The 70,892-nt window shown below is 52.4% G+C and overlaps 1 protein-coding gene across 2 annotated transcripts; it reads right to left on the minus strand.

Moving 5' to 3' along the window:
• Positions 1–20,306: 20,306 nt before the first annotated feature.
• Positions 20,307–60,529, minus strand: ST8SIA2 (ST8 alpha-N-acetyl-neuraminide alpha-2,8-sialyltransferase 2; the record flags this gene model as incomplete). Of its 2 annotated transcripts, XM_079764198.1 has the most annotated exons (6): positions 20,307–20,592; positions 28,902–29,195; positions 32,480–32,737; positions 35,241–35,369; positions 39,449–39,511; positions 60,432–60,529. In XM_079764198.1, the coding sequence occupies 6 exons, from the start codon at positions 60,527–60,529 to the stop codon at positions 20,307–20,309; spliced, it is 1,128 nt and encodes a 375-aa protein (XP_079620324.1). The 2 variants fall into 2 exon arrangements, with proteins under 2 accessions (XP_079620324.1, XP_079620325.1); XM_079764199.1 differs by lacking the exon at positions 39,449–39,511.
• Positions 60,530–70,892: the final 10,363 nt, after the last annotated feature.

Genomic DNA, 70,892 nt, shown 5'->3' on the forward strand with positions numbered 1-70,892 from the left:
TCTCGGCTGGGGTGACCTTTAACTCGGCGTTGCCTTCGCTACCTGACTTGGATAACCTCCAAAGGAAGGTTGCCATGGCGATCCTGCCTCCAGCTCAACCAAATCTGGCTTCTGTATCTTATTAAATGTTTCCCAAAAAGGAAATCACACAGAGACACAGAAGATGAGGGTCATTCACATGTCGCTCTCATGTTCTCTTGCCCTCCCCCCTTCCTGATGAGCAGTCTCTCTTCCTCTGCCATGAGTTCAGTCACTACCCCCTTCTCCTTTCCTAATCCCAGCAGTGGTGGCAAAGGCTTGAATTTTAGGGGGCAAAGGGATGGGGGATGGTCACGGCAAATGTCATTTTGCCTTTCAAAAGACATTTTTGCAACTCAGATCTAGCACCACTGGCAAATGTCAGAAGTAGATGCATAATGAGACCCTGTTAGAGGCACTACTAGGATAGACATTTTCTTTTCTTTTTTTTGTGTGGCGTGTCCCCCCTCATCCTGGGGAGTCTGTTTTCACAGTGACTCATTAAACCTGAGGAGATAATCTTTAAACTACCAGCTCGCTGCTCCTTGTCTGGGAGGGGAGCTGGAATGCACAGTTGTCGTTGGGCAGTTGCAAGAGGTCGTCTTGTGTTCACCCCATGGTTAGAAGAAGAGGAGAGAAGGCGGAAAATCGGTGGCACCCGGAGTCTGCAGGAGGGGAGATCAGGCGCTCAATCCTCTGCTAACAGTCCGTCCGGCAACAGGGATGATCGGGCTGCAGCGAGGATCAAGGCTGCTCTTGCGAAGGCCAGGTGGCCCTCAGTCCCCGAGTCCCTCCGCCTTTAGAAGCAGATGCCCCATGTCCGCTCTGAAAGGAGGGGTGGAGGTGCCGGCCAGGCAGAAGGAGGGCTCGGCTGGGCGGAATCGAGGTCCTTGCCTCTGCCCTGCTGTGTTAGTGGGATAGGGCTCCCACAGCATTGGTAGTTGGATTGCCCATTGGGTTTAGCACCTTCTGGTTCAGGACACTTGCGTGGGGACTTGAGTCTGCACCCTGTGAAAGAGCCACCAGCGTGGCCTGGCCCAGCACAGGGAGAGCCTGCCGCCAAGAGAGGCTGTGGCTTCTGGCCCAAAGCCATTAGGAATGAACGCTCCAGGCTTTGGCGTCTAGCCACCCGAGCCCCAGAAACACTGGGGTTCAGTGTCCGCGATCCTTGTCTTATAGATCTCTTTACACATCAACTAGGGCCCAGGTGACCCTCTAGGCCAGTGGTCGGCAAACTCATTAGTCCACAGAGCCAAATATCAGCAGGACAACAATTGAAATTTCTTTTGAGAGCCAACTTCTTTTAAACTTAAACTTCTTCTAACGCCACTTCTTCAAAATAGACTCGCCCAGGCCGTGGTATTTTGTGGAAGAGCCACACTCAAGGGGCCAAAGAGCCGCATGTGGCTCGCGAGCCGCAGTTTGCCGACCACGGCTATAGGCCATTGAGGGGTAGTGGTTTGGCCCAGAAGGCTCAGTTTGTACCAAGGGGCAGTAAGATTGTCCAGCGAGGATTGGCTGGCACAGAAACAGCATGGTCTTGGGCCCCTGATGCTTGCTTGCGCAGACCAGAACCTGTCCCCTCACAGGTACACTGGAGTGGGGGTCCCAGAATCTGCCCCAGGTAGTCGCTCCTCTTCCTCCCCCCTCCCTCCCCTCTAACCCAGGACAGAATCAGGGCCACCGGGTCTGGTCATAAAGACAGGAACTCCCTTGGGACCGCCATCCGAGGCCCATGTCCCTCTCAGAGGAGGAGGGAGGGCGTCTTGGAGAACCCTGCCCAGGAAGTGGGCTGTGGTGAGGCTAGTAGTTGTGAAGATGGAATGAGCTGAAATCGCTGCATCATCAGCTCTCCCCACGCACCAGACACGATGGTGAGAATCTCACAAATTGTTCTCGTCCAAGTCTTATAGGCCCTGGAGAGTGTCCACATCGATCAATGGGAGCTGCCCAGAGACCTAGGTCACGCTACTAGGTGGAGTCGTAACAAGAATTTGAACCTCAATGGCCGGACTCCAAAACTCGCCCTCTCAGTGACTCTGGCCCTCAGGTTCCGCTCTGTCCCGCAGTGGGCAGGACCAGAATGCATAAAAACTCACCTGTTCACTGTTTAGTTTTACTCCTGCCTGTGTACCAGGCCATGTGCAAGGTGGCCAGACTACAGGGTGAAGAAAACAGTTGGCACTCCCTGTCCTGTGTGGGTTTGGAAAGCTCACACCAGAAAGGTGAAGACTGAAAAATTAAAAAAAAAAAAAAGGCTTTATTGCGTAACAGCCATGACCTCAACTCCCCAAGTCACTGGAAGGACCCCAGGGGTCTCGGGGCGTCCATTCTGAGCACATGGTGTGTGTGGTGTCAGATGAAGGAAGGCGCCAGCGGCAAGGGTTACAGCTTCCTTAGGAGCTTGACATGCACGTGGCCAGGGGCTCTGGGGAAGACCAGCTCCCTCTGCATGGGCCACATTCCTTCCAGAAATACCCGGCTGCCTTCCAGCTCACACCCTGCCCCCCAGGGAGAGGGTCTTGGGTTGCCCTCACCATGACCACAGATAGATTGCCTTGTCTCCAACCCTCTTAAGCTTGGATCACCTTCTAAACAAAGTGGAAAACAAATCACACCTCGGGCTGCCGCTGTGTAGTCACCGGAAGGGTGGGGCCATTTTTGAAGAGATGTTTCCTGTTTTGGTCCCTTGACAATTCCAGTCCTTGCCTCCCCTCCTCCACCTTGATTATTGTGCATCCCCTGGAAGCGAGTAATGTCAAAGGGAACAAAACGTATGGAGTCTAACAGGCAAGAACCCTAGGCGAGTGGTGGTGGTAATGGAGACATCAAGGGTAGAAGCTGGACTCTGCGTGGCCATCCTCAGCCCCGCCTTGAGGGCCAGAAGGGCAGAATCATTCCTGGACCTTCTAATAGGCCTGGATGGAGGGGAGAGCGAGGCCAAAGGGCACCAAGGCGCGGAATGAGGGTGCTGTGGGCAGATGCCTGAGTTGACAGCTGACATCAAGGCGCAGATGGCACCTCTTCCCTCATGCCGTGGCACCACATGAGCCCCCAGCATCTGGGCACAGTCTCCAGTCTCGGGGAGGTGAGGAAATTCTGAGTTGACCAAGTTAGAGTTCCCCCCAGCCCTGTGGCAGAGTAATGGCTCAAAATAGAAATAGGCTTGAGTTATGGAAAGATGAAGCAAGTTTTAATACCTGCACACCAAACGGGGGACTACGATCTGTGTTTACAGCACATGTTACCAGATCTCAAGGCCCTTTCTTCAGGTGGCAGAACTGCAGGCTTGTTGGCAGATTGGATGCTGAAGAAGGCAGGAGGGGCCGTCCTGAATGAGGAAATAAGGAGGCACAAGCTTATATGAATAGGGCAGAGTAGGGATGGGGAGGGGGTACCCGGCAGGGGGGATGCTGTTTGATTTCTTTGTCCCAGGGGCGGGAGTGAGGAGGCAGGGACCAATCTCTCAGCATAACAGAAGTTATCCAGGATATGGGCTCCAGAGAGAATTTTCTTTTAGAAGCAACAGATGGCTTCCAGCCTGAGGAGCCAGCCCATCTTCCCGGGCGCGAGGTTCTGCTTGGCGCATCCGCTACTTCTCACCATCTCTTTACCTGCACAGACAAAGCCCGTGAAACTCACCTCCCCTGGCAGCCGCTGACAATTAGCTTCTCGGGAGAGAACTCTGCTGGGTGTGCTCGAGATAGGGGGACCTGAACTAAATTGTGCAAAGCCTCCTAGTGGGTGTCGAAATGAAGACAGTGCGGGAACAAAAAACAAGAAAGGAGCCCTAACCGGTTTTTCTCAGTGGATAGAGCGTCGGCCTGCAGACTGCAGGGTCCCACATTCGATTCTGGTCAAGGGCATGTACCTTGGTTGCAGACACATTCCCAGTAGGGGGTGTGCAGGAAGCAGCTGATCGATGTTTCTCTCTCATCGATGTTTCTAACTCTCTATCCCTCTCTCTTCCTCTCTGTAAAAAAATCAATGAAATATATTAAACAAACAAACAAAACAAGAAAGGAAAAGGACCTTGATGATTTTCTGGCAAAGAAAGTCCCTGACCCACCTGTTCCCGAAGTCCACATTTTATTCCTTTAGAGTAAATTCTTTCAGGATGGAGACTGAAGAACTAAAACCAGCTCCTTTTAATTTCTTTATACCTTTTACTCCCATCTGAAAAGCACTAGAATGCACCCAACAGATGCAACAGCTTCCACGACCTTCTTTAAATTAAGCCACAAACAAGGCACACTCGCCTTCCACGCACCTCATGGCCTGCTGCAAAAGAAAGGCTGCTCCGGGCCAAAGGGTTCCAGTCGCACTTTCCCTTGGGAATGACTTAGCTGGGGTTCCCTGGAACCCCACCTTCTGTCATGGGATACATCACATAATGCATGCAGTTATGCAAATGGCTCTTGTTAGCAACAGGCCTGGCTGCTTCCCACCACAATTCTGCATCCTCATAGGCAGCTGAAGGACACCGGGTCAACCAGGACCCTTACAGGTAGAAGATAAAAAATGAGTCTAGCCCTGGCCGGTTTGGCTCAGTGGATAGAGTGTTGGCCTGCAAACTGAAAGGTCCCAGGTTCGATTCCGGTCAAGGGCACATGCCCAGGTTGTGGGCTCGATCCCCATTTGGGGACTTGCAGGAGGCAGCTGATCAATGATTCTCTCATCATGGATGTTTCTATCTCTCTCTCCCTCTTCCTTCCTCTCTGAAATCAATTAAAATATATTTTTAAAAAATGAGTCTAAACTGCAGCTTTCCAATGGTGCTGCGTGGACCCTTTAAATTCCTTTGAGTCTTCGTGGCTTGTCCTTTGGAAGGACACGAGCCTTGAGAAAAGCAAGCCACGACTTTCCCGGTTTCCCTCCAGACGGAGGGGTTCTGTTTGCCACTCTCACTTGGGGGAGAAAAGGTCCAGATTGCTGAAATTGGTTTGAAAACCAGGTGACGAGAGACAGCTCCCAAGTGGGGAGGACAGAACCTACCTCACAAAGTTACTGTCACAACGGAATGAGATAACTCACACGTCATGCGCAGCAGGATGCCTGGCACGGAGCAGGCTCTCATCATCGTTAACCCGGAAGCGGATGGACTGCAGGTCAGGGACAGAGCAGTGCGGGAGCCGCACGTGAGCTCTTTGAGACATTCCAGTGGAGCAGGTGGCACAGGAACACAGTACAATCATCCAGGTCTGAGCTCCAGGCTCTCTCCCGCTGGGTCTGCTGATGACAAGTGGTCCTTGGAGATTTTACTGGCGGGGCATGAACAAGATGAACTCCATTAGACAGCTTTTAAAAGAGCATCTTCTTAAATTCTCCCTCGCAACCTGATCTTGGGGAGTTGGAAGTAGGATTGGCTGTGCCTAGTGTGGTGAACTTTGTGAAATCTGGCCCATTCTAGAAGCCAAAATGCTTAAGAGAGATTTCCTTGGGGCGGAAATGGCACAAAATAAGTTAACAGAGAGTGGCTTGAGAGAAGGAAAAAAGGCATTTTGTTCTCTCCAGAAGAAAGTTGAACACTTAGTCCAAACACCCCCGTAACTAATTCATTACTTTACACTAAGCAGGCATCTTTTAAATTAGGCGGAATACAAATGAGTCTTGTTCTGTGCCATTAATTTCAACAACATTTGAGTCACTGGCTTTCCTTGTCCTTTGGAGGCAGACCAAATCAGGCTAAGTCTACTTGCATTAAAAGCCATTCATGGGACCCAGCCAACCCCATCTTGCAGATGGCACGCCATATGTTTTGCCTCACCCCTCCCATATGGAACAGTAATATGCAGTCCAAGAATAGAACACACCATTTCTCTACATCTGCATTTCCGGTCACCTCTAACCCACAAGCACTTTTCCTTCTGGACAGAGGTAGGCAAGTTCATCTGGCAAGGACTCAGAAAGATGCCGAGGTTCCGAAGGAATGGTGTTTGCTTTCTCTCGCCCCTTTCCAGACTTCAGACCTCAAAGGCAACCAGTTCCAAGAGTTTAGTGCATCCATAACGTGGCACTTGGATATATTCCATTTTCACGTTTCCAGGAATATATTAGGCCCTTGAATTGAAAACATAGCATTTGATTTTTTTTTGTTAAGGTCAGAAGGCTCTATAAATAATGACTTAAGTGGCTCTGCTCCATTAAAAACCATTTAAATTGAATTTGATGCTTCTTGGGGGGACCCCAAAATGGAAAAGCAGGAGTACTGTGGCTCAGAAGAGATGGATAAGTATGGCATGTGGATCCCATTTAAAACTAGAATAAGCCGAAACCGGTTTGGCTCAGTGGATAGAGCGTCGGCCTGCGGACTCAAGGGTCCCGGGTTCGATTCCGGTCAAGGGCATGTACCTTGGTTGCGGGCACATCCCCAGTAGGGGGTGTGCAGGAGGCGGCTGATTGATGTTTCTCTCATCGATGTTTCTGGCTCTCTATCCCTCTCTCTTCCTCTCTGTAAAAAAATCAATAAAATATATTAAAAAAAATAAAAAAAAATAAAACTAGAATAAGCTTTGAGTATTTGGAGAGACTTGATGGGAGGGATTAACAAAAGATAAGTAAGAGGGAACGGTTCATTTTCCCATCTATTGAGATTGGGGTGGTTGAAAGAACGTTGAGCAGGGAGTTGACTCTCTTCTCTGCTATTGACTAGCCCTCGGACCTTGAGCAGATGCTAAATAAGGAGATTAAGTAGAACTTGGACTGGCAAATGGAGTTCATCTCTCATGCCACCTTGCACTGATAAGTATTTTGCAAGGCTGGGCTGAGTGGGCAGGGCGGTGAAATACATTACACGTGAGCCCAGGATCCAAGCGAAAGGGTGCTCACGACTTATTTGATTCAGACTTGAACGTCTCCACCGCTCCCTCCAGCAATAACGTTGTGTAACTGTGGTTCAGTCTGTTCAACCTTTGACCTTCAGAAGCCCGAGCACCATTTGGAAACCTGTTGGAGACGGAAGGAGGGCACTTCAGCTTCGAAACCATTCTCGGACACCAGGGGAGCCTCTGTCCAGACGCCCGTGTCCATCTGCCATCGCCGGGAAGTTTTACATCCTGGCTAGGGAACAGTTCTAGCAACACACCATTTGATGCCATGGAAACACAGATCCAGCTGATCAGGAATTCTGATTTTAATGAGATTGTAAACCAGAAGCAAGGGGCAGATAATGGAATTTCATCTTGTTTTAGATGGCAGTTCTGTACGTCCCAGTTAGCCACAATCACGGCCCTTCAGTTACCAGATGTCTATTTTCTAGGTCCTCAGAGATGGAGCTCTAAGAAGCTAGGGCTCTGAAATTGCCTGCCCCTGTAGGATGGCCTGTCAAGCCGCCTGGACCATTACCTGTCACAGCGTATTAAGACAGGACTTTCTGCTGCTTTCTTTTAGCGGAAATATTGAAGGTCAAAAACAAAACACAAGCAGACAAGCACCTTCACATTCCAAAGCCAGGAGATGGACATCCACGCAGGACCTGCCAAGGGGGTCGACCTACAACCAGTGTCCTGACCTTTAGCCCATCACCTGTCTCAGGTATAAAATCATTGAGACTGGCAACTGGACAGACTAGATATTTTGGTGGAGAGTTGTTGGTATGTGATGTGACATTTCTTCATACCCAGTGCACATGCTGTAGGGGAGGTGAGGCGGAAGAAGTGAGAGAAGTCATCCTGAGGAACATGCAAAGCTGTTCTTCCCTGGAATTGGGGGACCCAGTGGCCTGAGGCCTGAAATACATCTGAGTTAGAAATTAAGGCACCAGCACTGACCGGTGTGGCTCAGTGGATAGAGCGATGGGCTGTGGACTGAAAGGTCCCGGGTTCGATTCCGGTCGAGGGCATATACCTTAGTTGCAGGCTCAATTCCCAGTAGGGGGCGTGCAGGAGGCAGCTGATCGATGTTTCTCTCTCATCGATGTTTCTAACTCTCTATCCCTCTCCTTTCCTCTCTGTAAAAAAAAAAGAAAAGAAGAAAAAAGAAATTAAGGCACCAGAGCTGGGAATACCAGGGCTGCTGGGAGGCAATGTTTGAATTTCCCATGAGCCAAATGGACATAAGGAGGAGATTTGACCTGGGGATTCCTTAAAAGGGACTTTACCTGAGATCTACAATTGGAAGGGTGATGAACCAGTTGTCTGGTGACTCTCAAGTGCTCACATTTTAGCACTGTACCCCAAAATGGTGTGTGAAAACTGTGTGTATGTCTTTGTGTTAGAAGAGACTAGAATTAATGTGTTTTTAAAAATTATATATATATTTGCCCTGACTGGTTTGGCTCAGTGGATAGTCGGCCTGTGGACTGAAGGGTCCCGGGTTCGATTCTGGTCAAGGGCATGTACCTTGGTTGCAGGCACATCCCCAGTTGGGGGTGTACAGGAGGCAGCTGATCGATGTTTCTCTCTCATCGATGTTTCTCTCTCATCGATGTTTCTCTCTCATCAATGTTTCTAACTCTCTATTCTTCTCCCTTCCTCTCTTTAAAAAAAACAAATCAATAAAATATATTTAAGAAATATCTATTTTATTGATTTCAGAGAGGAAGGGAGAAGGAGAGATAGATAGAAACATCAATGATAAGAGAGAATCATTGATTAGCTGCCTCCTGAACACCCCCTATTGGGAATCAAGCCTGCAACATGGGTATGTGCCCTGTCCGGGAATCAAATCATGACCTCCTGGTTCATAGGTTGATGCTCAACCACTGAGCCACACTGGCCAGGCTGGACTTAATGTTTTGAAACAATCTCCAACGCTCAGTGGCTTCACACAACAAAGGTTGATTTTGCACACGGCATATGTCATGAAGGTTGCTATAGAACTCTGCTCCATCCTCAGGGACCCAGGTGGATGGCAGTTCCATCATCACTCTGTAGTTGTTTCATCTGGATCATGCTATCTCTTTGGGTACCTTAGTAGGGGACTAGACAGCCAGATGATTGTGTGCTGGTTCTTACATGTTTAATTCCGGAAGTATCGTGATACTTCTGCCTACAGTCCATTGCCCAGATCTAGGACCTGGAAGGGGTTGGGAAGTGTCAGATGGCATGCTTGTTGACCATGGCTGCCTTTGACACAGCGTTTTGACTGTGGGCTTTGGTGGACAGTGATCTGGCTGGCCCTTGGTGTCAGTATCTTTACGATTTTTTCTCTTGAGCTGGTCAGATTCCAAAATAAGTCTCTTCTAATCCCTTACCTAGAGAGTGAGTCCTAGTAGCCAACGCTCTGGGAGAGGGAAGAAGGCTGCAGAGGGCTAGGTGTAGAAGCATAGAGTCTCTGTCCGTCTGTCTTATCCTTGCGCCTGGTGCCCACAGTTCCTTGGTTTTATCCTCTCCAGGATGAGGTGGGTGAGGAGCCATCATCTTGTTTCCCAGAAGGGAGAGGGAATCGGAGGATCTTACCACTTCTTTCAAGTCCTTTCATCAGTTTTCCTGTGTTTAGTCTCATCTTTATTCCCTCATTCATGGGCATCTGGTGCCACCTCTCCTGCAGCTGCTTACAATGTAGCCAAGTCACTCCCATGCATCCATGTGCCTTTACCTTCCAAATTTCTCTTGTTTTCCCCTTTCCCTCCTATCTTTATGTGCCAGTGGATTTGTATCCCTTTTTATCACTTTAACTAGAGGCCCATTGCACGAAGATTCGTGCAATAGGCCTTCCTTCCCCTGGCTGCTGGCACCGGTTTTCCTCCGGCACCCGGGACCCAGGCCTTCGCTCTGGCCGCCGCCTTCAGTGTTCACTCCGGCCGGAGTCTTCAGTCTTCTCCCCTCTGACTGGAACACCACTCCTGTAACTCCCTCTGCCCCCCGCCCTCCCCCTCATAGCAGGTGTCCCGCCCTGCCTGGCTGCTCCGTGCCTGCGTATGCAAATTAACCCACCATATTTGTTGGGTTAATTTGCATACTCCTGATTGGCTGGTGGGCGTCACAGAGGTATGGTCAATTTGCATATTTCTCTTTTATTAGTGTAGATAGGGTTTCTGAAGGAAGTAGAGGTAAATGGACTCTTGTAACTCCTGTCTTTATGCAGGAGACCCGTTCTCACAATTTTTAGAAACGCTCTTGCTTGTTGGCTGACTGTGTGGGTATCTTACACACATCTTTTCATTTCAAATTGTTTTCCTTAGAACTCGGGGCAGCTCTGTCCCACTGCCGTTCACAAAGCACGAAAGGGCATTTCACACACCGTGCCTTCCTCCTCCTCTGCAGCAAGGGAGAGAAGTGGGTTTCTTAGCCTGTAGATGACAGACCATGGTTAGTTCCAGGTGGTTGAGTAGAGGAGGACCATTGACTGCAGAAGGAGCCTTTCTTTCTCATCATACGGGACACAGTTCGTCTACTGAGCGTCTTCAAGACCTAGCTGTTGTGCTGTGACTCTGTTTCCATGAACCTTCCGAGGGGAAGACTAGATGCTATGGCTTTCCTGCGGGCTTTTCCAACCCGGAGGAGGAATAGTGTCTTTTAATGTTTTGAGAGTTGAATGGTTTATTTAAAGCTTGATGAGAGGGTACTTTGTTTTCTTTATAGAGAGTCATAAAAGACCTGAAATCCAGAAACACAGTGTAATTTAGCTGTGTTTATTTATTTATTTATTTTATTCTTGGTGAACAAGGCAGAATAAAGGAGACTTGGCGGGGAGCGCACGAGGGACATGGGGACAGTATGTCAAAGTTGCGGCCCGGAATAGGCTTGTACGGGCTTTATTTTGTTTCCAGCAGAAATGGGCCGTTGTCAGCGCCTCCAAAGGGAGGACAAACAAATGCTTTGTGCTTGGGATTTGGCTTCTGATCCCTGGGACCAGGGTGCCTTTCATCTGGGATAGTGTTTGTAAGATTATCGGGGCTCAGTTCATCAACACTGCTTTCCAGTTTACTCTGGGCACATCCGAGTCCCCACGCACAGATTTACGTGGGACACTGTTCAGTCCTCTGGAGCAGAGCTGAGGCCCTTCTGAGTTCAGCTCTGGTGGCAGCTGCCTAGGGTCATGCCTCGGAGCCACGGGCTAGAGTTTCAGAGCCAGACAGCCTCCTCCCTGCCATCTAGGCCCGCCGCCTGCCGCTGGCACACCAAGGAGGAAGCTCAGGGTTTGCATCCAGCCTCTGCTTTCGTGTTTCCCTGGAAAGCCTCATTTCAATTCTGTCATGGAAGTCGCATTGTTCTTCACATTCTCCCTCAGGCTTGGCAGCGACAACGCCTGAATCCAAAGCAGGCAGGGCTCCTCTTTGCGCTCCAGCCTGGACTCCACATTGTGCGTGCTGCTTTGAAATATACCGAGTTCAAAGCCACCATCTGGTGTCGAGAAGGGAAGCTTGTGTCTCCATTCGGGCGTGACTCGGGCAGACACTCTGTTGGCACACACGTGTTTGGGGTGAGGTTAGAGCCCCCGTAAAGCCCTGCCGCTTAACTCTATCATGATTACACCTTGCTTCCTCTAACATCTTTTCATCAGTTTTAATGATTGTCATGTCAACTTATTACCTTAAGTATTTTTTAAAAATATTTTTTTATTGACTTTACAGAGAGGAAGGGAGAAGGATAGAGAGAAACATTGAAGAGAGAGAAACATCGATCACCTGCCTCCTGCACACCCCCCGCTGGGGATCGAGCCCGCAACCAAGGAACATGTCCTTGGCCGGAATCGAACCCAGGACCCTTCAGTCTGCAGGCTGGTGCTCTATCCACTGAGCCAAACCCGTTAGGACTAAATATTTTTGAAAAGTTACCACTTTGTAGAACGGACTTCTCCTCTGTCTTCTAGCCCCACATCTAGAAATGGTTCAGGGTAGATCCTCTTGTTATTTTTCCCCCTTTCTCTTTAATTGAGGAAGGTCATTGTGAGGCACCCCACTATTTACCATGTGGCATTTACTCCTGCCGTCTTCCTCTTGTAAGTGGGGATGGGATGAGCGCTCTGATTTAGTACCTCCTCACGCATTCTTTCTGCCCTTGGACAGGGTAAGGATAATGCCTTGTTCAGGATGGGAAGCAGATTCTCCGGAAGACGATGGCAACCTTAGTGGGATCCTGACTGATGCTCCTCATATATAGGGAAGGTCCTTTTCCTTCCAGGGCAGAAGAAAAGTACAGGGTCCTGCTAACCCATCCCAGCGATGCGTGGCGCTGTCACTTCTTTCCTTCTCAACTCCCCGTCTCTGTCCAGTTTGGGTCGCACTGGAAGGTGCAAGAAATGTCCATTGTCCCCGGGAAAGACCAGGAGAAAGTGGCGCTGCCCTGAATGGCCTGTGCAGTTGACAGTACTCCTGGGCAACTCCAGTATTTCCCGACAGACTGGGCTGCAGAGCAGAGACCGTCAGAGACCATCCAGAGCAGAACTCACCACAAACTCGCCTTTGTCCCTTGGCCTGGCAGAGTGGCCCAGAGACGAGGGCAGTGAGTTGCCATGTGTCGAATGCCATCTGTGGGTGCAGGACTCAAGGTGGGTGCCTTATCAGGTGGGTGCCTTCATGACATGTGTCCCAGCCAGGCAGGTGTTCTTTCCTCAGTCAGCTGATGGGAAACAGAGATGGGAGGCGACGTGGCTGGGCCTGTGCTGCTCAGGCAGGATGCTGTGGGGAAAAGGTTAGGGTCTGGGCCATCTGGGGTCCCTGGGGTTCCCAACGCTGCAAAGGTGGGCTGGAGGCCACTTCTCTGCTGTAGCCCAGCCTGGTGTGAGTGCCAAATTTCCAGGCAGGCTGCTGGAGTCAGGCTTCTGACCGGGACAGCTGGTGACATCTTGAAGAGTTCCCGGGAAAGCACGCTGACCCCGGGAACTTTCCCTCCCGTATCTCTCACACGCTTGCTCTTCTTTCATTCTGTGCTTCGTTGGTTTCAATTCTCATTTCCAGGGTGGCCTCTGCCAGAAGGTGACTCCACGTTTCTCTAGCAGCCTGTGGTTTGGCTGTCCCCATGTCATCCCCAGACACTGGGCCAAGTGGCCCGGCGTGTGCAGAGGGAGACGTCTCGTCCCCATTTCCCACCGAGTTCCAAAGGCAGCAGCTGCATCCACAGGGCCCGAGGCTGCGGAGCCAGCGCCTGTCACTACCCTAATGAGTATTTCCACTCCGTGGGCCTGCGGGTGTGGGGAGGGGCTGTCGGCTGAGGCTGGTGCGGGAACAGCACCCACGGGACCCAGCTGGGTCACTCGCCCGCAAGGCTAATACAGTCCCCAGGGCCTTGGGGCTGCTGAGCAAGGGGAAGCTTGGGGCTTCCTGTGCCGCGTTGAGACCCGAGGATCAGGGTTCAAATCTTAGCTCAACCACTTCCTAGTTCTTAACCATTTGGCAAGTTCATCAGCCTCTTTGCCTCGGTTTCCTCATCTGTGAAGTGGGAATAATGATAGCATCAAAGCGGGGGCTGTGAGGATTAAATGAATTAACCCAGGTGAAGCAGTTAGCTCTTTTATGGGCCTCTGCCAAGCCCCCCATTCCCCATCTCCCTCCCACTCGTCACCTGTGCCTCAAAGGTGCCATTCGAGGCCATCACTCCCCTTTGCCGGCTCTGCTGACTTCCCTAAGACACTGTGTGTGGTGCTAGGTGAGTACTTGAATTATCGGGAGGGAACACGTTGCAAAGTATATGATTGTCTAACCCAGTGGTCGGCAAACTCATTAGTCAACAGAGCCAAATATCAACAGTACAACGATTGAAATTTCTTTGGAGAGCCACGTTTTTTAAACTTAAACTTCTTCTAACGCCACTTCTTCAAAATAGACTCGCCCAGGCCGTGGTATTTTGTGGAAGAGCCACACTCAAGGGGGCCAAAGAGCCGCATGTGACTGGCGAGCCGCAGTTTGCTGACCACGGGTCTAACCACTATGCTGTACACCTGAAACTCAAACCAAATAATATCGAATGTCAACTGTGATTGAAAAGAAAAAAAAAAAAGTTCTCCCAGTGGCTCTGTGAGGTCAGCAGTCTTTGGGGTGGGGCTGAGGTGCTAATGCCTGCTCAGGCCGGGGGTGAGCCTCCCGTCCAGGGCAGAGGTCATGAGGCTCTCTGAGTAGGTGAAAGGGCAACTGGAAAATCTGCTTCCACCAGCTCAGCCAAAGGGGTAACACACTGGCCATCCACCTGGGCTGCAAGGGCAAAGTATGTATGCCCCGTGACAGTTCAGAGCTGGTCTGTGCCTCCTGAGAGTGCCGGGGAAGTGGTCCCATTGCCAGCCTGTGGCCAGCACCCCAAGCAAAGACATTAGCCACCATCCAGGAGGCTGGTCACTCCTGCCACCCAGGGCCCAGGGTACTGTTGTGGAAAATAAGTCTCCACTGAACAGTCCAGAAGAGCAGACAGACAGTAAACCAGGGAGCATCCATGTCAGTGTTTTCCATGAGATCCTGGCTGTGCTTAAAAAAAAAAAAAGAAATACTGATGTCCTTGATCAGTTCCCAGAGATATTGCTTCAACGTGTCGCCATTTCGGCCTGGGCTCTGGGATCTTTTATGAAGTTTCTCAGGGTTGAGAACTACAAAATATAAACGAGGCAATTCAGGTAGTTTATGAAGGACACCGAGGACCTTTGGTGTCCTTGTTGGGTGGATATATCATTTTGGTTAAACACCTAGCAGGATAATGTGATGTGTAACAGAGTGTGATTAGCTGGGGGTGACCTGGGACTGACTTCCAGGGGTGACATTCAGTCTGAGACTTGAAAGATGAGGAGGCAGCGTGCAAGGAGAGCTGGGCAAGGAGCTTTCCATACAGAGGGAACAGCCAGTGCAAAGGCCCTGGGACTGGACTGAGTCTGGAAAGTTCTAGGAGAAGCAAAAAGGTCTGTGTGGCTAGAATGTAATGAGCTAGAGGGTTCAAGACCTTGTAAAATCAAGTAAGATGCTTGGAATCTTCTCCTAAGGGCGCAGGGAAGTCAAGCCGGGCAATTGCATGAGCAGAATCTGGAAAACTCATAGCGCATGCATTTCATTTGCTCTTTAGAACTGAACTCTCCACCTACCCCTACCTAACTTCTACCCTGTCCTTTATTTGCCTTTTCACCATAACTCTGTTAAGGAGGCAAAGAGGTATTTTCTCCATTTTGCAATTGAGAAGTGGCTTATCCATGTCCCCCAAGCTCTTGAGTGGCAGGCTCTGTATCCTCTGGTACCCATCCCAGCCCTCTTGCCCAGAGATGCTCACAAGGACGAGAAGCGGTCACAGTTGTTATTACAGCGAGTTAACATTCTCGCCGGCCCTGGACGTTGAAATGGAAAAGCACAATCTTGGCTTCCCTTGAGCACAGCGGCTTAGCCCAGTCGTCTTCTTTGCCACAGCCCACTTCCATTAAGCGCTAATTATTCTGATGAGCCGGCCATCCCTTCAGACACTCCGGCAGCGTCATTGTGACAAACTCGTTTTAGAAATGAAGGCTCTGTGAACTCGATTGAAGGGGTGTTTTGCAGAGTCAACGCCTTGCGTTGGCTCCCCTTGGTGTTGGGCACCGGAGTCTGGGCCTGCCCTGCTGGCGTCTGAGTGGGGCCCGGGGCAGATTCCCCGCCGCTTGGCTGTCGCCCCTCATGTTCTGCGTTGTTGCCAAGGATTGGCTGCTCACAGCTGCTGCTGGGTCAGTTTTGGAGAAACCTCTTCAATATCTGGGCATGTGGTCACGGCTGGAGCACTTGGGTCTTTCTTGACAGTTCTCAGAACCTCTCGGGAGCTCCATTTCCCCACCCTGTTTCTAGGGGGAGGTGGGAGCACAGAGGAAGTGCTGAGGAAGACGGCAAAACGCCACAAGGGACCTTCGGTGTCCTTGGTGGTTGGAGCTGTTCATTTTGGTTAAACACAACCGGAGCAGTGCTAGACAAGCTGGCTGATCGGGGGCTGGCCGGCTCCACTCACTGCAGGTGGAAACTGCCCCCCCCCCCACCTGGGCTATAGGAAAGGAAACTCCCTGACCCTCCCCAGGAAGCCCAAAGGCAAGAAGCGTCGCTTCTGCGCAGTAGCCATGGAAACCGCCCATTGTCGGGATGGCCTGCCATTAGAACAAAGCCCCTAATTTTTTAGCTTCCTGGAGCCAGGATGGCAGAGAGCGCTCCCCACCCTCCACCTTCCTTACCATCTCCCCGCATGCCCCCCAGGTCAGAGCTGGGGTACCCAAGGGGAGCTGCAAATCTCTGGGATTACCCTGCTCTTGTGGATGCCAAGGGGAAGAGCCTGGAGAGGGAGAGAAATACAGGATGGAGGTGGGGAAGATGATGACATCCGGCTGCGTTGGTGAGAGAGAGGAGGGCGGGGCAGGCTGCGGTGGCATTCGGAAGCTATAGAGGGCATTCAGGAGGCAGCACACACGTCTGAGTCCCATCTGAGCGGCATCGTTCATTCCTTTTCCTGCTCCATCCATTCTGCAAGCGGAGCCTTCATGAGGCACGAAGGGATTTCTCGAACAGCAACCCGAGGAGGAGCGGTTGGCCTCACCACCACCTGCACAGACAGTCCCCTACCCTGTGACACAGCAGCGGGAACGATTTATGAGGTCCCCCAGCGCCACCCCTGAGCCTGCTGAAACCTGAATGGCTTTAGTCCTCCCCCAGGAGGAGTGAGACTGTGTCTGTGTTGATGGGCACAAGAACTGGGGTTCACGCTCAGGTTCGCCTGACTGTGAAGGGGATGCCCAGGACTGCGCCCAGGGTTAGTTTTCTGCACACAGTGACCCAACCACAAGGACTAACAGCGAAGCCCTGGAGTGGGGGTTAGGATGACCTGGATGCAAATTCTGCCGGTGAGCTGTGTGGCTTCAGTGTCGTTTTTTTTGCCTCAGTTTTAGGACCTATACAATGGGGGTAATGACTTCTGCATCTCCCCAAACTCACGATTATTTTGAAGGTTCTTGTGACACAACAGATGCAGAATGACTTCACTGGTTATACAGCCCTCACCAGGCCTTAAGGATTTAATCCAACCAACATTTATTGAGCAACTGCTGTGTGCTATGCACCGCTCTTGGTGCCGTGATGGACACATGAATAAAACACAGGCCCTGCCCTTGGCGAGCTTACAATCTAAGGACGGTCAAAGGACGAGTGCACAGGAACTATAATACAAGGCAGACTATGGTAAGCGCCATGAGAAAGGTACAAATAAAGTGCTACGGTGGTTCAGCGGAGGGAGCGAGCCCAGCGGTTGGCAGATCAGGGAGGGCTTCATGGAAGAGGCGGTTTCTGCACGGGCCTTGAAGGAAACAGAAGAGAGCGTTCCAGGAGGCGAGAACATTCCGGGAGATGAGAACTGCAAGTCCGAAGGCACAGAGACAGGAAAAGCGGGCACCCCTCCCGGGAATGACCACGGGGGCCGGGCGCAAAGGAAGAACAGGCCTCGGTGGGCCATCCGGAACGTCAGAATGAAGACTTGGACGTTACTCTGTGGGCCAGGGGAGCTTTTAAAGGCGTGCGCGTGACCGGAGAGAAAGATCGCTGTGCGTGTTCAGGACGCACGGGAGAAGGTGCAGGCGTGCCCAGGAGCCCCCCGAGGGGTGACTGCGGCTGACGCTGCCCACAGACAGGGAGGCCAGGGCAGTGCTGGTGGGAAGGAGCAGCAAGGAAGGGGAGGAGTCGAAGATGCCTGGAGGGTCTCCGAACTGGGTGGTTGAGAGGATCGAGGGTCTCCTAACAGAAAAAGGAGGGGTCGTGGAGGACGGGGAGGCAGAGATAACCACCCTGGCTTCCTGTGTTGAGTTCCTGGCGCTGCCAGAGCAGAGGGGGGTGAATGCCCAGCCGGGAATGTGTGGTCCAGGCCTGGGACCCAGGAGGGGCTGGGCTGCAGGGAAGTGCGGAGGGCGGACCCACAGGAGGGCGCAGGTTGCTGATGGAGGGCGCAGGGAGGTAAGGAGAGGGGAATGTCTATGTTGCGGGCAAGGAGGAGAGAGGGAAATCATGGTCAGGTTCACCTCGGCTCATTTTTAGGCGAAGGGTGTCAATAAATAAACCATAAATACATAAACAAATAAATAAATGCATAAATAAGGGCCACAGCGGCATTGGGAAGGGAGGAGAAAAACCACAAGGACGTGTGGTCCCAGAAACCAAGCGGAAAGGGAGGGCCCAGGAGGGGTCCCCGGAGAGCTTGGTGGCGAGAAAGGGCCTTTCAATGGGCATCGTGGGCAGCGCCAGGGGCATGGAGGCCGCGAGGGGGTCGGGAGGAAAGGCAGTGTGGGCCTGGAGGCCCCTTCCCAGGTCGGGGGGTGAAGGGAAGGTGAGGGAAGAGGCCGGGGGAGCCAGGATGGGGAGAAGGAGCCTGTGTTGGTGGGCATCGAGGATGGAGGCCACAGAGGAGCGGCTAGGGTGTCGGGGAAAACATCCCGGGCCTGAGGGCAGACGGGGCTTCCTCAGAAACGGGAGGAAGGCGGGGAGAGGGGAGAGCTAGAGATTCTAGGAGAGACCTCACTCCAGCGGCCCCATTTCTTCCGTGAAGGAGGAGGCAGACGGGGGTGGGGGTGGGTGGGTGTGGTGGTCATTCAAGGGCCTTGAGGGAAATGGAGGTCTGAGGGGCTTCAGGGTGGGTTGCCTGAGGGTCCAGAGGAGGTGACCGAGAGGGCCCGGGTGGCTGTGGCCACTGCCATTACAAGACAGGAGATCAGGGGCCAGGCCAGGCTTCGCGCGCCCACAGGCACAGCAGGGAAAGGAACGCAGAGATGTGGGATCGCCGTCACGGGCTGGAGCTGGAGCGTCCGCGTGGGTTCACGGTTCTCACTGTCCTCCCCTGGCTTCCTGTCAGCCATTCATTAGGAGCAAGTGTCCCGTCCCGAATTGCCATTGGTGAATCCTGTCCGCTCTCCGTACTGGGGAGCAGATCTTGATTACTTTCCTTAACTCCCTTCACCTTCAAGATAATGGGTTTTTTTTTACTCATCTCTCAAATATGTTGTCAAACACGCATTTGTCAGGCAAGAAAACACACCGAACAAAGCAAGCCGGCTAACGCTGGTCTCTACCTTATGGGCACCGAGCCCAGGTCTCCCCGGGGAGTTTAGGTCCAGGATTTGGATACTGCCTTTGGCTTTGGGTTTTTGTTGTTGTTTTCGTTTTAAAGTCTTAACTCTTTAGGTTAACAAAGGGAAAATGGATTTGGCAAAATTCGAAAATCATTGCCTCTGGGGCGAAAGGGAGGGGAGGTGGCCCCTCGCCCTGCAGAGTAGAAAACCTCAATGTTGGCGCTCAGTGCCGGCCGGTGTGACGTCAGGACCGGAGAGGGACCAGAGTGACGCTGAGAGGCCTGCAGCGTGCACAACGCAGGAGGCAGACAGAGAGAGTGTTTGCGGGGAAACGGAGCTGAACACCTCACATTCTCCCAGGTCTCCCACTCGGGGGGCTCTGGAGGCACCCAGAAAGGCAACCACGTATTTTTTAAAAAAGGCTGACATTTATCTTTGCGGTGCCTTTTCGAGCTTCTGCGGGGGTTCCCTGCAGGCGGAAGGGGACAGTCCAGTCCCTCATGTGACCTTCTGACAGGGCGGGAAGGAGGCTAACTCTGCAGCAGTGTTTGGGACCCTCTCCTGTCTGTTCCGGGGCGGGAGTGCCGACCCTTAGCGGTAGGTTGCAATTTTCCAAAAGCACAATTTGTAACACCCCAAGCTCTTCCCTGTCCTCTGCCTGCTCTGTCCCGGCACGTGGTGGTTCTCGCGAAGCCAGAGCATAAACTGTCCATCGTGTCTTCTCTGGCCTTCTCTCCGTAGCTGCGGAGGCCTGTGCCTCTCTCCATAGCTGCGGAGGCCTGTCTGGGGCAGGCGGGTCGCCTGCGGTTCATCCCTCGAGCATTGAAACTCTGCCTTCAGCTCGGACGTGGCCCCTGCCTCTTGGCGTCCGTGTGCTCCTTTGCCCAGCTGATCGCTCCGACCTCCCTCTCCTCCGTGAACAGCACCGTTTAGACTTGGGTCACATTGTCCCCTCTGGGTCTTGGCTCACCCAGAACCCACGTGTCTCAGAGGCTCAAGGCAGCTCCACGCATCCATGAGCCCGAAGATCCCTCCAACCCAGGAGGCAGTCTGTCATCCAAAGTCATGGCACTGGCTTCTTCTCACGTCGAGTCCTTCCGCCCCCCAACGGTGGACCGGGCCTCCATTCTGGTGGGTTCTCCATACCTTCTTCCTGTGGCTTATCTGCCTAATGCTAGATGAACACCACACAGTTATAAATACTCAGGTCAATATATATATGCAGGTAGAGATATATATATTCTGGTCACTGTTTTACACTTGAACAAAGAAAACCACTAGCCTGCTTGTTCTAGAGTTTGTGCCACCCCGACTCCCATCTGCCCGTGGCGTAGCTGGCAGGAACTGTGAGCCACTGAGTCCCGCCGGGCGCCCGCTTACGTGGCTCCGTCACACTGGCCGACAGTCAGTTTCAAAGCGCCCTGCTCGTGCAGACTCTTGAGGGCCTTGAACTCCAAGGGCATGGTGTGGGGGCTGGCCTGGGAGGTGTAGCCATACTTGAGGCTGTCGTAGTAGTGGTACTTGACGGGGTTCTGGTTCTGATCCAGTGGAAAGGGCCAGAAGCCGTAGAGGTAGATCTGGTTGCAGAAGCGCGTGGCCAGGGTGTACATCAGGAGGCCGGTGGTGGGTCTTTTGATGTGGACCTTGTTGGTCAGCCAGTATCTGAAGACAAGGGACAAAAGAAACAGAAAGGGGACCCGGGGTTAGGAATGATCCTTTCCGGGAAGAGGAAACGTGGGCGGCCAGGGCGACTCGCCTGGGAAGAGTCAAGCTCCTCATGCAGCCAGTTACATGGAGCTCAGAGGACAGGCACCTTCTCCCTGCCTGCTTCTTGGGTCTCTCTCACCCCGTGGGGGGTCCTGGGAGAGTCGGGGCTGGGAGGGAGCTGGCTGCAGCCGCGGTAGACACCACCCAGGGACCTGCGAGCCACCGGCAGTGTCCCCGCGTGAGTGCGTCTCCCCGGCTGTTCATCTCCTGAGCCAATTCAAGCCCTAACAGCGGCCACGTGCCATATTAGGGATTTGCGGCTTGTTTATCTTCTGATAGTAAGGCCTTAGCAGGGGAAGGCTTTCGGAATGAATTTCTTTGCAGGCTATCGTAGTAGTGGAGAGGGAGACGGGGAGGGAGAATTTAATCAGTGGCGAAACATCCAAGGAGCTCCACAGGTGGGTCTGAGGTTACACAGACATGCAATGTGCCCGCCTCATGGGTATGCCTTTCCCTCACGTGTCCCCTTGGTGAACTCTCTCTCTTTCTCTTTTTTTTTTTTCCTCCCAAAACTAAATACACGCATCACGTCTTCCTGGAAATGTTCCCTTTGTTCTACCCTCTTCTCTCCAGCTCAAACTGACTTAATCACTTCCACATCATTATCTCGAGCTTTGCTTCTCCTTTCCCCAATGTGCTTATCAACCCGAGCTGACAATCCATCACGGCGTGGGTTGGTCTCCCTCACAAAATGGTACTGTGACCTCTCCGGGAGCAGGGGCCGTGCCTGACGCCTCTGTGTAGGGCAGGGGTCCTCAAACTTTTTAAACAGGGGGCCAGGCCAGTTCACTGTCCCTCAGACCGTTGGAGGGCCGGACTATAGTTTAAAAAAATAACCATGAACAAATTTCTATGCACACTGCTAAGTCGGCTGCTAAGCAGGACAGGCAGCAGCGGCAAAAACACCCGGCGGGCCGGATAAATGTCCTCAGCGGGCCGCGTGTGGCCCGCGGGCTGTAGTTTGAGGACCCCTGGTGTAGGGGGTTCCAAGGCATCTGGCTCCGTGCCTGGTGCAGCCAAGGCTCTATGGCAGAGAGAGCAGCGCTCAGCAGATACTCCATATGCGCCCCTACATCTCTCAGAATCCCTTGTCATTGGGGCTGGGGTCATGTGACCAGTTATGGCCAATAGGCTGTGACCACACATGTGTCCCTTCTGGGCCGATGTTGATCACAAGCAGGTCCTCTGCTTTCTCTTCTCCTGCATCAGAGGACTTCAGAGCCTCCTGTAAAGATGGTGGAAGCTAAAGATGGGCGAATCCTGGATCCCTGAATCACTGGTTGGAAGAGAGCCCCCCCGCCAACAAATGGTACTTTGCAAGAATGAGAAATGGCCCTGATCGGTTTGGCTCAGTGGCTAGAGCGCCGGTCTGCGGACTGAAGGGTCCCAGGTTCGATTCCAGTCAAGGGCATGTACCTCGGTTGCGGGCACATCCCCAGTAGGTAGTGTGCAGGAGGCAGCTGATCGATGTTTCTCTCTCATCGATGTTTCTAGCTCTCTATTCCTCTCCCTCCCTCTCTGAAAAACATCAATAAAATATATTTAAAAAAAGAAAAAGAATGAGAAATGAACTTCCGCCGTGCTAAACCATGAGAGTTCCACGGTTTGTTATCACAGCACAGCCAAATGGATGATCCTGCCTTCTATTGTGCTCAGCAGATGTTTGACTCCAATGGAACTGAGAAACGGGGAGACGTCGGAACAGAGAAAGGAGGAAGCGAGCAAGGCACGCAGCTTTGTAACCGTGGCCAGCCGAGGTGGGAATAGAAACGCCCAACCTCTCATCCCTGGTGCCGGGCTTTCCACCCAGAATCCCTCCCTGGGAAAGGTGTTAACAGCAAATGAGGCTCCGGGTGCAGTGAGAACTCAGTGGCCTGGAGGGACCCACTTATTTCCTGTTCTGCCTCCACAGCTAAACAAGAACTCCTGAGACGAGTGACAGGGACACGGGGCACCTTTTAACGAGCCGCTTGTAATAGAGGCCGGCTGAGTTCTGCAGGGACAGAACACACTCTCCTTCCTTTATGTCGCCTCAGTCGTCCTGGCCAATTTAGCGGCTGTGTGCCTGGCCAACTCGTGGACGGGTTCTTTCCTTGGGATAACAGCTGGGTGTGAAAACACTAATTAATTTTGCCTTCCCGAATGAGGTTAGCTGGGTGCATCTGGGACATCGTATTGACAGTGCACCTTTAATATCCCAGGCTTGAGATTTTAATTAGAAGGCAAAGTCATCTCTAAGAAGGCAATAATTACTTTTCAAATTGGTTACCCCAATTGCTAAGACGATTAAGCACTGTATTTTATGAGTATGGACAGCAATAAATAAGGATTCCCGAAATCATCTCAAAAGCACCTTCGGCCTTTTCCCTGGGTGCCAGGGCTTGGTACGTGGCAAGAACGGTGGCTGCCAGTTTCTCCAGGAAGCTAACAGCAGTTTGTGGGCTAGAGCTCATTTCGTCCTTACGGGGCAGGAATGCCTCCCAGGTGGTTGGCAAGGGCCACGTGGTGATAATTTTGTGCAAGGTCAGCAGCCAAGCCGGGACCAGAACTCCTGGGCTCTGGTCTCCCATCATCCACATCATCAGCTTTGGCCCTGATTTGGGGCCCCGTTGCTGTCCTTCCCTGGGAAACACTGGTTAGAGCCTCTGCTGTCTGGGGGACTCGTCCGCACAAGGCTGCCCAGTGGTACTGGTGAGCTGGGCATTTTGTCTCAGAATTTGGGGCTGGGGTGCAGAGCTGGTCAAGCCTGGGGATGCTCAAAGCTGATTCCTGGTCCCCTACACTTCATGTTTACCCAAATAAGTCAGCTAACCTCAAGTCTGACCAGGCCACCAAAAACCTTCCGAAGACTCCAAAGCTGCTGATCAGTTTGCCACTCCCCGCGGCCATACCTAATTGCCCGGTGTCCTCCCCCTCGGTTGCTCACCTCCCTTGCCAAAGGATGACATCCAAACACCTCAGCCAGGACCGCGAAGCCCTTGAGATCCGGGCCAGAAATCCCTGCCACCCCCTGGTAGGCACAGTCACACTGCCACGAGGACCTTCTTGGTTTCTTCACCATCACCTCCCGTGTCCCCTGACCTGCAACCCTTCTCTTGGTCTCAGCTTCAACGCCACTTCCTGCAGGAAGCCTTCCCGGACCTCCCTGGAGGGTTTTGTGTGCCACAAGCAGTTCTTTCCCTGTCACAGCACGTATCATGCTACGCTAGAACGATTGTTTGCTTGTCTTTCTCCTCCCTTACAATGAAAAATTCTGGGAGCAAGTGGGTTAGCTTCTCCATAACCCCAGATCCTCACATAGCACATGCATAAATCTCCATGAAGCAATGAATGAAAATGAGCAAGCAGAGGCCAGTGGCTCCCTTTGAGGGCACTGGCAGGGGAGGGGAGGGAGGTCACAGTAGCTTTGTGTGAGAGACCAATCCACACGGCACCGGCCTCCCCCTAAACTCTTCCGGGCAGCCACCAGGTCTGCACGTGTGAAAGGCAGGCTCACAGCATTCCAGAGAGCATGTTGCCAAAAGGAAAAAGAAAACCATGATGCTGGTTACTTGAGGGGTTCCTCCTGCTTCAGGGTGGGCCCCCCACGGAGTCGAGATACTGCTGCTCACACACAGGCCCAGCAGGGACCCAACCAGACCATTGCTTGGGGGAGGGTGGGGTGCTGTTAACCTTCTGGCTGGATTCTGGAATTTAAACTAATGCCACTCCCAACTGAAAAACTATATTCAACCTCATTCATAATTGAACGTTTGCAAGGTTATGGGGAGATCAGGTATTTTTAATCACAGGTGGGAGAGGAACTTGGAAATATCTATAAAAATTAACAATGCATATATCTGTCTCTCTCTCCTTTTAGCAATGACACTTCTAAAAAGCCAGCCTATTCACATAGATATATGTGCAGATGTCCGTCAAGGATGGTCACTGTAGTCCTGGTTATATTAGCAAAAGATGGAAACACCCACTTATGCCTGCCCCGCCCCCCCCCAGTCTCCCCACATATGGTCTCAGCTTATGTAAACTATGACCCTGACTCAGTGGAAGGCCAGGAAGCTGTGAAGGAAAACAAGGCGGTACCTGTCAGTCTATAATAATAAAAGTGTAATATGCTAATTAGACCAGACGTCCTTCTGGACAACCTGCCGACCTTCCAGACGAAGCCGGGGCTGCGAGGGAAGCCCGGGTCCCGGGTGCTGGAGGGAAGCCGGTGCCGACAGGTTGGGGGAAGGAAGGCCTACTCTTGCAGGAATTTCATGCATTGGGCCTCTAGTATAGAATAATTTCCAGAATTTAGCAAAGTGTGGTACTTAAAGCATGCTCCCTTGTGTGTAAAAGACGATTTTTCTGGAAGGAGACACAGAAAAGCAGTTTAATTAACAAGGCTGCCTCTGTGAAGGCGGGCTCGCTTTTCACTTTAAATCCTCTTATGCTATTTGGGGTTTTCTTTTTACTCTGTGCATTCCTATTTTAAAAAAATAATAGAGACAGTCCATTAAAAATGACCCAACGCCAGCAGCCATCTGTGCCTCAATACCACAGACTCCCTCCTTCTCTTCTCCATGGAACACGCTTCCACACTCATGTCCCTGGAGGAGACTTGGACCCAGTGCCCATGACTCTGTACTGCAATGGGCATGCCCTGGAGGGGCCATCTCCGGCCCTCGCTGGTCTCCCCTTAGTCTCTGCACCATGCTCAGCCCCCCACCGCTGGGCCTGCCCTCTGGTCCTCAGTCTCTGCTCCCCACAGACGGGCGGCAGGGCCTGCTAGGCCGACATGCTGCTCCAGGCCTGGCAGGGATGCCCGCTGGATCAGTGCCAGCCCGGGGCCTCGGCTCAGCACGCCTGGTGCCCAATTAGGCCCCGTTTCACAGGCCTCCTCTGCACCAGGGCTGTGGCTGGGCGGCTGAATGGGCCTGCTTTCTTGCCCATGCCCCCGCCTCTCTGTGGCTCACAGCCTTCCCCGTTGTTGTAATTGAATTAGAGCCACGCGCTACCAGCTGCTGACCAGTGTCCCACTTCCCGCGGCCACACTCAGTTGCCTGGTGTCCTCCCCCTCGGTTGCTCACCCCCCTTGCCAACAGCCAGCCAGCCAGGCGCTGTGCCACTGTCCAGGCCGGCAGAGCCAGAAGACCTTTGGAAGAGCTGCTCGGGCTGGGGCAGGGGCTGGTAAGAGTCGAAGGGCAGGCCTTCTGCTCTGGGTCTCTGTGCCATGCTGGCCACCCCCTGCAATGCCCGGGCCCAAGCACTGTCGCCAATGGGCCTGCATCTTGAGAGCACGTGGTGGTTAGAGACGCTCCTAGCACAGGTGCACTGCATCAAAGCGTCTGAGTGGGGAAGGGGGCGAGCTAGCCCAAAGGTTCATTACGTTGAAGCCATAACCTCCAGCACCTCATAGTGTCACCTTATTTGGAGATAAGGGGTGGCTACCGAGGTGATCAAGTTAAAATGAGGTCATTAAGGTGGCCCCTAGTCCAACATGACTGACATCCGTAAAATCAGGGGGCGTTTGGAGAACACGCGCACACGGGGCAGATGCCATGTGAACACGAAGAGTGGCCACCAACAAGCCGTAGCGGGAGGCCTGGGAAGATTCTTCCCTCAGAGCCCTCAGGAGGAACCAGCCCTGCCGACACCTCGATTTCGGCCTTCCAGCCTCCAGGACTGTGAGACAGTAGATTCTGCTGTGTAGGCCACCCAGCAGCCTGAGCAATTCTGTGCGGCGTGGATTTCCGGCTCCATGGCCCAGAAGGGGCATTCGCTGCTGACTTCCCTGAACATCCCCAAGGAGGCTGAATCCTCTGCCCCCCTGAGAGGCCGCCACGCTCATTGCTGATGACCTTGACTTGTTGGAAGGCTCTTCCCAGTGTCCGGATGACACTGACTCCCTGTAGATCCTCTCCCAGCCCTAGTTTTACTGCTGGAGCCTCACAGGCCAAATCCGTGAGCCCCTCAAGGGCAGACGCCCTGTTTTATTGACTTTTACACGGGCCTGGAGCCCGCTAGGTGCCTGTCAGTATTCACTGAGTGAAGAAAGGTTGCTTTCATGTTCCTCGGAGCCTCCTTCTCTCCCCCAAACCTTTCAACTCTCCAATTTCTCTGCCACTGTGCTCCCTCTCCAGCCGGGTACCCAACACGGAATGTGATTCTCCAAGTGGGGTTTGACCCGGGAGAGTTAAAAAAAAGGCCGTGGCCACCCTCCCTGACTCTCAAAGACATTCTATGTCCAGTGCTGCAACCCAAGAGCATAGATTCTTTTGAGCGACCACACACCCGCTGATGATTGGCGCTGTTCATCTCTCTGTACACTTGTTTAGAATGCTGCGTTTGTTCATGCTACATTTCTGCCTCTTAGATTAGCTCATTGTGTCAGCCTGTCAAAAATCATTGCGATGCAACAACCCTGAAGCTCTGTTGGACCCTGCACCCCACCATGCCTCATGGCCCCACAGAGGGAGAGGGCCATTGGTAGAAACCCATTCCAAGGCCTTGAAGCTCCCTTCCCCACTACCTCCTCCCCGTCCCCAAATCAGAGACCCACCCCACCTGCCTCTCCTGCAGTGTTGCCTCTGGGAGTCCCTGCGAAGGAAGACGCTGGATCTGAGGATTAACACTTATTACTGGTGCTTAATGCTGTTTTGACAGATGAAAATGAGTCGGTTATAGCTGGCAATAGCTCTAGTTGCATATGTTTCTTCCAGTTGATTGCCCATTTCCCACCAAGGGACCTTTTCTCTCTTTACCACAAGGCAGTCCTTTCCTTTCTCTCACCTCCCCGCCCCCCCCCCCCCCCCCCCCCCCGGCCACCAGGCCATGTCAGTTCCCTCCTTCCGGGAAGAAACATTTAAAGGATGGATCCTAAACCCATGGGGTGGGGTGACTGCGGCACCCCACTCTGTGCCAGGGATGCAGTGAAGGGTGCTGAAGGGACCCCTGACAGGTCAACCTCCTGTTTGGCCTGTGTCCATACAAGTGTCGGACTGCTCCATCAGCCACGAATGCGGCTGCCTTTTGTGGAATGCATCTCTAGGTCTTTCTTGGTGGCAATGGACTTCGGTGTATATACCCAACCTAGAAGGACCAGTGCTGGTCACAGGCTTGGGTGTCACCTTTATGAGGCCCAGAGTCCTTTGTGGGTAGCTCAGGGGGCTTCCCAGGGTCACACCGAGTTATGCTAAGGTCCTTTGGTCGGGGGTGGGGTTGGGGGAGGGGAGAGGCTCTACGATGGCCTTTCTCATGTCCCTGGCAGGGTTGTGAACTGCCATGTGGTTGGATGGGCAATTAGATGCAGGGCCTGGCCCCAAGCTGGAATGTCAGGAGTGGGTGGGGTACATTGGTAACAGGCATCTCACACTTAATATGCCCAAGAAAGAACTGCCTTCCTCAACTCCCCCAAACAACCATGGGCTTCCCTCAGTCTCTCCTATCATAGAGAATGGCACCCCCCCCCCCCCCCATTGGCTCAAGCTCTAATCCTAAGGGTCATCCTGATGTTTTCTTTCTCTCACCCCATGAGGTCCTTAAATAGAATGCATCAGCCAATCCTGCTGCCTCTACTCCAAATTTTATAGCAAATTCATTGTATATCTACTATCATTGTCCTTGTCTAAGTCAAATGTATTTCCTGCCTGAACTATTGAGTCAGCTTCCCAGCTAATATTCCTGCTTCCATTCTGGCCCCCTTACAGTTTATTCTCAACATCGCTGTCTAGGCGGGCACTGCCAGTTGGTCAAAATTGCCATGGCAGGTGAAACCCACTTGCCAACCCCCTCATTTCTCAGGAAGGGAGGCTCAGAAAGGTCAGGTGACTTGTGGGGGGGGGGTCATACAGCTAGTGAGTGATCAGCTGAGATGGACATTTTTAATTTTTTTGTTAATCCTCATACGAGGATATTTTTTCATTGATTTTAGAGAGAGTGGAAGGGAGAGGGAGAGACAGAGAGAAACATGGATGTGAGAGCCACACATTGATTGGTTGCCTCCCGCAGGCTTCTGGACCACAGCTAGGGATGGAGCCTGTAACCAAGGTACGTGCCCTTGACCGGAATCGAACCCAGAACTCTTCAGTCCGCAGGCCGACGCTCTATCCACTGAGCAAAACTGTCTAGGGCTGAGATGGAAATGAATCTAGGAAAGCAATATTGCCTGCCAAGTACCTCCCCCACCCAGCGACAGCCCCCTTCCCCCGGGAGGGGCCGCTCACCCGCGGACGGCGTGCAGCAGGCGCAGAGAGGGGTACGCAGTGCGCACGTTGACGCGGTGCTTCAGGATGAGCTCGTTGACCCACTCCACACGCTCCTTGCCGCCCCGGGCCATGAAGGCGGGGATCCACAGGATGCTGCCGTTGAGGCTGTGCAGCCGCTGGAGCAGCTTCTCGCGCCACGTGGCGTTGACCAGGTCCTCGAAGGCACGCTGGATGACCGAAGGGTTCATGGTCACCAGGTCCGTCTTGAGCCCCACGTCCCGGGCGTACTCCTGCACGGGGGCCAGGTTGCACCTGCCAGAGGAAAGGACAAGGTGGTTCTTTTGGGAACGCCGAGACACCTCTGCTTACATCTAACCTGATCCATCCTTTGCTTCCTTCTCATCCCAAAACTTCATCCTCCTGCACTGGCCGGCGGCTCCTGTCATCCCGCCTCCTGCCACACGTATCCACTAGGCTCGCAGCACACACATAGACTTCGCTGCACCCTGGGGGTGTCAGGTGCTTGCCTTCTGGAGGTCAGGATCCAGTAGAGGAGGAAGGAAGCAAGGAAGCCAGCCCCCAGCCTACCAGGTGACCATGACCTTGGCAGGTGTGACCTGGCCACATTAGGTGACAGAGGGAAGGCTCTGCTCTGCAGGGACACGCCTAGGTTCAGAATTCAGCTCTGAGACTTGCTGTCTGTGTGATTCCGGGCAACCTGCTCAACCTCTCTGTGCTTCCTGAGCGCTTCCTCTTGGCTGAGGAACAGCCACAACGGCTTCTTTAGCTGAGGTGGAGATCGGAGCAGCACCCCTCCCAGGCCTCAGGGGAGTCGCCACACACCCAGTCCTTAGAACACCGCTGGACCACAGGAAGAGCTCAGTACATGTTGCCACTGTCATGAGTATTATGGGAAGGAGGAGCATCCGGTGGTCTTCCCGGAGGTGGTGACCATTGAGGGAAGTCTAGAAGGATGGACGAGCAGAAGCCCAATAGTGGAAAAGGCGCGTTGGGACAGATCAGTAGCATCACCCCAGGCACCTGTTAAAAATGCAGATTCCCCCGGCCCATCCCCCGGACATCCAGATTCAACAGGTGAGCCTAGAAATTGATGTTTGTTTTTGCAAGCTCGTTAGGTAAGTCCTATAACCAGGCCGTTTAGGAAACATCATACTGTGGCATTTTAGGTGCAAGGAATGCGTCCAAAGGCACAGAGGTGGGGAACAGAGCGAGTACTTGGGGGAAGGCAAGTGATTTGGTGTGACTAGAGCATGTTCTTCGGAGGGCATGGGGCAGGAGAGGCAAGTAGGGTGAGAGAACAGAGGGCCTGTGTGTCAGTGGCTTAGTTCTGAGAGCAATAGGGAGCCACTGTAGGCTCTTGAGCAGGCGAGTGACATGGACAGATTTGCATTTTATGCAGCAGCTAGACAACGATTAGACAACGTAGTACTATGTATTGGCGGGGATGGACTTGGGTGTCAGAAGGCAAGGCTGCAGGTGAGAGAGGCAGCTCATGCCCAAGGCCTGACACTGGCCTGCACTAGCCGTGCGACCTCTGACTTTCTGTATCTCAGTTTCCTCATTGCAAAAGCCAGGACAGAATAGGACGTTCCTGACAGGGTTGGAAGGGTGTGCGCGCGCGCACAATGATGTTTTAATCCCCAACCATCTGGGAATGGACTCTGCACGCTTGTGACCCTAAGCTAGGCAACCTCCTCAATCTGGCATTGAAGGCTCATGGGGACCCTGTGGGGACCAGCCCTCCTGCCTGGCCTCAATTGTTTACAGCACTGTGTGCAACCTATGTGTGGTCAGGCAGTGGCCTCCATGGTGCATGAATCTACCTTCTTATTTCCACGCTTTCCTCACGCTGGTTCCTCCGCTCCCAACTCTAAATCTCAAACGCCTATCCCATCCCACCCTCACCCCTTCTCTGGCTCTCAGTCAGACAAACCTAGCACACTCTCTTTCCCCTCCCTCCTTCAGTCTTCAGACGGGAGGGCTTTGAGAAGTGGGGGCTGAGCCATTATAAAGGCCAGGCACAGGCAGAACCTGGCAAAAGATAAACTACCGCCGAAACCGGTTTGGCTCAGTGGATAGAGCGTCGGCCTGCAGACTGAAGGGTCCCAGGTTCGATTCCGGTCAAGGGCATGTACCTTGGTTGCGGGCACAGCCCCATTGCGGGATGTGCAGGAGGCAGCTGATCGATGTTTCTCTCTCATCGATGTTTCTAGCTCTCTATCCCTCTCTCTTCCTCTCTGTAGAAAATCAATAAAATATATTAAAAAAATAAAAAAATAAAAACTACCGTATTTTCCGGCGTATAAGATGACTGGGCATATAAGATTTTCCTTGTTTAAAAAGTCGTTTTATACGCCGGAAAATACAGTAGTCCCATATATCTAATCCATTATATATAATCCCATCAATATAGTCCAATATACCGTATTTTCCGGCGTATAAAACGACTTTTTAACCCAGGAAAATCTTATACGCCCAGTCGTCTTATACGCCGGAAAGTACGGTAAAACAGGTTTGGCCGCCAGGCCGCGGTGGCTTTTCCATCCCAGCGGACACAGAGGCAAACACACTGCCCAGTCCCACGTTCCGAGGTCTCAGGAGCTCTAGGATAGGGCTGCCCGGGACAAGGCTCTCTTTGCGTAGGGACGGTCCCAACAGAAACGCGAGACGCGGTCGCGGTTCTGCCAGGACCGGGCCCCTGTTTGGGATGAAACTCGAGGCTCCGTGTGCCCTACTTTTGACCAGGGGACAGCAAGGCCTTGTTTCCGCGTCTGTCTGGCTTGGGGGTCAGGTGTCAGGGCCCTGGGTAAATATTTCCAGGTGTGTCCCAGGGGACCGAAAAATGAGAGATGATAGTTCAGTGAGAATGATGGGAAAATATAAAACCCAAGTTTCTCCATTGCTCTCTCACTTCCCAGAGTTTTGACTCCAGGATATAAAGTTACTAGTAGCCTGTGACCGTCCACAACACTTAAAAGACTTTTGCAAACTTGGACTAACAAGGAGATTTTCTTACTACTCTTTCATAGCAGGCTCTATGCAGGGGTCGGTAAACTTTTTCTGTAAAGGGTCAGATAATAAATACCTTATGCTTTGCGGGCTATATACACTATTGCAACAGTTCAGCTCTTTCCAACTACACACTTCGTAGTGAGAAAGCGTCCATTGAGGATATGAAAATGCATGGGTGTGGCTGTGTGCCAATAAAACTTTATTGATAAAAATAGGCTGTGGGCCATAGATTGCCTACCTCTGCACTAGACCAGCAATTCCCATCCTTAACTGTACAACAGAATTACCTGGATCCTTGGGCCACGAACCCACTACCCCCAGATTGATAAACTGGTCTGGGGTACAGTCTGGACATTGGGACTTTTAATAGTTCCCCAAGGTTGAGACCAGAGACATCAAGGTGTCCCCCCACCCCCCATTTTACATGGATTTATTTCATTCTGTTCACACTGTACAATTGTTGCGACTAACCCAACCAGTGTGTCCTGGTTCAACTTCTTGGGACAACTGGCAACACTCAGGTACGCCTGCTGCTCTGGACCCAGCGCCCCCGCTGCGGGTACCTTATGACGAAGCTGTGCGTGTCGATCTCCTGCCCGCAGCCGCTGTTCAGCAGGACCCCCGAGTTGCCCACGATGGCACAGGTCCGGAAGTGCTTGTTCTTCAGCGGCGAGGTCCTGGGCAGGAGCTCGTACAGGTTCTGGGACACGTTCATCGTGCTGTCTCGGTCGAAGATGTAATGAATAATGTCTCCGGGCTTCAGGGTCCCCTTGAGGACGGAGATGTCCTTTTCAGCATCCAAGAACTTTAGGATTTGTTTCCTACAAAAACCAAACACACATGGAGGATCAGTCTCCCCGGTGCCAGCTGCCCTTTGCCAACCCGGCTTCTCCTGCCCACCCAGGGGGCGCTGAGTTCAGATGCCCTCCGAGATCCCGGGCAGGGACTGTCAGAAATGGCCCCGAGGGCTGTCCAGGAGGGGGTCTCTGGAGAGCTTGTTGGCAAGAAAATCGGTGCCCCCAATTTTCTAATCGAAAATTCCAGTTATGGTGATGGCCAACCCGGTTGCTATGGTAATGCCTTCTTCCTACGAGGTGTGCAAACGGCCCCGGGAAATGACTCCGTTAGGACACAAGTGAGCTCATCACAGAGGGCCCTGGGAGGGAGGGTGCCCCACATTCCTGTTTTCCCAGGGATGCCTGGTTTTAGCACTCCCCAGGAGACCCCTCAGCCAGACAGTGGTCACGCTACTCCCCTCCTTTGCAGGACTCAGGGCGAGTCCTGACCTGGGAACAGGCCTCCATGGAAGACGTGTCTGGGCACAGGGCCCTCTCGGGGTGAATGCGGACGTGGTTACTGTGAGGTGTGTCCATCATTCTACCTTTGAGGGACTGAGTCCGTGAGTCGATCTGTTTTGTGGAATATGATTTCCTGGCCTCCTAACGGCTGTCTGGTCTGAGGTTTGTAAATAGTGATGTCGCTCTGGTCCTACAGAGCACGGTTGCTCTGTGTTGTTTCAAAACGAAGGTGATCAAAGGACGGCTGTCTAGGCGCTAGGCTGACTTTGATTTAGGGAAAAGTTCTAGAATCATCTAGCATAGCCTGTAGACACCGAATGGATGGGTGTCCTCTATGCATCACCAGGGAGTTTTACTCAAACCTTGCCGGCCTGGCCCCCGGGAACCTGAGGTTTTAAAGAACTTTCTAAATCACGCCAGATATCCTTAGAGATGACTCAAGTCACAGAGAGAAGGAAATCTGGTACCCAGACCGGCTGAAACGAATTCCCTTTCCTGCAGTGGAACAGATGCAATGATGCCCTTTCCTGTACAAAGCCTGCTTTTCCTCAGAGCCCCAGAAGGACAGAATCTTCTCACGCGCTGCAAATGGGGGGATCTGCAAGATGGTGGCCCCATCGCCCGGATGGCTGACTGCCCCTGAGCCTGTGGGGCGGGGATGTTCGCAGCCTGTGGTGCATCCCGGCAGGTGCACGTTCCATCACCTGGGGGCTCAGAGGTTCGGCTGACACCTGAGAAACCCCGACTCCGAGCATGGCCAGGTCTCAGCATGCTTCCTAAAGCTCCCCAGGTGACTTTATTTATTTTATTTTTTTTCATTATATTTTATTGATTTTTCACAGAGAGGAAGGGAGAGGGACAGAGAGTTAGAAACATCAATGGGAAAGAAACATCGATCAGCTGCCTCCTGCACACCTCCCACTGGGGATGTGCCCGCAACCAAGGTACATGCCCCCGACCAGAATCAAACCCGGGACCCTTCAGTCTGCAGGCCAACACTCTATCCACTGAGCTAAACCGGTTAGGGCCCCAGGTGACTTTAACCTGTGTCCAGGTTTGGGCACCTCTGCTCTTCAGGCTGCCGACGAGTGGAACACAGCTTAGCATGCCTGGCCAACTCCTAATCATCCTTCAAAACCCATTGCTCCTTTCCTGGCCAGCCCTCTCGGTTCTCTTACAAAATAAAGTACTCTCTCCTCGGATGATCTTTTTATCTCCACCTCGTTATAAGATGCAGTGCTGCCTACTGTGTGCATCACACCGTCCTGTCCTGTCTTTGCTTCCATTGTCTCCCCACTAACATGCCTGACTCATGGCAGCACTCCGGGCCCCCAGAGAGATGCCTGGAGACGAATGGTTGGATTATGCTAATCCATCTTTGCTGGGTCAGTGGCGGCGATATCAAAGGCAATAGCCAAAGTGCTGAAGCTGAAATTCCTAGGATACAGGTTCCCATTCCAGCCACTCGGAGCTCTGCCTTCGCAACCAGATGTCATGCCAGCTCCTGGGCCGCCTGATCGGAGATGGCTTTTCATTTTCATGTTTTGGAGAAGGCAGCCTGCCCAAGCTATAGGACTGTGTGTATGTGTGTGTGTGTGTGTGTGGGGGGTGGGGTGGGGGGTGCTCTCCAAAGACTCTCCAAGTGGGAGGCACAAATGCCAGGCAGTCCCAAGCAAGCAGTCCTTCCCTGGTCCTTTGGAGAAGCCACCTGTGGCCTCGCTTCCCCCTCCCCCCCCCCCGCCTCCAGGCTCTCACAGCTGCCCCACTGCTGAGAGCCCACTCCTTCCACCCAGGACCTCAGCTCCTGCCAGCCACCCGGGCCGAGCGGCTGCATGCACATGCCTGGCCGCTGGGCCGGCCTTTGGTTTTTATTTCCCATCGACCACTTACAGATGAAACCCGCCTCGGTGGGAGGTAAACATTTTCTTTCTAAACCAACTTCTGTAGATGATCGAGAGTGGCAATTTGCCGGCTTGTGCCCGAGAAGGCCAAGCCCGTCTCCCGTCCGAGAGGTAATTACCACTACCTGATCTTCAGAGACAGCGTCTGGTTGTGCCTCCACGCGGCGGAGGCCGGCTGGATGTGGTGTTTAATGCTCTCGTTGCTTCTGTCAACAACAGCTGGTGGTGAGGAGCCATTTATTACAACCTCAGCTCTGGAAGGGAGAAGGAGGGGAGGGATAAATATGATCTGTTAGCATGCCAACGACAAGTCTAATCGCTTTGTTTTTGCTGGGGCTTGACTGTCAACTTCTCCAGAAGAGCAAGATTGCAGTTATTACCTGAGAAGGGAAGGAAGACCAGAATGCACAAACGTTCTCCCTACGGTGTATCCGACACACATTCTTGGAAGCAGGAAAGGGGGTAACAAACCATCTTTCTTCCCCCCCTAACCCCCCGTTCCCACCCCAGTGTTTCTTCCCATTGAAACCTAGCAGTCATGATCAGAATAATACTTCTCCAAGTTACTTTCGCAAAACTCTAAATAGCAGTGGCATTAGCAGCCGAGTATCGTGGTGTTTTACAAACTTAATGAGGAGAAAACCACAGATCTGTAACACTCCCTCCTTTGTCACTGAGATGCCTTGTTCCAGAGTTCTCGATGCCGTGTCTCTCTCTCCCACTAGACCAGTGGTCGGCAAACTCATGAGTCAACAGAGCCAAATATCAGCAGTACAACGATTGAAATTTCTTTGGAGAGCCCAATTTTTTAAACTTAAACTTCTTCTAACGCCACTTCTTCAAAATAGACTCACCCAGGCCGTGGTATTTTGTGGAAGAGCCACACTCAAGGGGCCAAAGAGCCGCATGTGGCTCGCGAGCCGCAGTTTGCTGACCACTGCACTAGACTATAAGCAGGGGACCCTCCTCCCCATTTCTATATTCCCCAATGGTCTCACATAGCAGGTGCTCAATAACTAAGTGTTTTGCTGGATTCACATGTGAATTTTGTCCTGGAGGGAGCCTGGATGGATGAAGGAGCTGGCTGGCTCTGTACGCCGGGGGGCAAATCACCGTTCTGGGCGCACACCCTCTTTCCACCCAGTTCGGGATCGTCAGGCATCAGAGGCCCCGCCTCAGTTCAGAGGCTTGAAATCTGTGCTAGTAGGTTTCTGAGAAACTAGGTCACAATCACATCCGCAGGCAGGAGCCGGGCCGCCTCTGCCGGCCGCACGCAGAGGCTTGTGGGTCACCTGCCAAGCTGCTCAGTCTGTGCTGGCGGCGGAGTCTCCCAGCAACGACGATGGCTGGATTGGGGAGGCCCGATCCTGGAGCTTTGAAGAATCCAAACCAAGCACCTATGCCCTTTGCATTTACCTTGGAGCAGCCACGTTAAAAAAAAGGGGGTCTATACGCAATGCTCAATTTTGCTTTTTGCAGGGAGAGAAGACATTCATTTGGGGGTGCACGTTGTCTGTGCGCTTTCTCCCCAGACAGCTCCGTTCCTCGGCATTCCTGACTGGTATCGCTCGTCTTGGGTTCAAATAAATGTAACTTTAGCAGAGAAGCAAAGAGTCAAGGGTTATTGACCAAGGCCTAGCACCCAGGCTTCAGGGAAGCCTGTGAGAGGAACAGAAGACTTGGCCCTTTGGAATGTTTGCCGATTCCCCAAGCTGTGTGACTATGGGAAAATCACTTTGCCTCTCTGAGCCTCAGAGTCCCCACTGATCGGAAGAGGGTGTAGAAGAGGAAGGCGCCAGCGCTAAGGCTCTGGAATTCTCTAAGGACCACCAATGGCCCGTACCCATCGCTGGCTGCCGTCTCAAGAGGCTCCAGTGGGAGCTGCTTGTGGCTGCGTTTCTGTAGTGCTGCCACCTCTGTGTGGGCCACAGGGGGGAGCAGGGACCCCCAGGGCCGCTGATTTAGCTGCCATACCCCAAGACCCCAAGCTTTGCCGCAGCTTACGTCAGCAGGCATGCGTGATAGAAACCCTACGAGGCCGGCTGATGGTCCCACCAGTGACGGGGCCTCTTATGGTTTAATTTAGATTCAATCTTGGGAGATGCTCCTCAGAAAGGAGCAGAGTGGGTGCCCCGGGCTCTCGCAGCCATGAAGGATCGGCAGGGGAGTTGTGACAAGGATGCTCGAAGAGGAGACGTGCTCAGAAACCTGCGGAAAGGGTTCCAGGCTTCTCTGGGACATGGGAAATGAAGGCAGGAAAAAGAAAGAGGTAAACGTTGGCACGGACAGCAGTAAAATTCCATTTGTCTCTCCTTCCCAGCGAAAACTTGGATGGGTTCCTTCCTAACCAGCCATGGTCTCACTGAACTTGAACCCTGGCTCTGTCGCTGGGGTACTGGGGGAAGTCACTTTGAGTCCCTGGCTTCTGTCTTCCTCTCTGTAAAATCAAGGGACGGATGAGATGGCCCCAGGGACCGCCTCCGCTCACTGGCTGTATGTGCTGTGTGTCGCACAGACACGGCTGGATGAATGAACCGGGAGTCCTGTTCAGTGAACGTGTCCTCCTGTCCTCAGCACCCCGTCCAGCCCAGCGACACTAGAGTCTCATGTCGGGCTTACGTTTCTCTGTCTTCTGATGCCATGACTGCATCCACAGCGATAGGACTAAGCCTCCACTGAGTCCCTTTAACACATCGGGCCGGGATAGAACCTTATATTTAGAGGTTCTTGAAACACCCCTGGCAAAAGATGTGTTTTTACTCTAACTCAGTGGTTCTCAACCTTTCTAATGCCGCGACCCTTTAATACAGTTCCTCATGTTGTGGTGACCCCCAACCATAAAATTATTTTCGTGGCTGCTTCATAACTGTAATTTTGCTACTGTTTGCTTAGCACGGTCGCCTGAGACCATCGGAAAACACAGATATTTACATTACGATTCATTAACAGTAGCAAAATTACAGTTATGAAGCAGCAACAAAAATAATTTTATGGTTGGGGGTCACCACAACACGAGGAACTGTATTAAAGGGTCGTGGCATTAGAAAGGTTGAGAACCACTGCTCTAACTGAATGAAGACACTGAGGCTCAGAGGCATGAAATCACGTGTCCAAGGCCCCAGCTAACAAGCCCGGGATTGCATCTAGGTCTGCCTGGCTCCCAAGAGCCCCCACCCTCACCCCACGTGACCACAGAGCATGGGGGGTGGGGGCGGGGCCTGCTCTAGGGGCAGGACCTTCTTTCTGAAAAAGAGAGCATCTTTCCACAGTGGGAGAGAGACACATATTTGATCTACACTTCACCAGACACAGCATAAGCTTCATCTGTAGCTCCCAGGTGGTTAAGAGGTCATTACGAGATCTAGAAGCAATGATGTCAGGGACACAGAGGACCGTGGCCTGAATCAGTCCTCTAGGCTCAGGAATACATACTCGACAGGTGTCATATGGTCAAGAGACCTAAAAAAAAACAACTATGGAAGGACAAATAACAGACCTCCCTCTGAATAACAGGACCGCTCCTTCCCTGACTGACCAACATGGAACATTCAGAAAGTAAAACAAGGCCTTCATGTTGAGCACTGGCCTCCGTGAATGTCCAACAGCTTGGTATTCCCTTTCTCCTTCCATTGCCCCGACAGCTGGGGCTTGGGAGGCTCCGGGTCAGAGCTGCGATGCAGCCGTCACTGATGGAGAACGGGGACTCGGCGGCATGGCCCAACTACAGCCAGAGGCAAGCCTGGATCTGTTGGCTTGCAACGCATTTGCTCGCTGCCCTGCACCAAGCTGTCCCCTGGCCAAGGACTGTCATGGGAGGAAACACTCTCAGAATGTAGGATGTGCATTCAATGATCAAGGTTAGCATTACTCAGTTGACGCCCTGATATTTGTAAGGGGCCTCCGCAAAGTTTCTGATTGCTGTACTTTCCATCGTATTGTCCTGGACGCGAGATCTACAATGACACTGGGTGAACGTCCTGATTCCCTTCCGAGTCTCCATTGCTCAGCAAAAAAATGCAAGTTATGAATAAGCTCTTTGGTGGCCCCAGTGCTTCCAAGTGGGTGGACTCTTGTCCAGAAAGTGACTCTTAGCATCTGAGCGTCCCATCTCTGCAGCCTCTAGACCTTGGGACATTTCATGGCCATTTTTTGGACAGTTCTCCACTCTCCTCCACCCCCCCCCCCCACAAAGTGATTAGGAAAATGCAAAGCCAAAGTGAAAGAAAACAGATCTATTTGCCAACTAGGAAGGGCACCATCCAGCCAAGAGGAGAAGCAGATTAATAGCTGCCTTACAGCAAAAACAAATGAACACAAAATCTAATTTACAAACCTATTAGATTTGCTATGTAAGCTGTTCACGGCCGATCTGATTGCACCTCTGCCTCCAGAATTCCTGCAAGACAAAGGAAATGCATTATTTATAAACACAGCTCTTCCTTGCACAGCCCTCTTCAGTCCTCGGGAGATCCCGCGGCCAGCCTCGGCGACCTACCGAGGGTGGATGAGACCTCCCTCTGGCCTCTCCAAGATGGGCAACTTCCCGACCCGGCCACAAACCCAAACATCTCTCAGGGATGGGGGCCTCCCAGATCCTCCTCTGCCTGCCACTTGAACATAGTTTCATCCACACCACGGTTTCCACTTGAGACTTGCACTTGGGTCCTGAGACAAAGTCCTTTGGGATTCATTTCCCCTGCGCCACCCCACAGGACACGGCTCCTTAGCATGTCTCCACATCTCCCCGAGTCTCTGGCTTTCCCTCCCACATGTCAAGATGCTGTGCATCGCATTCTCTCCACACTCCAGACACCAGAAGTTCAACAGAGGCAGCAAGATGGCTTAGTGGCGCCTCCAACCGAATGTGGTAGCGGTTTGTGTTTTGCTGACAAGAGAAATAATATTAAGTGGTGTCACTTTATGGGGAGCAGGAGGTGGGTGACTAACGGGGTCCTCTGGACGTTCTTCTGGAGGATACATTTTTGGAGTAAAAGCATCCTGAGGCCCTTTCCAGCCCAACCATCCATTCAGTCCTGTTGGATTCCATTCTGGACCTGGGCTCCCAGGCCAGGAAGTCTCGCGCTGCTTGGCTATCACACGGGGCCAGGGGATGGGTGAATCCATCTTACCCTGCTACCTTTCCCACTTTGTGCCCTGTGCACTGATTTTAAAAAGTTGTATGTGAGGGTCCTTACTTTATGTGAAATCATTTTTTTCTTGCTGATTAGAGATCGTGTGGTTTGAGGACATATTTCTTCGTACTTTTCTCGTTGTTACTATTTTTTTTAAAAAGTTCAATCTAGCCTTTCAGTCAAGGTGTTGGTGCGCTCCAAAGGAACAATTGAAGTCTCTGGGAAAGCTGCGTATTTTAAGGAATGATGTGACTTAATGAGAACACTCTGGGGGAGGTTGATGCCTAGCTCTACAGTGGTCTTAAGTCTGGGTTTTTCTATCAGCTTTCTTTAGGCTTTACATACTTGTAGATATCATGTGAATGTGTGTGTGTGTGTGTGTGTGTGTGTGTGTGTGTGTGTAAAAACATATACTGTCTTTTCCTGATAGACTTACATGTCTTTTTAAGCTATTTGGCAACAGGCAATGTTCTCCCATTTCACAGTCAGATGACCAGACAACAGAAAGGATGCTGTGACTCGTGAGTGTCTCAAATTTGTCACTCCAAGTCTAGTTCTTAATTACCCAGAGTATCATTGGTTCTTCACACTTTAAGTCAATTCTTAGTATTTCTTTTTGTCCTCCCCGGCTCGCCTGGGGACAGTGGAGGTCTTGACTTCTAACTTGGGGTCTGGGACTATCTGGCCAGTTCTGGCTCCGTAACCATAGCCCACTTGGGTCAGACCTGGGGCTTCCTAGGCCAGAGGAGACTCCGTGTGACCATGAACATCAGAGCAGCTTTAGCCTTAGAGGCAACGAGTGCTCCTTCTAGCATGGTGCTCGCACCAAAGTTAGATTTAGTCCCAGCGCCACCCCAGGCTATGGCCAATGTGTTAATCTTCTCCAGCTCCACCCACTCAACTGACTTCTTGCTCATCAGGTCAGGCCTAGTATCTCTATCCCTGTGCGCAGCAGTCTCCGAGACACCTTTTCCTCTAGAGCAAGTCTTATCACTGCACCAAAGCTCTTGAACTTCATAGACATGGAAACTATGCTGGGCACAGAGCTCCGAAGAGACCAGTGTAGGTTGCAGCCTTGACAGTGGTGTTTCCATGACAACCGGGCTTCCATGGATGCTTCCATAGGTGCCAACAGGGAGGGTGAAGTCAGCAAGCTCATGGTCATCTCTCTTCTGCCACTGCGCACCCCTTATTGACTGCCCGGCTCCTTGCTCTGCCATCCTCTCTTCCTTCCTGTGAAATATTAGCTTGGTGGGATTTAGCCATTTGCTTTGATCTCAGGAACCTTGTGCTTATCAGTCAGCTTGCGTCACGGTACAAAGAGGTGCCGGTCCACTCTGGGTTCTCCCCTCTGCTCAACTTCAGAAAACACCCGTGAGAACTGAGGGCTTTGGTCAGGTTCCAGCCAATTGTGTTTGTCTTTCTATAAAAGCACTTACAGGCAACTGCACATCAAATGCCAAACATTCCCCGCCATGCTTATTCCTGATCCTTTCTCACCATGAAGCTGTCACCTGTAACCAGGGGGACCCAATCCTCCTATATAATAAAAGGCTAATATGCTAATTGGCCAAATGGTGGAACAACTGGTTGCTATGATGCACACTGACCACCAGGGGGCAGACACTCAATGCAGGAGGGAGTGCCGCTCAGCCAGAAGCTGGGCTCACGGCTGGTGAGCTCAGCAGCAGTGGCGGGAGCCTCTTCTGCCTCCATGGCTGTGCTATGGATGTCCAACTGCCGGCTTAAGCCCGCCCCTTGGGGAGCGGGCCTGAGCCATCAGTCAGACATCCCCAGAGGGCTCCTGGACTGTGAGAGGGCACAGGCCAGGCTGAGGGACCCCTCTCCCCCAGTGCACGAATTTCATGCACCAGGCCTCTAGTAATTTATAATCCAAACCAGAACACCTTTGGAGTAAACAGAGGCACCCGTGTCTGACCACAGGGTGGCCCTGGACAGCCCTCCTCCTCTGGAGGAAATAGTAGGTTGAGGCGTGAGGAACGACTCCAAGGGATGGGTTCGAGTCCTCAGGGCGTCTTTAATATTCCTCTGGCTCAGAAAAGCCATTATTTTAAATCATCTCCTCTAACACTTTATGGTTCCATTTGTAATGACATCAAGTCCCTCTCTGAGTCTTCCTGTTCCCCTGGCGGAGGGTGCCCCCAGTGGAAAATCGCCATTTTTCTCTCTGTCCACACCCAACAAGATTCAGATTTCGGTCTGAGTGTAGCCAGGTCTCCTGTGCCTGCAGAAAGCGGGGCGCTGCACCCTGCCCTTCACCTGCTGCAGCGCGGAAGGACTGAACATACAGTCGAGGAGGCACCTGAGAATTAAGCGGGGCAAAGGTCACTCAACAAGTAGCTGTGAGACAGTTGGTGAGCTAATTGGAAAACTATCCGTGTGAGATCCTGTAAGGGAAAAATGCGACCCAGCCATTAAAAGCTGTGCTTAGGAATGGTTTTATATGGAAATGCATTGAGTTCTCCTGTTTTCGTTCGTCTGGGCTGCTAGAACAAAAAGCCATAGGCTGGGTGGCTCATCAGCACCAAAGACGTATTGCTCACAGTTCTGGGAGAACCGGCATGTTAGCTGAGGGTCCTCTCCCAGGCCGCAGACATCCCCTAGGTCCCCCACTTGGCAGCAGGAAGAGGGAGCTCCGTGGGGTCTAATCCCATCACATAAGCTCCACCCTCGTGGCCTACTCGCCTCCCAAAGGCCCCACCTCCTACCGCCACCACATTGGGGGTTCGGTTTCTAACATGACTATTAGAGGGACACAGCATTCAAACCATAGCATCTCCACTGGCCAGTTACTTAGTATCCACCTTTTTTTTTTATTTTTTTTATTTCAGAGAGGAAGGGAGAGGGAGAGAGAGAAACATCAATGATGAGAGAGAATCATGGATCGGCTGCCTCCTGCACGCCCCCTACTTGGGATCAAGCTTGCAAACAGGGCATGTGCTCGACTGGGACTTGAACCCTGACCTCCTGGTTCACAGATTGATGCTCAACCACTGAGCAACACCGGCCGGGCTAGTATCCATTTTTGAACCTTGAATGTCATTTTACCTTTTATTGTGTTAGACATATACCACTGCAAAACCTTAGCCCCGGGCTGGGCAGCTTTGCCAACTTCTCACTTCGTTCACGAGGCACAACATGAATACATCCACGGTCTGTAAAGAGGAGCAGAATGCCTGTCCACCACTCCCACACGCCACGCTTAGCTCTTGAACCCGCCTCCCTTGCCAGGACTTGAAAGGCCTTCTGCCTTCAGCCAGCCTCTCTCACCTTCCTTTTGTTCGTCTCTTGAGGGACCGCGTTCAGAGGCAGCGTCCCCATTGATGTCAGCTGCCACCTTTTCCTGAGAAAACCCCCGGAGGGCACCCAGGAAGGGGAGGCCTTTGAAGTTGCTTCTCTTCTGTGTCTTTGAAGTGTCCCCCTCCCCACCCTGCCCGGTCCTGGGTCAATGTCCACTGCCCCTGCCCAGCGGTGGGAAGAGGACAGCTGGGGCCACCAGGGCGGGGCCTGGGGGTCCTGGCTCCTGACGGGTTCCCGCTGTGCCGCCCTAGACTTTACTCTCTAGGTCTTGATGTCCGTCCCTGGAAAGCAGGGTCCTGTTGTGGGGAGACGGGGAGACGCACCGGACACGTGTGATTGTCAGTGCGGAGTCGTTAGTGAAGGCGATGGCTACTGCCCTCCCTCCGGAGCAGAACAAGCCACTGCTGCCTGTCCTGTGGACTCTTCCAGGCCCCGCACCCCCCCCCCCCCAAATAGCTATCCGCAGGGAAGTGGCATTTCAACAGGGCTGCCCACAAGGGAGCAACACGGAGCAGTGGGTGGAAGAAAACAGAACTTGTTAACTGCGATAGAACCGTGATTCCAGCTGCTCCATGGATTCACTTCTTGAACACCTACTATGTGCCATGCCCTGAGCTGGGCTCTGGGGAGGGGTGGGGGAGGGGGACAAAGCAGGGATGGAGACAGATAGTCTCCCCTGTGAAGCTGCTTAAAAACTAAATTTGGAGGCAGGAAACCCTCACAAGAAAGACAAACATCCCAACAAAGGGACCGAGTCACGAGCACCCACCCAGGCCTTGGCGCTGAGAAAACAGGAGTGGGAGCAGAAAATCCCAGGCTCCACCCTGACCCTGCCTCTTCCAGAGAATGTCCTTCTGGTCCCCGGTCCTTTCTGGGGACGCCCTCCTTGGGGCTCCCACAGTACGCATCGTCAGCATCGTTAGCACAGTATTGCCATTTTTTGATCTTATTACACGGCAGGGCTCACACCGAGGACAGGGACTGCCAGCGGGCTGATGTACCGGGCACCCCAGATGTTTGCTGGAGAGAAGGAACCTTTCTGATCACCCAAGGAAGAAGGCCTCCCCAGTCCCCCAGCTTAGCTGTGTTCGATGACAGCTTTCCTCTATTTGATTACCCCCGTGTGCTTTTCTAAAACGCGGTCTGCCGAGCGTCATTTACCCGGAACGTAATTTACCCGGAACACCAATCCTGCTGTAACACCACCATTCTCCTGGTGGTGCCAAAGAGGCGGGAATAGCAGTGCCACGGAGTCTGTCTTGCGAGTGTGAACGCCTCTGTTGCGGGACCTGGCCTGGAGCAGACGCTCAGTGGGTTAGCTTGCCTTCCTCCTCGGTTAGTGGGTCCCCCCCCCCCGCCCCTTTTCAATGCAGAGCAGGTGGTGGATGAAAATAGATCAGCATCTGTTTACTGCCCTGCTTTAAAATTTCAGAGCAAGGAGGTTAGAGGCAAAGCAAAAGGACTCGCTGTTTCCAGTGAGTCTGTACTCGCCTTTCTACAGGGAAACTCAGGGAGGGCGGTGCCCAGTTGTGATGCGTTAGAGCAGTGGTCAGCAAACCGCGGCTCGCGAGCCACATGCGGCTCTTTGGCCCCTTGAGTGTGGCTCTTCCACAAAATACCACGGCCTGGGCGAGCCTATTTTGAAGAAGTGGCGTTAGAAGAAGTTTAAGTTTAAAAAATGTGGCTCTCCAAAGAAATTTCAATCGTCGTACCGTTGATATTTGGCTCTGTTGACTAATGAGTTTGCCGACCACTGCGTTAGAGAGACCTGCCTTCGTTTCAGAGATGGGGCCACTGAGGCCCAGAGAGCTAGAGCTTGTCCTTAAGGTCACATGGAAAGCCCCGATCTCCGACTCTAGACTCGTTTCCCATCATCACACGAGAACTCTCTCCCCGACCGGGCACCTTCTCTGTGCTGCGGTCGTCTTTGCGTGTCCCAGCATCTAGCACAGAGCTTCTGAACCCCTGTGCACAGCGAGGCAGATGCATTTCATGCAACCAGCTTTGTGATGACCGCAGGAGCCCATGGACCCGTCAGAGGCCAGGCGCCAGGGAGCGGTCCCCAGGCTTTCTTCTCCAGGGGCACCGTGAGGGCCTGGCACGGCGGCCCCTCACCAGAAACAGACATGCTTTCCCAGCGGGTGCTGGCTACCCTGAAACGCTGCCCGTGAAGAACAGGCATTGAGCACTTGGCAGGTGCCGTGCGCTGGGTATAGAGCGATAAACAGGGCAGGAGAGGGTCCTTCCCTTATGAAAAACCATCTTGTATAAGATGAGAAAAAAACTAGAACAAAAGGCAATATACCAGCACTGAGTCCTCGGTGGCTAACCTCCACCTGTTTCCAAGACAGAAAATAAAAACAACACCACACAATGGGGCTCTGATGAAGACCCCAAATCCCAAAGTCAATACATTTTACTTTATTTTATCTCAATTGATCTCAACTCCCCAATGTTCCAGCTTCAAAAGGTAAGATTAGGTACCATTAAGCCAGCGAGACCAGCATTGATTTAAAAACCCTCCGTGATGCTATGGGAGGGGGGAGCTTGCGGACCCTGATGAATCTCCTTGTTATCAGCTTGATTGCAGCCAGCCGGCCAGCAGCCAGCTTGGCTGATTCCCAATTCTGGCCACATCCCTCCAGTCCTCTGGCTTCTGTGTACCAGGCCATGGAGCCTGTGAGGAACCATGAACCACCCTGCTAACCATACTTAACTTTATCTGTGGACTGGGCTTTCTTTCTTTTTTTTTTAATATATATATTTTTTTATTTCAGAGAGGAAGGGAGAGGGAGAAAGAGACAGAAGCGTCAATGATGAGAGAGAATCACTGATTGGCTGCCTCCTGCATACCCCCCACTGGGGATCAAGCCCGAAACCTGGGCATGGAGCCCACAACCTGGGCATGTGCCATGACTGGGAATCAAACTGTGACCTCCTGGTTCACAGGTCGACATTCAACTACTGAACCACGCCGGCCGGGCAGTCTGGTCTTTCTTTATGGAATGAGGCAAAAGAAAAAAATGGCGTCATCTATAAATAAGATAGAACTCAATGGATTTCAAACCTGGCAGTTATACGGGAGCTCGAATAACCCACCACAACTTCTCTCCGTGGACCATGGGGAGAAATAGTTGACCCTTGAGCAACCCGGGTTGGAACTGTGCGTGTCCACTTATATGCGGATTTATTTTCAGTACTGTAAATATAATTTATCTTCCTTATTATTATTTTAATGGCATTTGCTTTCCTCTCGCTTACTTTATTGCAGAAATATAGTGTATAATACATAGAACATACATATAACAGTTGATTGTGTTCATCAATGTTTTTGTCAACAGTAGGCTATTAGTTACTAGGTTTTGGGAGTCAAAACTTATACGTGGTTTTTCGACTGCACAGGGGGTCATGCCCCTCCCCCCTGAGTTGTCCAGGGGTCAAAACTATATAAACAATTGCAGAATGTAGGTGGCAGGGGCCTTTCTGAGCCTCCAGGAATTAAGTCCCTAGTTCCTGCCCTCCCTCCCTCCCTTCCTTTGTTCTCCAAGCCAGCACTTCCTCTCTCTGCCAGGGAGCTGGAGGCACAGCTCAGCCCAGATCCTGAAATGGTCCAGCCCTCTTAGGGGCACAGTTTAGCAGGGCAGACAGATGCCGTGCAAGAACTAGGAAGTGTGAGGAATGGTGCAAGAGACATAGAGAATGCCGGGGGGCTGCAGGATGGGGGGCTAACCTCGTGGTGTTGCTGGGTAGGGAGCCTTGGGGCCGAAATCATCCTTGTCTTCTTTAAAAAAATATTTTTTACTGATTTCAGAGAAGAAGGGAGAGGGAGAGAGAAATATCAATGATGCGAGAGAATCATGGATCAACTGCCTCCTGCACGCCCCACACTGGGGTTTGAGCCCACAACCCGGGCTTGTGCCCTGACTGGGAATCAATCTGTGACCTCCTGGTTCATAGATGGACGCTCAACCACTGAGCCACACCGGCCGAGCCATCCTTGTCCTTTTAAGTCATCCACAAGATTGTTTGATTAGAGGATGCTGTGTTTGTATACTGGGCAGTTTCCCAGATACAGAGGGAAATTATCTCTGGTACTTTTTTCTGGAGAAGATTAGCTCCCTCTCTCTGGAAGTTTTGCAAGGAGTCGTCACAGCTTCGCTCTCTCGGGGGCAGGGGGTGGCGTGTGGAAGGAGGAAGACCAGCCCATTGGCACTGCGTAGACCTCATTTTCCCGGTCTGCCTTCACTGGTTTGCGTAATTTTACTTTATTGACTTAATACTTTGCTTTAAATTGACCCACTTAAAAACATAAATGAATTGATCATCAAGGAATCTTGATATCACTATCCTGAGTAGAGTACCACTATCCCTTGCCCTAAATAGAAAATAATGGCAACAATAAATACAATTACATTCTTGGCTTCCATCCCGCCCGGAGGCCGTCTTTATCCGAAGGGGCAGATGGGTTCTTAGGGGCCCCCTACACTCACCTTCCGTTGCCCCTGGAGGCCTCCCCCGTCAATTCCTCCATTTTTCATAACTGGGAGTGGAGTTTGGAATTAGACCGCAGGCTGGGCAGGTCACTAAGACCACTCAGGAACCCCCAGAACTCGAGGGAACTGTTACTGTGTGTGCCATCGGTGAAGGGGGGCCCTTGGCTGTGGAAGTGGTCACGTCTTAGCCAAGCTCACGAGGGGCTCAAGGCCAAGGCCAAGGAGTGCTGTGCTGACCAGCTTCTCTGGAGATTTCTCTCCCTGTTCCAGCTCTGAGTCAAGGTTGTTTCTCGCCCAGGCACACTGCAGCCTCCTTAAACATCTTCCGTAATCAGTTCAACCCTTCCTTAGGATTCCTTCTTGTCGTACCTCACGCCTGGGCCTCATGGGGAGAGGGACAAGGAGAGAGAAGCATCTCCGTGCTCAGGGCTAAATCCCGGCACCTGGGAAACAGTGGCTAGACCTTGATAAAACCCAGCTCTTTTTTCTCTATTTATTAAGCACGTAATTTACCTGTCTCAATTTACTTGTCCATAAAGTGGGTTTTGCAGGGGTTTTATAATAAAGGTGTGAAATGATATATGAAAAACTCTGGTGCACACAGAGGCATCCAGTAAGTGGCTATAATAATTGTCATTGCTTTTTCTGACATCCATCTGAGGGTCACTGTAGACCAACGCTGTGATGGGCACCAGGGATCCTCAGACAAGTTTGCCCTGGTGTGAGCGGCCAAGGTCACTGCCTCGGGCGGGGGCTCTGTACAAAGCTGGGAAGCCGGTAATGCCCACCGGTATTGGGAGGGAGCATACAAATGACCTAGGGTCTTATTAGGATGCAGAGTCCATTCCATTAGGTCTGGGTCTGGGGTGAGGCCTAAGATTTTGCATTTCTACCACAACTCCAGATGATGTCCACATTGTGGTCCGAGTGAACAGGGCTCTAGCCCAGTGTCCTCCCAGTGTGAGCCTCCCTTTGAGTGACAGGCCCCAGCCCAGTGGTCCTCCCAGTGTGGTCCTCACTTTGAGTGACAGGCCCCAGCCCAGTGTCCTCCCAGTGTGGTCCTCACTTTGAGTGACAGGCCCCAGCCCAGTGTCCTCCCAGTGTGGTCCTCACTTTGAGTGACAGGCTTTAGCCCAGTGGTCCTCCCAGTGTGAGCCTCACTTTGAGTGACAAGCCCCAGCCCAGTGTCCTCCCAGTGTGAGCCTCACTTTGAGTGACAGGCCCCAGCCCAGTGTCCTCCCAGTGTGGTCCTCCCTTTGAGTGATAGGCCCCATCCCAGTATCCTCCCAGTGTGGTCCTCCCTTTGAGTGACAGGCCCCAGCCCAGTGTCCTCCCAGTGTGGTCCTCACTTTGAGTGACAGGCCCCAGCCCAGTGGTCCTCCCAGTGTGAGCCTCACTTTGAGTGACAGGCTCCAGCCCAGTGGTCCTCCCAGTGTGGTCCTCACTTTGAGTGACAGGCTTTAGCCTAGTGGTCCTCCCAGTGTGGTCCTCACTTTGAGTGACAGGCTCCAGCCCAGTGGTCCTCCCAGTGTGGTCCTCACTTTGAGTGACAGGCTCCAGCCCAGTGGTCCTCCCAGTGTGGTCCTCACTTTGAGTGACAGGCTCCAGCCCAGTGGTCCTCCCAGTGTGAGCCTCACTTTGAGTGACAGGCCCCATCCCAGTGGTCCTCCCAGTGTGGTCCTCAGAAGAACCAAAGGTACCAGCATCACATGGAACAGGCGATGCAAAGGCTCAGACCCCACGCAGACCTGCTCAGTCAGAAACTCTGGGGTGGGGCCAGCACGGTGTCTGCCTTCTCCCTCAGACAGTCCTGAACCACAGCTCTGCATCCTGCCCCTGGACCCCACAGCACATGCTGCACCCAGCTTTCTTATGGGAACTGAGGGGCATGCGCCTACAAGAGAAGGGACAGCTGTATCTCAGCAGTCTCCAGCCGAGCAGGAGCCACATCTCAGGAAGAGCATTTTGGGAGCCTCTTCTCTCTTCGGATTCACCCTTGAACCAAACACGAAAGGAGGCAGGTGGTAAGAAAAGGGGCAGCTAGGGCCCTGGATCTGGGAGGGAGGGGTGCCCTGGGCTGTCTGAGCCCTTGGCCTCCAGCCTCCCTGCCCCACCCTCACTGCCCTACCATCCGGGTCTTCCCTCCATGTGGTTTAGGCTTTCAGGAGACGGATGGGCCTCTCCACTGAGTGGGGCAGGCAGGCCGGCCAACAGCATTTACAGAGGACCCACAGAAAAGTACGCATGTGCACTCCCCACAGTTCTAACTTCCAGGGGCCGGCTGCTCGGGCCACTTCCAGAAAGTGCGTTCAAGTATACGCATCACAAAAAAACGTGGTTATTTCTCTAATTCTAGGTTTGTGTCCTTTCCTCTTTTTCTCCCTCCACTCACCTCCCCACCATGCCTCTTGGCATTACACAGTTTTTTGAATTAAATAATACATGGATGTTGTGTGTTGTTGAAACCAAAATTCCACTCTTAAATCAATGTGTCTTGGGCACCTGCCAGGCGCTCTTCATGCTGATTAGGGGACAGTTCAGGCCTTCTCCAGAGTCCACGTGAAGTGACTCCCAAGCTTCTGGGAGCAGAGGTGCGGGGGAAGGAGCTTGCGGCTTACGGCTTACAGAAGAGCACGCGCAAGTCATCGCCCTCTCCGTTTACCCACTCATTCTCTCTGGATAGCGTATGCTTCCCCCCTTCATTATTTAAGCGCTGCTGACATTTACCGAGAAAGGTGTGAATTAATCCTGGCTGCCGCTCCTGCGAGCACAGCCAATATCCTGTTCTTGAAATCGGAGATGGGGAAACCCAATAGCGAGCGCCCCCACCTCAGTGGGCAGAGTCCAAGCGTGGCCACCCCTTCTTCAGCATCCGCTGAAATATCACTCCCGAGGGCGATTGTGATTGGGAGGCTCCTCTGACCTGCCATGCGTCTTTTAAAAAAAAAAAAATCTCTATCTCTATCTCTATATCTATCTATCTATCTATCTATCTATCTATCTATATATTTTAATTGACCTCAGAGAGGAAGGGAGAGGGAGAGAGAGAGAAACATCAGTGATGAGAGAGAATCACTGATGAGCTGCCTCCTGCACACCCCGCTCTGGGGACTGAGCCCGCAATCCGGGCTTGTGCCCTGACCGGGAATCGAACCGTGACCTCCTGGTTCCTAGGTCGACACTCAACCACTGAGCCACCCCGGCCGGGCCTGCCATGGGTCTTTTCCATCATCTCCAATGCTTCCAGCTTCCCTTTACAGACTCTGTGTGGCACAGACAGTGAGACTGAGAGTGCCGGGGGCCTGGGGAAGCAGGAGAAATAAGAGCAGGAAGGACAGTGACTTCAGTGACAAAAGTAGCAAGGACTAAGCAGTGTGAGCCATGGCTCAGGCCATCCCAGTTGACATCCGAGCTCCGTGTTTTCGAGCTGCGTGACCTTAGCAAGTCCCGGAACCTCTCTGAGCCTCTGTTTCCTCATCTGCCAGTGGGCAAACAGGGTGGTTACGAGGGCTAGGCAGGGTGGCCCATGGAGCTCTCAGCAGAACTGCGGGCCGGGCGTCAGCCCTGAGCCACAGGGCTCCCTGTGCCTGTGCAGTCTCCCTGCAGAAGTCTGTCCCCTCCTGGCCACCATCCTTCCTTCCTCGCCAGGCTCCAGGCTCCACCGGGCCTAAGGAAGCTGACTGCACTAGCCCTTCTCTTTGCCACAAGAAAATTCCTCCAGGCTTAATCATGTGTGTTGTTTTTCCCTTCCTCCAGTCTCTCTTCCTCTCTCCCTCTCTACCTCTCTCTCTCTGAGATAGTCAAGCAAATGCCATGCTCCAGAGCCTCCGATTCTGATGAGACTCCGTGGGGCCAGGGAGCAGAGGGAAAGCGAGAAGAAGGCAGAGTCTGTGTGTGGCGGGAACACCATCCACAACTAGGTGATCCCGAGCGCGGACATCCCTACATTGTATCGATCTCTTGGGGCTGCCATATTCCATTACGGCCTCGGCTGTAGCACCGCCCCCTTGGGCCTGTCGGTGTTATTCTTGCAGGTTTCTCTCTCCCACAGACCTTCGTGTTTGCAGGCTCCGTCCTTTGGAAATCCGAGCATGCGTGTTTCCCCACCGGATGTCATTTTTGGAGAGTTCTCATCCTTTGGAGCCTGGGTTTAAACCCCAGCACTGCCACTTCCTGACTGTGTGGCTGTGGCTGAGTTGCTTAACTGCTCTGGGCCTTAGCTTCCTCAGCTGCGTCATGACGGTAACAATAACTCAGACCCCAGGGGCTCGCCGGGGAGGTGACAGGTGTGAATATATAGCCAAAGGGCTTAGGATATGGCCTGGCACACAGCAGAGAGGACAGAAATGACCGCTGTCATTCCTGCTGACACCAGCCTCCGTGGGGAAAAGATGCGTGAGGTACTCTTCAGGATTGACTCAGAGCCAGACTATTGGATTTCAGGGGTCAGTAATATTTCCAGAAAATGGGGGTCGGGGAGTCATAGGTTAACCAACCTCTTCAGCTAACAAGGCCATCACAAGATTTATCTGCCATCTCCCTGCTTCAGGAAAGAGAGAGCATCCATGCCTTCCAGAAAACAAGAACAGCATCTCAGAATATAGAACAGTTCTCAGGAGGGGCCGGTTGGCAACTTGAAACTAACATAATTGCTGTTCGCTGCGCTGTGCTTTTTTCTTCCTTCCTTCTTTTTCCTTTGCGATCGCCCCCCAGATGCAGACCAGCATTTGGGAACCACCGACCGCAGGGTCATTCAACCTCCAGCCGTTGACCGAGGCCGGGATATTGTAGCTCGTAGCCTCACCAAGGGACCAGGAAGCAGAGCCGAGTGCGTCCGATAATAACAGGAAAAAGTGCTCGGGGAAACTCTCTGACGGCGAGAGCGTCTTTCTCCCAGAGCAATTCCAGAACTCAAACGCACCCCCACACGCCAGGCGGGAGCTGGGTGAATCAAGACTCCTTGTCTAGCCATGTCGGGTGGAGCCGCTTCCCGCCAGCCGGCCTCTAATAGACACGTCTTGTCGGGGGGCCACTGCTGTCTCCCCAGCCGGAGCAGTCCCCTGCGCCAGCGTGAAGCCTGAGACAGCTGACGTGAGAAAACCCTGGGACAAACAGGTCCCGTCAGGACACCAGGCAGCTTCCTCGCCGAGTGACGAATTGCAGGCCACCGGGGAGCATTTAAAACCAGCCCAGCTGCCACCCAGGAGAGTGACTAATCCCAACACTTAAGGACAAGCCCCAGACCAGCAGTCATTCAGGCGCAGGGGATGGGGTCCCCGGGCACTGATGGCACCTTAAGCATCTCACCCGGGGCTTCTCTTGGGGAGATGGCTTGTCTCCTGACAACCCAACACCCCCCCTCGCCCCCCCCCCCCGCCCCGTGGCATTCAGGTCCCTGCCCCTCCCTCAGGCATTTTCACTGATGTTTCCATCTGTCTGTCTGATTCACTTCTGCTGAGAGAGATGAGGCTCCGTAGCTTGTCTCGGGGCCACACAGCTGCCACAAGTCTTGACCGACCCACCCCCCAGCCCCTGGGGTGACCAGCGTTGGAAAATCAAAACCCAGCCTGCAAGTGCTATTTTAATAAAGAACATCTTTGCGACGACACACGCAGACCTGGCCTCCCATGTCGTATGCCCTCAGCATTTCAGACACACGACTCCCGGCCTCCTTTCTGGGGACCAGCCCTCGCGAGGAGACGATTGGCCCCAAGTTCAGTCTGCTCTTAATGCCAGCGTGGGTGCGGGTCAGGTGATAAAGACAGAGTGGGCACTTCGGCTCCAGGCAGGAGGAGGGTGGCTGGGGCTGTGCGGGCTAGAAAGGACTCTCGGAGAATAAAGAGCTAGAGTTCCACCTCGGCTTATAACTGAGCCGGCAGTGGGAAAACCGGGTCCTCCTCTTTTACACACCAGAAAGGGCCTTCCATTTCCACCTTGCTCCCCAACGTGCTGACCATGAACAGTGCCTTCCCTGGGCTGTGCCGCCTGGTTGTGGGGGGAGGGCGGTAAGGGGGGAAGTGGGCCTTCTGAGCAAGTGCAGGGTGTTCAATTGTTATTAGCATAGCATCGCCCTTTGCGGGGGGCGGGGGGGGGCGGGCGCAGAAGGCTGAATGCTTGTTTTTGTCATGTCCTAGGCCTGAGTTTATTCAAATGATATTTTGTGGGCTTTGTTTAATAAGCCATATACTTATCACCAGGGGCTGGGGATAAGGAAAATTAAACCATAATTGTTGAGCCCATCTCCATAGGATACTGGCATGCTCAGGGTATAACAGGAGGGGCAGCTACCCCAGACATTCTGAGGGGGGGGGGATGGGGTCTGAGAATGCTTTGCGAGGAGGTTGTTCCAGAAAGAGGAAGGCATGTGCCAAGGCCCCGAAGCTTGAAGCCACAGTGCATTCTGGGAACTGGGGACCATGTGGCATGGATGGCTGGAGCCCAGGAAGATAGAACAGGGAGGCAGGGGCTAGGTTGTATATTATCCATGCTCACAGCAAGGGGAGCCCTTATAAAATTCCCCTGTCTCTGAGAAGCATTTATAATTTGCAATTTACAACATCCCCAATTTGTCAGACCTAAACAGTTTAAAAACCCAGCAACCCTGCTCTGTAACAGGAGAGAGACCAGGGTGGTGAATTGGTTTCCAAGCTGAACACCTATTTACAATTTAAATGTGATGCTAGAAACCATTGGCAACAAGGACTTGGAACAGGCGAGTTAAAAACCAGAGTCTCTCTCCTTCCTGTTTTATCCTCCAGTCATGTTTCTATCTGAGTGAAGTATCCGGGACTGAAGAGAAGAAGGAACTTGAGGGGGAAAAAAGTCGCATCGTCTTGAACAGATATGTATGCTCCTTAGAGAGTGCCTGGCTGCCATGACTCAAAGAAAAGGTCATTTCCATTCACATCAACTGGACTCGGCCTCTAAAAGGTGCCCCTCACCTCGCTCTTGGCTGTCGGCCGTGGCTGCTCCCGGGTCAGGGAGCTGGTCAGGGCTGATGATCACAGCTCACCCCTTGGTATCTGCTACTTCCCTAGATTGGGATGAATGTTGGCTGGGGCACCAGGACTGCTGGCCCCAGTATCCTGGACGGCCTTGGTTCTGATTGGTTGGATGTCCACTCTAACAGGTCAGTACACAAGAGGGACCCGTTGTTAACTATCTTTAGTATCACCCTCGGTTCAGACCCCCCCGGTGCCTAGGCAAGTGGCATGTCTCAGCGGGGAAGGTGCCTTCCATTGACATCAGAGTCAGGTGTGCAATGGGATGGGAGCGTTCCCTCCCCATGCAGCCCAAGGGCACACCTGTGAGCCTGAATTGCTCATACCCATGGCGGGTGAGCTTGTCTGGAAAGCCAGGGGACAGTGCCATTCTGTCCTGTCGCATCACGCCGACCTTGACTGGACCAGAAGGACACTGCAGGGAGACGAGCCTGAGTCCTTCTCCAGACCTCCTCATTCACCCGGGGCCGTGGGAAGAACCCTGGGGCATGAGCGAGGCAAGCTAGTTCTGAGACCTGTACTGTCACAGTGCACCAGGGGGGAAAGGAATGCAGGGGACAGGGCGGGCTAGCAGGAGGTCAAGTGCATGTCTTTGATTTCTTGTAGAACTAAGGTCACTTGCTTTATCACTAGCAATTTACACAACCTCTCCGAGCCTCCGTGCCCTCACTCCTACACGTAACGTAGCCACAGAACTGCACTTAGTGAGGTTGGTGAGGACGGAGTGAACTAGTACTTCAAACCAGTGAGCACAGCCCTAGCCAGTTTGGCCCAGTGGATAAAGCTTTGGTCTGTGGACGGAAAGGTCCAAGGTTCGATTCCGGTCAAGGGCACGTGCCTTGGTTGCAGGTCAGCCTTGGTTGGGCGTGTGCAGGAGGCAACCAGTCCATGTGTCTCTTTCACATTGATGTTTCTCTATGTCTCTTCCCCTCCCGTCCAGTCTCTCTAAGAATCAAAGGAAAACTATCCTTGGCTGAGGATTAACAATAAATAAATAAAGGAAGCAGCACAGCACCTGGCATAGAGCTCAGAAGAGAGTCACTCTCGGTGCCACTGGCAGGTGGCCATTAAGCGGTCAGGAGGATGGCAGGTGCTCATGTCTACAAGGCACTTGGAATAGCTCTTGGCTCATAGCAAACACTCACTGAACCAATCAGTGATAACAGCCATCATCATCTTCATCTTCACCATTATCTCCATTACTTTACTATCACTAGTTACCTCCTCTTTAACCAGAGTTCTGTACCTCCTCTGTAATCAGAGGGGACGAGGGCATTGGGTGACAAAGGAGGGGACCTGGGCAGGCGTGCCCTGTCCTTAACCAGAGTGTTGCTTCTCAGGGTCAAATTTACCTAACTGTATAAAAAGAGAGGTTTCTTAGAGGGAACCCCACACTCCCTGCCTGTCCTAAGGCTCAGAGTCCCAGCCCTGGCCAGGGATGGTGTGTGCCATCTGAAGGGTATTCATCCCACAGATGTTTACTGAGTGCCTTCCGAATGCCAGGTTCCTGGGACACCACGGTAGGCAAGCCGCCGTGCCCACACCACCCTCTTGGAGGTTCCTCTCAAAACTGAAGCCCAGGGGGCAATCAGAAAAAGATTTTAGCTTATAACCTGGTCCAGTTGACTCCAGAATTTGGGGTGCATTAGTTAACCAGAGGTGGTTTTCCCAAAGCGCCACCAGGCCCCTGATTTGTTTGGGTGCTTTACAGAGAACTCATCCTTTACAGTTCCTCTTTCTCATTCAGCCTCAGGGAGGTACTAGTATTTCCACAAGCAGGTGAATTAGAAATGTAACTTACTTTTTCTTTTTTTTTATGGAATGTATTGGGGTGACATTGGTTAATAAAATTATATAGGTTTCAGGGGTACAGTTCTATAATACATCATCTGTATATTGTTCTGTGTGTTCACCATCCCAAGTCAAGTCTCCTTCCATTACTATTTAAAAAATATATAAATTTTATTGATTTCAGAGAGGAAGGGAGAAGGAGAGAGAGAGAGAAACATCAATGATGAGAGAGAATCATTGACTGGCTGCCTCCTGCACGCCCCACACAGGGGATCGAGCCCACAACCCGGGCCTGTGCCCTGACCTGGAATCGAACCGTGACCTTTTGGTTCATAGGTCGACTCTCAACCACGGAGCCACGCCAGCTGGGCTCCTTCCATTACCACTTCTCTCCTCTTTAGCCTCCTCTACCTCCCCCACTCCCTTTCCCTCGTAATCACTGTGCTGTTGCCTGTGCAGAAATGGAACTCTGAAAATCATCCCTTAGGAGTAAGAGGTGTGTCTCTCAGAAAAGCCCCGCCCCTCACCATACCGTCCGCGTTTCCCAGGACAGTGCGGGCCCTCCGAGGCCAGGACCTCAAAAGCCTCGTTTTCTAAGAAAGAGAATCAAGAGCTTCAGAAAAATATATCTCAGTTCTGTCCCTCCAGACAATACAGGTGTCATTCTTCACTCCTCTTTCACGTCTCATGCCTTGATCCTTGAACATTGACTCCGAAAAGAGGTTCTTCCTTTTCTAACGAGTCACGGGCTCCCACTGTTCATTGTCTTCCAGCTACAGCCGTCCTTTTACAGAACCGGTGCTGTGTCCCAGGGGCTGACCCGGGCAGAGGATGCGCAATCCTCCGCAGCACAGGGTGAGAGCGAGTTGGGGCAGGGTGGGCAAGGCTGGTACAAGGGCACCCCGGTCTCCATTAGGGTCTGAGGTCTCCTGGAAAGGCATATGGTGAGGGCGACAGAGCTGGCACCCCTCCCTGTCACTGTGCCAGGACACTCACCGCTCAGGGCGCCCTCTGGCTGCTCAAAGTTGGGGTGCTTACGAGGATCAAATAAGTGACTGCGTTTGAAACCTGGCTTACAAGTAGCTATAAAGGGCAGCTGGGCTTCTCGTCCTCCGCCTCATCTCCTTCCTTCCCCAGCCCTGGCAACTCCCACATATGCTTCCGCTGGTCTGAGTTCAGTGTATTTGGGGCAGATGTTGGGGTTCCTGGCGGAAGTGGGACTGGTCAAGCCAGGGGTCAGCCTCAGCACAGGGGCCCCAGAGTGAAGGACAGTGGTGTGGAATCTAACACATCTGACTTGTCTGACAATTTTTCCCAGGCAGGGGACCTCCCCCACAATGAAACGGGGGACCCTCCCCCACCCCAATGAAACAGGTCCTGGGGGCATACTCATAGCACAAGAGCTCTGGGTTTGGTTTGGTTTTATTTTTAATATATTTTTATTGTTTTCAGAGAGGAAGGGAGAGAGAGAGAGAGAAACATCAATGATGAGAGAGAGTCATGGGTCGGCTGCCTCCTGCACGCCCTCCACTGGGGAACGAGCCTGCAACCCGGGCATGTGCCCTGACCGTGAATTCAACTGTGACCTCCTGGTTCATAGGTTGACACTCAACCACTGAGCCACGCTGGATGGGCGGGTTTTAAATATATATATGTAAGCACCCTTCTGAGCTCAGGGCTTGGAGCCCATGGCTGGCTACCCTGTTGGAACAACCTGATGTGGGGAATGGGGGCTTTACAACGCATCTGGCAGGAAAGTGCAGCATTATGTGCAAAGTGATGACCTGATGGCATTAAAAACATCAGAAATCCCCGGCATGTAGACGGTATTCGGCAAAAGTTCAGTGAATGGATGAACACCCGGCATTTCTTAGGATTTTATAGCAGAACAATGGGCAGCCGCTGGTCCCGCCCTCCCAGGTGCCAAGGTCAGCGAGTGGTCTGGGCCCGGCAGAGCCCATATCTGGGAGGAAAGGGGGGGGAAAGGGGAGGTGTTAGAGGCAGGCCCTCCCCAGTGGGACCTCCATCATCCCAAACTTGGCCAGCCCATTTCCTCTCCTACCCACGCTTTGGAGTTAAACAGTGACAGAACGCTCTTGCCTGTCTGTGTGGGAGCTGTTGGCGCGCTGTGTATCAACTCAACAGCATTTGTGAAAGTTTTCGGAGCTCGTGGGGGAAACCTAAGATGATGTGGAGAAAGAGGCAGAGAGGGTTCTGGAAGAGCGGCGGGGTTCACAGGAGGAATTCTGGGGTGGCACTGTTGGACAGGGGCAGGGAGAAAGGGGGAGACCAGGAAGCGGCGCCTGCCCCAGGTGTGGGTCCGTAGCGCCTGGGCATCCTCGGCCTAGGACTCTGGCATTTCCCTTTCGAGGAAACTGTCAACCTAAGGCCCTCAACTCGTGCTGATGGGATGAAATGACAAATGGGACAAAGGAGGGGCGCACGCGGCACGGGAGCCTGGAGTGGCACCAGCCCCCTGGAGCAAGGAGCCTTCTGCCCACTCTGAGAACTCACCTTCCCAGGGCGCAGGGCCAGGTAGCTCTGCTCTGGGCCCCTCAGAACCCTCGCTGCCTCCCCACCTGCCCACTGCGGGTTGGAGGCTTTGTGTGGCGCCGAAGCAGAGAGGGGCCGGGCCCCACGTGCGTGCGGGAGGCTGCCAGGCAGGGTGCGAGTACCAGCCTCCGGGACCCACGACTGGTGTGTCCCGCGCTGCGAGTGCGCGCTCCTGGGAGTCCCGCGCTCGGGCAGGGGCTCGCCGCCCCGCCCCGCCCCGCCTCTGGAGAGATCCCGAGAAACGCTAGGGCGAGACCGCGCGCCAGGGGGCCCCGAAGACCACCGGGCGGCGATATAGACTTTCCAGAAAGGTCTCGGTCTCCGCGGGGAGAGCGCACGGGAACTCGGGGGTGCAGGGGCGCCGTGGGTTCCCTGCGCGTCCAAAGCCAGGCGAGGGCGGGGGGTCTCAGCCCAGCCCCGCGCGCTCCAGCTCTAGCGGTTCCAGCGCGCACCCCAACGCCAGGCTCTCGGGGCTGCTGCGGGGAGAGCGCGTGTGTGTCCTTCTGTACTGGGGACACTCCCCTTCCCGGGAGCCCATGCAGAGCCCTCGTCCTCCGCTGGGTCTGGGGATCCCTTCCCCCAGCGCAGAGATCCCTGCGCGTCCCTTGCCCACTTTGCCGAGGCGAGAAAGCGGCCGAGCCGGAGACAAAGAAACTCCTACCTCCTCCACTCTCGGCCCCTCCGCCCGCCCTAGACACTCCCCAGCGCCCTCCCTCGACCCGGCGACATCGCGCGTGGACACTTCGGAGAAGGGAGGGGGACAGGGGTGCGAGTCGGCTCCCAGATGCTGGCCGGCTGGAGGCTGCCCGTGCTCCCTGCCCGGGGACACCCCACCCGCCGCTCACCAAACCGTCCCGGGCTCAAGGTGCGGCCCCCCTGGCCCAAACCGCCCGCCACCTCTCCAGCTGAGCGATAGGGGGGCGCGGCGCACACAAAGCGGATTGGGGTGTGTGTGTGTGTGTGTGGAGAGTACGGGAGGGGAGAGATCCCGCCGGGGCACGGCCCGGCCGGGCGCAGCTATTTACCCGATTTCTTCTTCGATCTCCGAGATGTCTGCGAAGATGAGGCAGACCACCAGCAGCGTGAGCGCAGCCAGCATCCAGCTCCGGAACTGCAGCTGCATGGTGGCTTCGCGCCCACGGGACCGTGCGGGCTGGAGCGAGGAGCGGGGCTGGAGGGCTCAGCGGCGGGCGCCCGAGCCTCCGCGCGCGCGGTGCGCAGCCGGGCAGATCCCCTGCGCTCCCGGCGAGTCTGGGCCGGCGGCGGCAGCTGCGACAGCGGCACACAGGGGTTGCTCAGGCGCGGCGAGCCAGCTCTCCCCCTCGGCTCCCGCCCGCCCCTTCTCTCCCCCTCCCCTCCCCTTTCTTCTCCTCCCTTTCCCCGCCCTGCGTGGGGCTCCGCGCGCGCAGTTTGACAGCTTTGCTCCGCGCCTCTGCTCGCCTCCGCCCACCCCAGTCCCCTCCGATGTCCAGCCGCCCGCCTTAGCGTATCCCGCCTGCCTTCTTTCAGCTCCCAGGGGGGCTCTGGGACGTGGCTGGAGCCGGCCACTCCCAGCCTAGGGAGGCTGAGCTGGGGAGCCGCGTGCGCCCAGGTACCGAGCACCGCCCCGCCTACCCCGTCGGCTGGCTGGCAAACGCCCTTCTCCGCCCGCTCTTTGTCCAGCGCCTCCCGCTTTCTCTAAAAGTTTTCCCCGACACAAAGACCCGCACCTGGGGACAGCCCCCAGCGCGCGGCCAGGAGGCGGTTTCAGGCCGCCAGACATTTCAGCAGGATTCAAATTCGGAGGGGAGGTGGGGGAAGAGGAGGGGAGAAGAAATAGCCAAGACAGGCCAACTTTGGTGGAGACGTTGCCTGCGGTTTGTGGATAGGTGCTGAGCCCCAAGACACTCGGCACCGCTCCGCCTCCCCCTCCCTCCCCTCGCTTGGTCTCCATTGATAGATGGAGACTGGGTTCAGAGAGGTTCCCTGAGTTGCCTGAGGTCACACCGCCAAGGCTGGAACCCTAGGCTGTGCCCGGTGGAGTGGCTGCTTCTATCCACAATGTCAGACTTAGTGCCCGCCCGCCCGCCTTAACCCTTGCCGTGCTGACTCGGCCTGGGCTGCATTGCTTCAGCTCTCGCCCTCTCCTGGAAAATCAGTAGCCCCCTCTTTCCACTCCAGTCTGATCTGGATCTAAGGGCCTGCTAGAAAATATGGCTCCCCCGAGAAGTAAGGTTACCCACCCCCCCCACACACACACACCCCATACCTAATATTTTATGCTCCCCAGTCTTAGACAGTTGAACTCAATTTTTGCACCAACCCTTAGCCTAGGGTGGGAAGGGCCCCATTAAGTTTTACTGAAATGAATAGTTATCTTTGTTTTTTCTTGCACTAACTAGAACAAGCCTGAAATCAGGAAATGTAACTCCCCAGAAATCATCATGTGGTTTCTTTCTTATGACAGAAAGGGTCCCTGGGGTTTGAGTGTTGGGGGGAAGAGTCCTGTGTAGACGCTGTATGGAATGTCCTAACTGCCTGGAAAGGACTTCTGAATGAATGGGTGGGGCAGATTGTCCGTGTTCCCCCGGCCGCCCATACAGAGCCAGGCCTCAGAGGGGCTGGCAGTGGCTAAGTCCCTTCAGGGGGACCCTGGTAAGGTAAGGGGGGGAACAAAAGCCTTTCTCACCAGAGCCTGTGCCCAGAGTCCTTTTGCCTCTTGGTGTGTAAGAAGGACAGGCAGGAGGGAGGCTGCCCAGCCAGGGGCTGCTGGCCAGCCTGCAGGAGGAGTTCTTCCCATCGCCCTGCCCGGAGAGCAGGAGAAGGAAGCAGCACAGAGAAATGGGGACGCTCTGAGTGTGGCGAGCAGATGTCTTTTCCCCAGAGGAGGGTGCATCCATTCCCTTGTTAGCATTTCATCTCTCCCCCCAGCCCCTTGCAAAAATGCATGCACGATGACAGCGAGCGCCTCTAAATCGCCACTTATTTGTCTTGGGGGGAGACTGTTGGATGTCACGCGTCCTGTCCCTTAGAGGTGGTAACAGGCACCCCAAGAGGGTTTTCCAGCAGCACCCCAGGCCATGTGGTCGAACCATCGTGTGTCTGAGTTTTCTGAGCGCCTCCGTCTTCCCCTCTGTCTTGCGTGATGGGTGGTTTAGGAGCTTTGGGGCTGTGTTTATCATTTTGTCTTGTTTTTCTGAGATGAATGGTTGGGATATCTGAACAGGGAGAGGTACGAACAGGGTGCAGCTGTGAATGCTGCTCAATATTCTAGTCATTCATTCATTCATTCATTCATTCATTCACTCCCTCCATCACTTAACAGTATTAATTGTGCATCTACCCTGAGCCAGGCTCTGTGCTAGGTAATAGAGATACTAAGATAAGAGACACATATTTCCTGCCCTCCAGTGGCTCACAGTTCAGGAAGAAGACAGATGTGTAAGTGCATAATTATGGTATGGGATGTGAGCTACAACCCAGATGTGGCCTTCTGAGTAGCTTATAACCGTATATAATAAAAGACTAATATGCAAATTGTCCCCTTGGGAGTTCGACCGACTGGGAGTTCAACCGCTCGCTATGATGTGCGCTGACCACCAGGGGGTGGCAAGGAACAAAGGAAGGCCCTGGCTGGCAGCCAGCAGCCGGGGGAAGGGAGGCTCCAATCGGCCCTGATCTCCGGCCAGGCCTAGGGACCCTACCCGTGTACGAATTTCGTGCACTAGGCCTCTAGTTGATGAATAAGTTCACCCAAGAGCAAGAAGCTGGCTAGTCTAGCTGGCCTCTGCTCTCTGCTTCTCTACCAACACCACTCTTACTATCCTGAGCATCATGGGGTGATTGTGGAGATCCTAAATTCATAGCTACAAACCTCATAGCTACAAACACTGTTACAATGGAGTCTATTTGCATTTCCTATGAGGTGACCCTCTTATCACCCTGGGCTCAAAGCCTCCCTCCCTGGGAGACACTTGTGAAGAGTCATTAAGAGTAGTCAGGAAAATTAGAAAAGTATTGAATAAGTTTCCACTCCTCATAGAGAAGTCCTTGTAAGCAGATCCACAGAGCAACGTCCCTCAGTACATCTGCTGGGAAAGAGAGCTAGCTTTGCAATGTAGAAGCTGTCCTTGCGAGTCATTGAGATGGGATTCTACTGGGGATAGAGCCTGAAACCCGGACATGTGCCCTGACTGGGAATTGAACTGTGATCTCCTGGTTCATAGGTCAATGCTCAACCACTGAGCTACACCAGCTGGGCCAGAGAGGGAATTTTAATTCAGTCATCCTCCCCTGACCTCAGCAACTTCTACAACACGGGATGGCTAAGATCCCCTACAGCACTTGGGGCAGTTTTTAAAAATACATATATATTTTTTTATTGATTTCAGAGGGGAAGGGAGAGGGAGAGAGAGAGAGAGAAACATCAATGATGAGAGAGAATCATTGATGGGTTTCCTCCTGCATGCCTTCCACTGGGGATGGAGACTGCAACCCGGGCATGTGCCCTGACCAGGAATCGAACCCTGATCTCTTGGTTCATAGGTTAACACTCAACCACTGAGCCACGCCGGCAAGGTGATCAGTTTTAAATAGATTTATAAACAGGCACCTCCTTTGATTCTGACTGTATCCCTTTAGTTCCAGTATATCAGGATTCAGGGAATGAGTTTATCTTAGCTTACTGCACACCCTTCAATATCAGTGAGACCATATCATCAATCTCAATTTTCATCTTTCCACATGGCAGAGACTAGTCTTTTCAGTCAATCCAACTTGGGGGGTGGGGGAAGCTCAATATTTAAATAATAATTTTCTTATCTAAAATGCTGACCCAGTACCCAACACCCTGGAACTTACTCAGAAAGCAGTTTAGAATGTTGACTACAAAGTGGTAATGCCCTCTCTTTCTCTGTGAAGGGGGAGCGGTGAATAGTTCTACGTCTGTCTGGGGTGGGAGTGTCAAGAGGTAGAGTATCATAGTTGGAATAGACTAACAGGCTATTGTGTTCCTGCACCTGCCTTCTCTTTTGAAATTGACACTAAATTAGAATGTTCTCACAAATGCAGTGTCTCCCCTTGCGATCAGAATCCTAGCAGTATCAGCACGGAAAAGTAAATGGACACATTTGCATTCCATTTGTAGCTTTTGTAAACAGCAAAATTGTGTATTAGCTAAAGAAAGAAAAGAAATATGCCCAGACGATTGCTTTAAATGTTTCTGGGATTAACAGCAAGAGATGTCGGGAGGGATGTGGGCATGAGCTCCGCCTGGAGTTGGAGGTGAGAGCAGAGGAGCGGGAGGGGGAGATGTGCAATTGTTTTTTGCTGGGATTTTTTTCCAGACTCTAGCCAGGGATTCAAGGTGGTTTTGAACCCAAGCACAAAGTCAGGTACCAGATGGCAGAGATAAAGAAAAAGGATTGTCCCCTCAGGATGCCCACTATGGAAAACCCTGGGACCCAGGGACCAAGAGGCTTGTCCACAGGAGTTTCCGAGCTGAGAGCTGTCTGTCTGTCTCCTGGTCGAGTGCAGTGCGGCTTCTCCTGCACGCACACCTTTTCATGACACTTCGGTGGGATTGCAAACTCCCATGGGATGGGACACCTTCTTCCCCTCTGGTCCCACATTATCTAGTCTGGTTGGAACCCAATCAATTACCTGTTCCTGCCATGGCCAATTTCAAGCCACCCCCACCTCACAACTGAAGGCAACCTTGGGAAGAGGTGGGCATTGACACACCGAGATAGAGTATTTCCATCACATACACACAATCTCTGTATATATAAAAGCCAAGCGACCGGAATGACCAGTCACTATGAGACCAACTGGCCTGATGGGGGTGAGGCCGGCCAGCCAACCTCCTGCAGCCCCTTCCCCCAGCCGGCCCACCGTGATCGGTCTGATTGGGGCAGGCCGGCCGGACCCCACCCGTGCATGAATTCGTGTACCGGGCCTCTAGTATGAAATAATCTCAAGAGCATAGATAATAGCAAAAGGCAGAAAATGAAATGAGGAAGTGATGAGTTCTGAGTATGCATTGCCTTTGCTTTTCATAACTCTATTTACTTATATGTTTAATTTTTAAATATATTTTTATTGATTTCAGAGAGGAAGGGAGAGGGAGAGAGAGAGAAATATCAATGGTGAGAGAGGATCACTGATTGGCTGTGTCCTGCATGCCCCCTACTGGGGATTGAGCCCACAACCCAGGCATGTGCTCTCACTGGGAATCGAACCGTGACTTCTTGGTTCATAGGTCAACACTCAACCACTGAGCCATGCTGGCCGGGCTGTAAGTTTCATTTTTAATGAGGGCTCCGTTGAATAATAAGCATGAGTCATCTCCAGCTCAACACTGGTGACCAGTGGCAACAGGAAGTTGCCACAGTCACAGTCAACTTGGTGAGCATGCTTGGTAAAGTACCGTTTCTAAAATAAACTCCAATGTCATGGCCACACTTACCAGAATGTCCCCCTGCTGGGATCTTAGCACAGACCATGCCCAAGGAGAGGGACCCTTAGCCCCAAGTGGATTTCCTGTCAGACGATGCCAGGAGCCAATTCCAGCATGTCATAATTGCAAGAGTTTCGTCAAAAGGTTGATGGAACTTGGGGACTCAACAAGGGCTGAGTCACATATATTATCACCTGTTGGAATGGCATTTTCCCCAAACCTGAAAAGGATGATTGTTTACTGCCAGACAGCTCAGGGCATCTTAATCTGCATGTTATTGCCTCCTACTGGCCAAACACCTGAACAGCCATAGGCCATTCCCCTACCTGACAATGCTTCTGTAGGAAACCCTACTCTTTGAAATGTAAGTCTCCACCTTGCCTTAGGACAAATTGTGTTAATAAAAAGCAAGGGGTCCTGAGACAAGGGGAACTTAACACTTGGCTTCTTCAGCCAGGCTCCTCTGACCCCCAATGCCTTTCAAAACTATCTTTCGTCTCTGGACTCCTACTAATCTACGCACAGCCTTTCTCCAGATTGCTGAACCCTTCTTAATGCTGGAACAAGAACCCTGGCAAGACGTCCCTATGGGAGTCGAATGAATCTATCTCAAGCACTTAGTAAAATGGGAGCATAAAAGTAAGTGATCATTATGTATGGACTTTTGTTTGTTTTTAAGATAATGCACAAGTAGAAAGGGTATATCTAAAATGCAAACAGTGGTTACCCCTGGATGGTCACATTTGGTTGTTCTTTATTTTTCTTCATACTTTTCTCCGTTTTATAAATTTTCTACAGTGATCATAAATTACTCTGGAAATCAGGGGGGAAAAAAAAAGTCATTAACATTTGTTGTGCCTATTTTCTCTGCACTGAATTTTTTTTTCTGCCAGAGTTTAATATTCTTTCTCAATAACCCAATATAAACACACATATTTAGTGTAGAAAATTGGTTTTGCAAACAATTTCCCATCTTTCTTTGAGGTTTCATAAGTATCTGCCTAATATTCATAGTGCAGTTTCTGATGAAGAAAAACAATCAGCCCAATTTTGTCCCATTGGTGTTAGAAGTTTTCCTGGAGAGGAGTCCTCTCTTACTCTTCTCACCTGAGCCTGATCGTCACCTAACCTGGACTTCTCTGATGCTCTGGGCACAGCCAGATCCCAGCTGCTGCAGCAAAGGGGCCATTCAGAGATGCGTGTGCAGGGAGAGGAAGCAGTGGTTTTACACCCACGTGGTGCCCCAAACCCCGCGGCCACTTGCCCTCTGCCTCACCATTGCTCAAACTCTACTGCTCATGTGCAGGCAACAGTACTGAGGATACATTAACTCGAGGGGTGGCCCTGACCAGTTTGGCTCAATGGATAGAGTGTCAGCCTGGGGACTGAAGGGTCCCAGCTTCAATTCTGGTCCAGGCCACATACCTCAGTTGCGGGCTCCGTCCTCAGCCCTGGTTGGGACGCATGTGAGAAGCAACCAGTTGGTGTGTCTCTCTCACATCGATGTTTCTCTCTCTCAGTTTCTCCCCTGCCCCTTCCACTCTGGCTTAAAAAAAAAAATCAATGGAAAAATGTCCTCAGGTGAGAATTACCAAACAAACAAACAACAACAAAAACCAAAAACAGAATGAAGGGTGGAGGAGTCACATTAACCTGAGGATCTTAAGACATCCTCTCCTAAAAAAGAGGAGGAGGAGGAAGAGGAGGAGGAGGTAGAAGAGGAGGAGGTGGAGGGGGAGGAGGAGGAGGAGGGGGAGGAGGAGGAGGAGGAGGAGGGGGAGGAGGAAGCACCCTTTCTTTCCAAATCTTCACAAATGAAGTCCTTGGCCAGGCCTTCAAGTCATCCCACTGTACACAGCTCTCTTAGAGAAGAATAATCCTCACCTTAGATGCAGGTATATGACCACTACATTTTTTGGAATATCTCCTTTTTTTTTTTCTTTATAAGAGGAAATGTATAGAGATGAAAAAATTTTCCTAGACAGTTTTTTTTTTTTTAGAGATTTATAAAATTTGAATTGTCTCAATCTCTCCCCAACTCTAAGAGGGCATTATTACTCCCTACCATTCATTAGAGTTTGCATTTTTTGGCAAGACTGCGTTTACGGCCTAGTAATATTGCGTGTTTTTGTGTCGCAAATATTCCCCGCGGCACATTAGAATCCCATGAATAACTGAAGCTGCGAGTAAAATGTTTACGCACGGGGAAATGGTGTGGACAGTTCTTAATGATTATAGAGACTTGTAGCCGCCTACCTGCCTTTTGTCCACATATTACGGGTAATAGCTGTGATTTGTTAGCTTCCAAGCCCTTGGTCAGTAACAGACTCCCACTTACTGCCTGATCCGGTGCAGTAAACGCGGTCCATTTCGCAGGTTTCTGGAAATCCATCGAGATGACAAATGAGTGCCGGGTCACTCTTTGGGTCTGAAAGCAGTTCATTAAATGGGTCCTGAGTGGCCCTGGGAGCAGGCTTGGCTCCTGGCCATCTGACATCACTGGGAGGTAGATGGGGCGCATAATGGCAGCACCTGTGAGCACTTAAGTTCCTCACACACTGAGTCAGACAAACGCCATGTGACTTTCCCAATCTGGCTGCACACGGGCCCCAGAGAGGTTAGGAAGGCTAGTTTGAATTTTTTTTTTTTCAGTTTTCTTTCAAAGGGGAAAAGCAAGGGTCTCAGATCTGGAACAGGCCCCCTTGGGGGTTATTATAGGCCTTTCACGGCCCATAAGACCCTCAGCCAAACTCTAAATTTTACCAGAAGGACCCACTGGCTCAAGTCCATGGTCTCGGCTGTTCGTGTGGCTGTGGTTCTGGAGTTGTAGGGAAAGGTTATAAAGGAAGGAAGGACGAGTCACAGTGCAGAACTCGGGGGACCTTCTCCCAGGGCCCTTGCTTTCCCTGCTGCTCTGTGAATAACCCCTGTTTGGCCCATCTGGATACTTATTTTGCAGTTTTTAAGGTCTAAGGGACGTCACCTGGCATTTTATAAGGACCCCTCTCTTTCTCAGCCTTGTCATTCTACTTGAAAACCTGGATCGCTAACTTCCTGATTCTCACGCTTTATAAATTTTTTGTTTTGTTTTTGTTTTTGTTTTTGTTGTTAAGCCTCACCCGAGGATATTTTTCCTTTGATTTTCAGGGAGAGTGGAAGAGAGAGAAACATGGATGTGAGAGAAACTCATTGATGGGTTGCCTCCCGCACGCACCCTGACCAGGGCCCGGGGAGGAGCCTGCAACCCAGGCACGTGCTCTTGACCGGAATCGAACCCGGGACCCTTTGGTCTGCAGGCCGCCGCTCTATGTTTTTGTTTTCCGTGGTGCCGCTCATTTCCAAAGACCATGTTCTGTTACGGCTCCAGGCCTAGCAAAGGGGACCGCATCGTCCCCTCCCCTTCCTTATCTTGTGTTCGGCAGCCGCTAAGAGGGGCAGGTCCCTCCCCGAGGGGTGGGTACCCAGGGCTCAGACCACAGCTGGCCTCCGGCAGAGGTGTGCCAAGAAAGGCCGAAAACAAAAGCAAAACTGCCTTCATTTCAAGCTCCATTAGGGGCATGCATTGGTTGGGCTAGGAAATCAATGGGAAAGATGAAGCTGGCAGGAAAAGAACGGATTTTTTCCCCGTTTCTAGGGAGGAATTGAGCACAAATAGTGATGGGGGAGGAGGGGATCACCAAGCAGCACTCATTTTTTAAAAAATAGAGAAATTTAAAAATCACATCCAACGAACATTTTTGTTGTTTTCCACATTTTCAGCTCAAATAAAGATAATGGCGAAAACACACAATTACCACTTTGTTTTTCTCTCTCTTCCCCTGGCAAAGCACAGGCAGGACCCAGCACCACAGCACGCAGCTAGCCACAGTGAGAGCCACGTGCCGGGTATGAAATAGCAGTTGTCATCCCGAGGTCGCTCGAGCCATTTGAAGAGAGAAACTCTTCAGTATCCATCGTATCGATGGTTCATCACAATTGGTTAGCTAATAGCAAACCATCGTACAGTTTTGCTCTCAGAAACCAGTCAAGAGAGGGATTCCGAAGGGAGTTAGTTGTTAACCACTCAAAAGTCATCCTCGCCTACTGACAAAATGCAACACGAGAGGTATTTTCGGGGAAGACGTGGGGAGGAATAGTTTTGATGTTTGTAAAATAGTCTCCACGGAATCTGTCCTTATTCCGCTTTTGTACAGCTTGTGAATGGACGCGCCATTCTGCGAAGGAGGAACTTTTTTCTCCCTCTCCGACATTTGATTTCTTTTCTGTGGTCAATCCCAGAAGTTTTCATTTCCGCTTACCTGGTAGGTTGTTTTTCCTGCTTTTGTTGTCCTGCTGTCAGAGCTGAGGGGAGCCACCAGGTGGCACTGTGCCAGCGAGGGGCCAGGGAATAGAGTGGCATTGCTGGGCTCAGCCAGTGCCAGGGAAGTTCAGGGCCAGGGAGGGTCTGAGAGAAATGGGGAGAATGAAAACATGGGAGGCCATACTGTCCAGAAGGCAGTAATCCTGCATTTTGCTTATTAACCTGCGTAGACTCACAAAAGACACTTTCAGGCACCATGTAACTGGAATTGAAATGACAAGGAGATGTAGTATCTCAGGAAATCAGGGTTCAAGGCAAGCAAATCGAGGGGAGATGGACACGGATCACCCAAAGCTGGTTGGAAAATTCAGTTTACTTCTTCAGGGGTTCCTTCCTTCCTTCCTTCCTTCCTTCCTTCCTTCCTTCCTTCCTTCCTTCCTTTCTTTCTTTCTTCCTTCCTTCCTTTCTTTCTTTCTTTCTTTCTTTCTTTCTTTCTTTCTTTCTTTCTTTCATATATCTTTCTTTTTTTTGGTTAATCTTCACCTGAGGATATTTTTCCATTGATTTTTAGACAGTGGAAGGAAGGAGGAGAGACAGAGAGAGAGAGAGAGAGAGAGAGAGAGAGAGAGAGAGAGAGAAACATCAATGTGAGAGAGACACATTGATTGGTTGCCTTTTGCACATGCCCAGACTGGGGCCAGGGATCAAGCCTGCAACCAAGGTACATGCCCTTGACAGGAGTTGAACCTG

This window comes from Cnephaeus nilssonii (genome assembly GCF_951640355.1).
Source record: "Cnephaeus nilssonii genome assembly, chromosome: 24".
Lineage (NCBI taxonomy): Eukaryota > Metazoa > Chordata > Mammalia > Chiroptera > Vespertilionidae > Cnephaeus > Cnephaeus nilssonii.